Source organism: Juglans regia, chromosome 8 (genome assembly GCF_001411555.2).
Source record: "Juglans regia cultivar Chandler chromosome 8, Walnut 2.0, whole genome shotgun sequence".
In the NCBI taxonomy this organism is placed as follows: domain Eukaryota; kingdom Viridiplantae; phylum Streptophyta; class Magnoliopsida; order Fagales; family Juglandaceae; genus Juglans; species Juglans regia.
This window is the reverse complement of record NC_049908.1, coordinates 26,019,757-26,091,845: the sequence shown is the minus strand read 5'-3', so window position 1 is coordinate 26,091,845 and position 72,089 is coordinate 26,019,757. Positions and strand designations below refer to the sequence as shown.

The 72,089-nt window shown below is 36.1% G+C and overlaps 4 protein-coding genes and 1 pseudogene across 4 annotated transcripts; 3 read left to right on the top strand and 2 right to left on the bottom strand.

The window, feature by feature from the left end:
• Positions 1–8,414, bottom strand: part of LOC108986818 — a 12,016-nt pseudogene extending 3,602 nt beyond the window's left edge.
• Positions 8,415–34,010: 25,596 nt separating this feature from the next.
• Positions 34,011–44,176, top strand: LOC108986838 (pentatricopeptide repeat-containing protein At5g65560). The gene is made up of 3 exons (XM_018959605.2): positions 34,011–37,157; positions 41,582–41,703; positions 43,677–44,176. Exon 1 carries the CDS (start codon positions 34,040–34,042, stop codon positions 36,869–36,871), a length of 2,832 nt encoding a protein of 943 aa, XP_018815150.1. The 5' UTR covers positions 34,011–34,039; the 3' UTR covers positions 36,872–37,157; positions 41,582–41,703; positions 43,677–44,176.
• A 2,425-nt stretch (positions 44,177–46,601) lies between these two features.
• On the top strand, positions 46,602–48,197 carry LOC108986832 (putative UDP-rhamnose:rhamnosyltransferase 1). Its single transcript, XM_018959601.2, has one exon. The coding sequence runs from the start codon at positions 46,662–46,664 to the stop codon at positions 48,060–48,062; it is 1,401 nt and encodes a 466-aa protein (XP_018815146.1). The 5' UTR covers positions 46,602–46,661; the 3' UTR covers positions 48,063–48,197.
• Positions 48,198–48,238: 41 nt separating this feature from the next.
• On the bottom strand, positions 48,239–50,117 carry LOC108986831 (putative UDP-rhamnose:rhamnosyltransferase 1). Its single transcript, XM_018959600.2, has one exon. The coding sequence runs from the start codon at positions 49,960–49,962 to the stop codon at positions 48,559–48,561; it is 1,404 nt and encodes a 467-aa protein (XP_018815145.1). The 5' UTR covers positions 49,963–50,117; the 3' UTR covers positions 48,239–48,558.
• A 10,563-nt stretch (positions 50,118–60,680) lies between these two features.
• On the top strand, positions 60,681–62,378 carry LOC108986812 (putative UDP-rhamnose:rhamnosyltransferase 1). The gene has a single exon (XM_018959575.2). It carries the CDS (start codon positions 61,362–61,364, stop codon positions 62,145–62,147), a length of 786 nt encoding a protein of 261 aa, XP_018815120.1. The 5' UTR covers positions 60,681–61,361; the 3' UTR covers positions 62,148–62,378.
• Positions 62,379–72,089: the final 9,711 nt, after the last annotated feature.

The following is a 72,089-nucleotide window of genomic DNA, read 5'->3' as shown; positions in this document are numbered from 1 at the left end:
TCTCTGTAGCTCACAGCTCCCGTCTTCAAGCTAGAAAAAGCACTTAAGTCAAGAACGACTTCAGTCTTCCACATACATTGCCCTTAGGGCGACTCACAACTCTCACTGCACTAGGAGTATCCAGTCTTGAACCAATCTTGGCAACCTTAGCCAACTTTCCTAGGCTTTCATGAGGAACGGCAAAGCCCTTTGGCTTCCTCACATGTTTCGCGTGATCAAGCCTGCCTTTTTGCACTCTTGTATTTCCCTACACATTACTGGATCCTGATGTCAAATACAAAGAATTAGATCTCTTACCATGCGCTAGGACCAGTGCACCCTTAGTGATCTTCCAAGCTCCTCCAAAGAACACTATTGCAAAACTGCTGTCATCAAGCTGTCCCACAGAGATTAGGCTTTTCTTTAGATTTGGAACATGTCTGACTTGCTGTAAAGTCCACACACTCCTGTTTGGAAGTGTGATATGCACATCACCCACTCCCACTACATCCAATGCCTCTCCATCAGCCACATACATCTTCCCAAAATCACCAGCAACATAATTCTGCATAATTTCTCGATGTGAAGTGCTATGGAACGAAGACCCTGAATCCAACACCCAATCATCAATCTGACTGTGCACTGCAAGAAGTAAGGCATCATGAATTTCTTCTGCCACTACATTCACTGCATCATCATCAGAACTTTCTTGATTCTTGCAGTTTCTCTTGATGTGGCCCGGCTTGCCACAACTCCAGCACGTGATCTGCTGCCTAGATCTTGTCTTGCTATTTCCCCTGCTCTTGGAGCTTGACCTGCCATGTCCTCTGCCCCTATTGTCAACAATCAGGACATATCCTGAACCTGAGGACTCACCCATGTCTCTCCTACGTACCTCTTCAGCAAGCACCATGTCACGTATGTCATCGTAGTTCAGTTTTGCCTTACCGGCTGAACTACTCATAGCCATCCTCATGGACTCCCAACTATTTGGCAGCGATGCCAACATAATCAATACTCTGATTTCATCATCAAACTCAATCTCTACAGAAGACAGTTGATTTGTGATCGTATTGAATTCATTCAAGTGTTGGGCCACAGACATACCTTCAGACATCTTCAGATTGAACAATTTTTTCATCAAGTGCACCTTATTATTCGCAGACGGCTTTTCATACATACCTGACAAAGTCACCATGAGATCCCCCGTGGTTCTCTCCTTACTGACATTGTGTGCCACTGTTCTGGACAAGGTCAGCCGAATAAGACCTAGAACCTGTCGATCTAACAGGGTCCACTCAGCATCATCCATGCTCTCCGGCTTCTTTCCCAACAATGGAAGGTGGAGCCTATTCCCATAGAGATAATCTTCAATCTGCATCTTCCAGTACCCATCAGTGCCGTCAAACTTCTCGATCCCGGGTGCGTTCACTTTATCTCCAGCCATCATTCTCCTTCAGATCTGACCTTGGCTATGATACCAGTTGTTGTGAAATACTATGCAAAGCACACACACCAACGATGTCAAATAAAGTAAAAGCAACACAATCAAGAACACGACACAGTATTTACGTGGTTCGGCAAATTGCCTACGTCCACAGGAGCTGCATAAATCTTATTAACCAGAGGAGATTACAATCACTCAATCTCAACTCACACTCTCTAGGGCTTTTTGCTCTCTCACACAATATGCACTCACAAGACAATTGTTCTCTCTCAAAATATGCTTAATCTCGTCCAACACAAGTCTAATATGACATATATATAGTAAGTGGCTCTGGAAACCCTAATCTAGCAAAAACTGCGTACTTCGCTCGAGCGGACTGTCAAGCGCGACTCGAGCGAACAACCAAATGAACATTGGCTCGAGCGGAGTGTCAAGCGAACACTAGGGTTTGCGTCTCGCTTGAGCAGAGTGTCGAGCGATACTCGAGCGAACTCTCTGACTTGCCTTCGCTCGAGCGGTCTGTCGAGCGATGTCGCGAACCTTGGCTCGAGCCAACAGTCGAGCCAACTTCAGCAAACACTATTTCTGCTCCAAAACCAGTCTCCACATATACCCCAACATTCAAAGCCTTTAATTTGAAGTTAGAAAACTAGTATACTAGCTAGCTAGCAATTATTAATAATTAATATTGCAATTTTAATGTTTGAAATTAATTAATTTATGTATGGCATGATCAGAGCTCCTAAAAGAGCAATGGCATCTTTGGTGGCTCCTTTCTCATTCAATTTGGGAACGAACGTTCCGGTCACCATCTCCTTTGCACTCGGTCTGGCCTTTATTATTACAGCAAAGAAGCAGCCACCCACCACCGTTACTAGCAGACCAATCGCAACCTCCAGCTTCCTTATCTATCAATCATATATATATGAGAAATATTATTATTAGTATTATATGATCAGTCAGTAATTAAAAAAAAAAAAAAAAGAGATACTTAATTTGTATATGGTGTTATAATATACTAACACCATATCGTTTCGTCCCAAGGAGAAGGAGAGTATTCAATCCAGCCAGCAGGACCCCACTCCACATGGGTATTCTCAAGAGTATGTTCAGAGCAAATGCCGTTCCTAGTACTGCATGAATTAATTAAAGTACAAATCTCAAAAATTACATGATCGATCTTTGTATGAACTTTGTGATCTCTCTTTTTAGAAGTAGTACTGTGCTGGGAAGTTATTGCAAAACACTGTTCCACGCAAACACATGATCGTGGTCTGCAATGGTATTTAGGGGCGTGCTCTGACTTCGACGAAGCCCAACTCTAAATTCTAACTCTGATAAAAGTTGGAGTCGAAGTTGGGCTCTGACTCTGACTTCGATTAAGAGAGGACTCTGATTCTGATCGGAGTTGTTGGAGTCGGAGTTGGAACGACAGAGCGTGGGGGAGAGAGAGAGAGAGAGATGGGTCGGCCGGTAGCTTTGTGATGCCGTCGAATGGTTGTAATCCGAGTTCGGCCGTCAAACGTTGTCGAGAGAGAGGGAGAGAGCGTCTTGACTCTTGACTGTTGACTGCTCCAACACGAGTCTTCTCCCATTTCCCTTTCTGATTTTATCGAGTCTCTTCTGCAAAAACTAGTTTTTATATGCAAAGAGATGAAAAGGAACAGCTAACGAGGGGTCAAATTGGTATCTCGAAATTAATGCTGCTAATACGAACATAGTACACCCATAGGCCACCCTAGAACCAAAAAAAAAAAAAAAAAAACAAAACAAAAAGGGGGCGGGGATTAAGATTTGAACCTAAAGCCTCAAGACTCTTGAGTGAAGAAAAAAAATAGACTAGGCTCGAGATTTGAACCCATGCAATGTCCTTTCCTTTCCCCTTCGTACCGCTCTTAATTAACAAAGCAGTGTAAAATAATCTTGTAAAAAGCTATACATATTACATCATACTATTATTATATTATGAAACATATCATATTTATTACTATTAGATATTAAAAAATTATATAATAAATAATTATTTAATAATAATAAATGTGCTACATAATATATAATAAGATAAAAATGGGATGATAATTTGGTATATAGAATTTTTCTATAAAAAAAATAGACAACTTTACATTGGTTAAGAGTTTCAGATAAAAAACAACCTCTTTAGTTAGTAAATTAGATAAAATTGGTTCTTAATACCGAACAAATAATAGGAGTTTGGAGTTTGAAAGTAGACTCAGATTCTGATAATATTTTCTAAAAACATTTCGATTCCGACTCTTAATTTGCGACTCGAAATCAGAGCAGACGTCAGCCGGAGTAGGAGCAGGCGGAGGTTTTGCCCAGCCGTAGTATTCATGACATCATGCACCAGTAATTAACATTGTCTACACATTATACCTTGTGGGATGTCAGTAGCTATAACGGCCACCTTAGCCAGTATCCACAGACAATATTTCAGTGGACTTGGGTACTCTGCCTTGCAATGCTTAGCGAGATGCTTTCCTGCAATCAAGTTGTTGGTACTAAGTTTATTTAAGATTGGAAAAAAAGACATAACTGAGAAATGATGCATGGGTTTGTTCATGCACTTGCTTCTGATATAAGCTAGCCAAGGCTCAATTTTGGTATAAATAATTTATTGTGCATCGATTCATTGCAATATCAATGCATATATATATATACTAGTGAATGAGTAACGTGCAAAGCACGTTTGCCTAGTTTTATTTTTAAGAAATAATATATTTTTTTATAAAACAAAAATAAATTTCAATCAATAATTTAATTCATAGAGAGAAAAGATAAGTTCTAATAAATATTTGTGGATAATATTTAGGAAAAATAATAAAATAAAAAAACCAATAAAAAAAAAACCATTAATGAAAAAATAAAGAAGTTCAAATTTTCCTTCTAAAAATTCTTTAACATGTATTTAATTTTACTGTACAGGAAAAGTGCAATTTGAATTACCCAGACAAATAATGAACTGACCAACAGACTGATTGGCTGACGTAACGATAATTATGATTTTTCATTACCCAAACGGGCGCATGAAATGATGAACCGAGAATGACATAGAATTTTTTTATGTTTTTTTCTTCAGTAATGCCAAATCCTCTTTATGCTTGGGGAAAAAAAACGGGCTTAATGTTTTTTTACCCTTATTTTACGTGCCTTTTGTGATCTTTTTAGCGCTTGATCGCGTGGCCTAAAAAAAAAAAAACGATCAATTGAACACCTCGGATTCAAATTTTCCAAAGGCAGTTTTTTATAAAAGGAAATTTGAAAATAATATATATATATATATATATATTAACTCTTGAATATTCTAATGAGCAATGCTACACAATCTCTCTAACTTTCACACACCACTTTTTTTTTAAATCTTAATATTTTTAAATTTTTTTTTTTGAATTTATTCTTTTTAAAATAATTTTATTTTTTTATTCATTATTTATATATTAAAAATTTGATGAAAGAAAAAGTACTAAAATTTAAAAAATATATAATGTGTGAAGGATGTGAAGTTGTGTAGATTTTTTCTATTCTAATAGCAAGGATCCAGTTGCCTTTCATTTTGGAGTACTTTCTCATCTTCAATGAGCTTCAACAGCTGGATTGTAGCTATGGTAGGAGTTGGAAACTTGGAATACCTAAGCATCTCGGTCAACAAGTAATAATTCCGAATGCACTCCACCCAAGCAACATATCATTATATCTACCTACATAGACAGCATGCCCCATTAAAAAAGGCCATCTGTATAGTTGGAAATTAATCAATCCATTCTGGTCCGTACTAAACTGGACAAGACAGATTTATGTAGAAAAAGCAACCACAGGAGAGAGTGGACGGATATTAAGGAAGCAGAAGGCCTAAAAATAAGAGCAACGATAATATCGCTTAGTTGCTTTTCATTTTGGACTTTACATACACAGTTGAAAAGAACACTCGCGTCATCTCTTTAATCACATTCTGGCCGTCCATTCCAACCGAAAAAACACAGTTTACAACTCCATCTACCGTTCGCTTTCACACATTAAAAGCACAACACATGGATTGTACACTACCCGCAACCCCCCCCTCTCTCTCTCTCTCTCTGTCTTATTTCTCTTTCTCGAAGAAAGTTCAAGAACCTCTCTCTCTCTATTTCTCTTTCTGTCTTACGGAAGAAAGTTCACCATTGTTCTCGGCTCAACAGAGAACAAGCTTGTATATCTTTAGAAAACTTCTTTCAATGGATTGAAAAAATTTTACCTCTATATTTATATCTTTTCGGAACTATGTTTGGTTCGTGAGAAAACTCCTTTCAGTGGATCGAAAAAATTTTACCTCTATATTTTTATATTTTCGGAACTATGTTTGGTTCCGGAGAAAACTTCTTTCAGTGGATTGAAAAAATTTTACCTCTATATTTATATCTTTTCGGAACTCATAAAAATTTCGAGCAATGCCGATTGTGTGTGTATATATATATATATATATATATTTTTCTTTATTCTTGTTCGATGTGTTTTTCTTTATTTTGGATGTGTTTTTCAATATTTTGTCCGATTCGTTATTTTGGATGGCGTACATCATAACACAGCTCCTGCTTCAGAGCTTCTCTCCAGATTTGATCCCAACAACAGGGTAACATACCAAACCCTAGCACTTGATCTTCGGTGTTGCTTTGATTTGATTTGGTGTGATCAGAAATTTTTCTTGCTTTGATTTGGTTGGTGTTGCTTCACTGTGGAATCAAAATAAAATAGTTTTTGCTTCTACTATGGTTGGTGCTACTTGAGATTTATAGTTTGTGCTAATGCTATGGGATTTATAGTTGCTGAACTGTGTTTTTTTTTTTAATAAAATAGTTTTTGCTTCTACTATGGTTGGTGCTACTTCAGATTTATAGTTTGTGTTAATGCTATGGGATTTATAGTTGCTGATCTGTGTTTTTTTTTTCTTGTTTTTGCTTCTTTAAATCCACTCAGCACTTCTTTTTTTGGTTTTTTTCTTCCCATTCTATTATGATGGTGTTTAATCCTATGATGTTAGAATTTTGAATCCATCGTGTTTAATCCATGGTGTTTGTTATAGTTAAATTACTCCAGAATTTTGAATCCTATGATGTTAGAATTTTCTGTAAATTTATGTCTATTTCTATATACTAATCCTGAAGTTATATGCTAGACTATAGATATGCTATAAACATTAGAAACAAACTATAAACGTAAAACAGAGGTAGACTAATGAAATGCTATAAACACACAAAAGGTGGGTATACTGACCTTTTCAATGTTTCCTTCAAACTTTATCACCACTGCACTACTTGTAGAGAACTGATTTGAGAGAAACAGCCTATAGAAGAAAAGATAAACTGTGAAAATTCTGTTGTAGATATGAATTGAATTTTTTTTCATTCAAATAGTTAAACATAAAAGATTGATAAAAAAACAAAATATTACCTCAAATCCAGCAGAATTTGTGTATGTAAGTCTCTAATAACTTCCACGAGTACAAAGATGAATACAAGCTGAAGGAGAAACATGGGAATGATGAATACAAACTGGAGAAATAGGGGGAATGATGAATACAAACTCAAGAGAAACGGAGGATTTCTTCGGCTCGGCTGGGAAGGATATTTTATGAGAATGTTATTTTAGGAGATTAGTATTTGATATTATTTAAATTTTATGTATTTGTATTTTTTTTATATGTAATTATTAATTGGGATTTGTAACGGCAACTGCAGAATATAATGAATCAAATATAATGAATTTCAGAATGGTATGCATGCATTTGAATCGTCAGGAACTGTTAAAAAGAGAGAATTTAAATGATTCGGTGAAAAATCAAGGTTGATTAATATATTTATTTGTCATAATTTAACAATCAATAAATGGTAATAAATGGTCTTAAAGAATTAATAGATGGGCATCATCAGATTTGAAATACGGATGGCGTAAAAGACCCAATCAATGGGTATCAAATTGGAAATAGAGCCACTTAACGATTTGAAGAACTTTTAACGGAGATAAATTATTTTTAACGGAAAAATCTTGTTAACTGTTAAAACAAGAATTGCCGTTAGATAGGCTCTTTATATATATAGGTAGATATGAATAATGCTATACACCACACTTTCATCTTATTTTGATCATACTAAGTAGTATGTGGCACTTTCATCACCATTAGATGCTAAAGAAGCATGCAATAAATGATCATTTAATGGTGATAAATGTGTCACATCTTACTTAGTGGAATGAAAGTAGGATGATAGTATGGTGTATAGAGTTTTCCTATATATATATATATATATATTACTCGTAACCTAATATATAATTCGTAGCCTAACTTTATATAATGATATTTCCTCACGTCAAAAACAGTGAAGTAGTGCATACAGATGGTTCTGGGCCGGTCTTCTAGATCGAGTAATTAGAACAGCTACAATTAATATATGTATGAATATGCATGCATGTGTTTGCATGGAATCGTTTAGAATAACTAAAGATGCACGTGATTGAGCATAGCACATTGGGAAAACCTGTTGCCACCCCTAATCTTGCAGAACATTATGGAAGCGAAGGTCAGCCCGACAAGCACGATCCATAGCAACTGCTTATACATTACAGAGAGAATTCATATATGTATGAGACGCACAGATAGAGAATAACCCACAGGACAAGAACAAGTGTTGGTATCATACGAAAATAAGAAGGAAAATAGAGACCTCGTATTTGTGATCTGCACCAGCTTGTAGGTCTGTTTCCACTGCATTAATTTACATAACAAACAAAGTAGGAACTCAGGAAGTACAACAAAACGTTGATCTTTCTCGTTTCACGAGGAAGAGGAAACAAACAAGCAAAACGAAAATCAGAGAGAGAGAGAGAAATTTAGCTTACAGTTTCCGGGATCAAGATAGCCTACAGAAACGAGAATACCAGGTCCTACATAACCCCAAAGCTTCTTCCATTTAGGGGTCTCTTGTATCTGAACCAGAGACATGTTTCACTCTAGAATTGTCTTCTACGAAACCGGAGTGTTTTCAAAATGCTTATATATTTTCCAATTTATAAAGCCGATCGTTGAGGGACACTACAATAATCAAGTCCTGCATGTTAAGAAGGAAACCTTTAAGACGAACATTAAATATCTAGCTAACTTGGGTTGTTATTAGCTCTTGTTATTTTCATGGGTATTCATGATCAAAGCTGCAAATTAATTTCGGACACGGATCAGTTTGTGTCCAAGAGTACGTACTGATCTACATAGTAATCACACTGCAACATGCACATGACATGATATGCTTCATCCACAAATAACAGGAGATCCGAACAAAATTTACACTCCCAACTTACCATCGTTTTTTAATTAATTAATTACACCACAAACGACAAACCTGTCAACTTACACTACTACTCTAAACAGCCTCCTTTATGATCTTTTGGGACCAAAAAAAGTTTGGAAAAAAAAAGAGGTGCTTCTAAGCAGTCGGGCTATTAATTGCCCACGAGCAGCCCTCCTTTCACTTGTTGCTAGGTAAAGAAAAATACAATAATATTTTCAATAGACTCCACCACACAGAATATCATCTTTGCAAGAGATATATTTGATTTCGCACGAGCCTTTCAACTCTTCTGTCTTCCTTGTTTCCCCTTTCTTCCTTCTCTTTGCACCGCCGCCCAAGAGCAAACTCAGTTCCACCGCCACCGTTTCAGTCCAATGCCAACCGACTATCCATTGCCTACCTTGGACTTCACACCATCTCACCCACACGGATTTTGCACCACCGTTGCCCACATGGACTTCACACCACCTTCACACCACCCTAGCCGCCAACTAACGATTTTTCATGTCTGACATTGGTGACCTTGGTGTTGCTTTGGTATTTTTTACCATTCTCAGTACTCAATCAGCCTTGGTATTTTTGGCGGTAGCTGGTACCAGTCCTTCGTCCTTGGCTTCAAGATACACGGAGTGGGTCACCAGATCAAAGGGCGTTAGCCTTTATGCTTTGTGCGAACTCGCAGTCGTTTGAGAGGGATGCTAATGGGCAGCGTTGTTCGAGGGGGCTGAGATAGTGAGAGGGGGCTGAGCTTCGAGGGGGTGCGAATGGGCTTGAGATAGAGAGGGGGTGTGAAGGGGGTTAAGGATTTTTTGATGTAGTTCTAGTTCAAGATAGCTGTGGTGGAAAGCCTAGGTGCCACTTAACTAATGGCAGATTCTTATTTGGGTAACATTAGCCGGACCGGTCTTAAGGATTTCTCTTATGTAAAACCATTAACTAGATAAAAAAACTATATTAAAATATATAACATGTTACAAAACAAAAGTTAATGTCTAGTAATTAATTTAGTCCATGCACAGAGTCCTAACAATCACCTCTATCTCCTTTAAACGAGTATCCACCCTGTTTATATGTCGTTAAATATACAAGAGGCGTCATGCTTCTTTCAATATCAGCAATAAGGCTCGTCCACAACTCAGTAATTACTACACGGATGGATCTTTGTAGGTAGAATATTAACAATAGTAGCACATATCTCTTTGTGCACAATATCAGTGAATGTCGCAAGGATCTCTGTACGTGCAGCTGATGCTGTGGTAGTAGTAAGTCTTCTTGAGGGTGGAACACTCATGTCCTCAGCAAGCCCTAACTGCTGCCTAGTACAGAGATGGTCCGCGTTTTTGCCCAAAGTGACGATATTTACTAAGTTGATTTGTGATTGTCGACACTCACATGAAATGACCTCCACTCCCGTAGACAGAAGTAGTTTAGAGATCGTCAGCATAAATGGCAGACTACACCTGGACAAGTACTTGGACTCGTCTCTGATTCGGGACAAGTAATATAGGGGTAGATCAATCGAATAACCTCTCGCCAATCACAATATGAATCTAGCTCGATTGATGCTGAAATTCGTCTTATGCTTCCTCGAGTCTTCGAGATAATCAACACTAACATATGAAAGAATGTTGTGCAGTCAACCTGCTTGATGGCCTTGCCGCCATGATAAGGAGAAGCTGTATCCTAGACCATCAACCGACGTACCTCCTCATCAGAAAGCTTGTCCTCTGGAATAGTTTGCTCCATGAGCCCTTCAGTTCCATCCTCTTGTAGAACCACTTTCAATCTAGGATATGGAACGAGTTCACAAGGGATGTGAAGAATGTCAACTATTTTGTCAGCTGAGAATATAATACTCACCCCCTGTACAGTGAAGGTGAATGCCTCATGTACGACACTCATCTCACTGACTCCTTTATAGAACTCGTACACCAGGTTAGGATAGGCAACCCCGACTGATCACAGATGGGACCCCATCCCTATCAGTGATTATAGACTCCAAAGTCCGGCCATTCTAGATGATGTCATCAAAGTCGCAGAGCTTAACGACCCTCTCAATAAGTATCGGCCTGGGCGGCCAGTTCAGTGCAGTCAACGATGTCCCCTCTGATGACCTAGCACGTTTCGACATGGTATAAGTGTTACTCCATCATAAAAAAAAAAAAAAAGAACACCATCACCCTAATTTTCTCATAATTTAGAATACTAGCTAGTTATAATTAGTTAATCAAATAAATACTTGTTACACTTAGTTAAGGAAGTAACAACTAGTTATAAAAATTATAATTAGGATAAAATCAAAAGGACACAATTGTTAGGCCATGCTAAAAATATAAATACTATAAAATACTATTTTGATCATTATAATTAAATTATTAGTTCTAATTATATAATAACATAAACACACTAGTTTTAATTACTCAAGCAAATAAAATACCATTGATTAAAATTAAAATTGGAATAAGATAAAGAAAATACAAATATTATATAGTCGATAATAAAAACAACCCTTGTCAATTAAGTGTTATGTAATATGGGTTTGAACTTGCACTTAATTCAACTGTTCTGAGTGATGAAATTTTTGTCGTTTTTAGCAAACATAAACTGTCTCTAATCAATAACAATGATTTCTAGGGAACGATCTGACAAGACAGTCAGATTCATCGCTATGCATGCATAATGATGTAAAATGAAAGTTTAGTTTTGTACGATTTCTATTATAACTCTTAAATGACAATTCTTTTCCCTCCTGATCCACTTAAAGAATCAAACTAAATAGTTATTTGCCAAAATTCCCAATTAGTTCTCGATCACTGAAAGATTGCAATATAGTAACAATTAAATCTCGATCAGTTCTTCAAGATAATTCTCCTTTTATTTTCTGCACGACGGGCAGCTTTTATAGACATGTTATCATTTGTCTTATAAGCTTACAAGATGGCTGATAATTAGTCTATATAGGGTTCCTGTCTTGCAAAGAATATATGAGAATTATCTTGAAGAAGTGATCGAGCTTTCGTTGTTACTGCATTGCATAGTCTGTTCGACTTTGACAAGTGAAGTAACAATGAAAGCCGAGTGTTTCTCAGGATCACTCCCCATAAGACCTCTGCAAGACTGAAAGCTTGTATAAACTTATTGTATCCATCTTACAATGTTACAAGAAGACTAATAATAAGTTTATATTGGCTTCCTGTCTTGCACATGTTGTATCGAAAGATGATCTTGAAGAAATGTCTCGACTTTATTGTTACTTCGCTACACAGTCTCTTAGACCTTGATAAGTGAAGTAACAATGAAAACTTCACATTTCTTTAGGATAATTCTCAGTTCATTCTCTACAAGATTGGAATTTTGTATAAACTTATTATTATTTGTCTTACAACTTTACAAGATGGTTAATAATAAGTCTATACCGGCTTCATGCCTTGTAAACATTTGAATGGAGAATTATCTTGAAAAAATGTGTGGCTTTCATTGTTACTTTACTATGCAGTCTCTCAGACCTCGACAAATGTGATAACATGAGTGGATAGTATCTAAAGTTTGAGAAGTGATCACCTGGCAATTTTGGCATATGAATGTTTAGATTAATGTTTTATATTACTCAGGTGGAAATAGAAACATCATTTAAGAATAAGTAAAATCATATTGTACGGAACACAACTTGTTTCGCAATACTTAAGAGCCGATATACCATGCAATGCATTATTTCATTATATTAATTCCATTCATTTTTCTAATATGTTATACTGTCAATCTAATTTTGCTCCTTATTGTAGGAGTCTTGTCAACAAAATAACTAGAGAAAGTTTGAAGATCCACTGTAGAAATGCGATTACAAATTCAGCACAAAGAAATTCTTCAAGAGATGCAAGTGATGACGTTCCAACATTTTATGCCTCCACTTCCATTTCAAACATTTTTTATTTCTTTAAATATTTTGCACCATCACCTAACTTAGAGTTTCATTGGAGCCTCATAACATTTTCATGAATAATTGTTGGATTATATATTATGTTTGAATTTCACGTTTACTGCCTTCTGTTCAAACGAAACTTCATTTATTTGAACATGTACGATATTTTAGGTTCAGAACAGTCTAATCACCATTTGAACGATATAGCATTAACATAGGATGTTCGAACCGTTACGATATTAGTTCGGACTACAAGTCGTCATTCCATTAAAACACATATTTTTTTTATTCAGACGAACTCACTTATATTGGGACGTAAATATTCGAACGGATCAAATCCATCTTCGAATGCTCATTCGATCGAGTATAACAAAGCATTCGGCTAATCACTCATATTCAAACAACAATAGCATTACTTGATTATTTTCGAACGAAAAGGCAATACGTCCGAACCTCCGGTTCAATATTTGAATGGATCAAATCCATCTTCGAACGCTCATTCGATCGGGTATAACATAGCATTCGAATGTTAATTACTACTCATATTCAAACAACAACAGCGTTACCTGATTATGTTCGAAGGAAAAGGCAATACGTCCAAACCTCCGGTTCAATATTTGAATGGATCAAATCCATCTTTGAACGCTCATTCGATTGAGTATAACATAGCATTCAAATGTTAATTCCTACTCATATTCAAACAACAACAACGTTACCTGATTATGTTTGAACGAAAAGACAATACATTCGAACCATTTACAGTCACATCGTTCAAACGATTATAACCCTTATTTCAACGTCACTCGAACAAGGAACTTTCTTATTCGAAAATAGGAGACGTTGCAATAAATTCCAAAAAATCGTGGTCATTTGATTTACAAATTGAAACACTTAGAATTGCCTAAGATGCAAATTAATAGAAGAAAAAAAAAAGGAGGAAATTTAGGTGTGTGAGTCAATATACTTTCCATCAGTCTTTTTTCCATAGCAGTGGTGATCATGTGCAATAAATACCTGATTGAAACGACTCATTTAAAAGATGTACGATCATGATCGATAAATATACACATGAAATACAGCTAAATATATAGAAATTAGCTTCATTCTTGCAGACTACATTGATTATTGGATGCCGGGAATCAGCTTATCGCATGGAGGACCATAACTATGTGCAATCGTGCATTGAGGGTGACCCAAGCATTGATATTCTTGCAATTAGCCTTGCTCTCTACAGAGATATTTGGATTGGAGCACACGCTGGCACTAATAGGTAGATATGACAACCACATTGATGAGGAACGCTAGGAGTAGTGATATCCCACTTTCTATGAAGAAAAACTTACTTGCACTCTGAAAGAAAGAGGAGAGATGATCAGATCATGTTTAATTCGTTTAATCGAACCAGCTTAATTGTCATTGATTAATTAGTGAAAGGAAGATGGTTGAAGACTATATAATTATAACTTACATTGATGCCATCAAAGGATCAGTGAGGCACTACAAGAAATCAGGTCTTAGCGCTCAGAATCGTCGCAAATACCCCTATTAATCACTGCATTTGAGCATTTTCGGCGATTTTAATTCGCTGCATCTTTGACAAAATTAAAGTGTCTATTTTGATCAATTTCAGCAATAGGCAAAAATCGTCGCAAAAACCACTATTTCCGGTGATTTTTGTGCGTCTCAACTGTCACAAATCGATGGAAATAGACTTTCTGTTTACTATTAAATCGTTGAGAAAAATCAATTGCAGCAATATATATTGTCACAAAGTGTTGTAAAATCGCCGTGAAAGACTCGTTATTTTTCTCAACGAGTAAAAATTATCGTCGTTATTATGTAGTCCCAGCAGTTATTGTCACCGAAAATAAGTTAAATCAACAAAAAAAAGTATTTCCGGCAACATGTATTCACCGAAAATGGTGTTCCAAAAAAGAAAAAAAAAAGCACAAAAATAGAGATGAACTGGTTCACCAAAATAGTGCAGCAACCCCTCACACATATATATAATATATGTGAGGGAATGCTGCATTATATATAGTTACACTTATATATAATATATGTATATATAATTGATGAATACTACAACTAAAATCTGTGTTCATATTCTTAGTTAAGATTCTCAACAGAGAGACAACAGCATGATAGAAACTCGATAAGTGTTGCCGTAAAATCTGTGTTAATTATGAGTACTTAATCTAAACACATTTTTCCTGAGTATAACAAGAAATATTGGGTTTGTTTGACATATGTAAGCAGCCACATCAATATAAGGTGTTACTTGGCAAAGAGTCATAGAATATTCAACACTGCAGAATTTGGGTATTTGATCAGATAAGCAGCTTGGCCCCTGTAAGCAAGAAGAAGACAGGAAAATACCACATAAGTAAAGGGAATCTGGATAAATAGTACGGATTATTTATAAGGAGCGTCTTGTAAAGCAAATACATGAATTTATTTTTCAAGGAAAAAATGATTTTTCGTAGTGCAGAAATAAACTTGTATGGCACATATAGAGAAGTGACCTAAATCGCTTCATCACTTGCAGCAACAACAAATGACATTCAAGCCAAACTAGTGGAAAGGGTAAACTGGGATAGAAAGTTCGAAGGAAAATTAAAAAAAGTACTCTTAAAGAAAGTTAACTTGCCACCCTTAGATAAATATATACACTTCAAGGAAAAATGGATTGGATGTGTAACATGGGGATGGGGTTGCCCAGACACTAAAATTCTTTGCTTTACCTCTTGTACATGTTTTTTTAAAGGGAATATTGACTGATTAAGAAAGATGATTAGCCATTCTTTGCCTGCTAATTAAAGAACAAGTTTTGGACTCATTTCTGTGAACTCAAATTTGTCCAGTTGTTCCATCTAAATACAAAACTGTCCAGTTCTAGTATCAAATAAAAAAACTGCCAAGTATTAGCTGCCATACATACCACATGCAAATACTAGCAATGTTTACCCAAAAAAAAAAAATCATAGTTGCTGCCCAGCCACATGTATAAGACCAATTAATATACTCAAACTCCAAACTAAACTTAACATCTATCAGGCCAAAAGCAATATGTCCAGATAATTACAAAAACTTGAATCTTTTAGTACATTATACCTGCACAAGTACTTGAATCTTTTGAACCAATCTAGCTAGGTATCTCTCATGTATTCTACTAGTGTATGGGGGTTGCACCAATGCACTTATTAATAAAATCTTCTTACTTAGAAAATAAATAAAGGGAAACTCAGTAACAGAATGTGTTTAGAGAAGTTCTTTTTAGTGACTGACTGAGTGTCTTGAGGCTATTGGAAATTTGAGGGAAGTTGGACAAGGTTACCAACTTCCCTCAAATTCCAAACTTTCATGATGATTCTTCTTGTGTCAGTTAGATGGAAACTGAATAAACTTCACAATTCATACATTCACAAAAATGCAGCTAACTTAAAATCATGTAAAAAAAAAAAAAAACAAACATAACTCCTAACTTTCAAATGCACAAACTTATCATTCAACATATGATTCATTAAGATGCAGGATTCACCCCCCCCCCCCTTTAAGAAAATGATTTGATAGATGTCAATAGTGGGGACCCACATCACTTACCCCTCTTCCTCTCCCCTCGAATAAATTGTTAAGATATGAAAGGCCTCACATATCGCGAAGGGTTCTTGCTAGTAAATAAGAAGCAAAGTATTTGTTCTCATAGATAGCCTTTCCATTTAACTCACATCATAATTTGCTTGTATCCATCATCAGTGCTTAGTGGTTATTAGGTGTATTATGTGTGTACTTCATGTGTCCTTGGGCTATGCCTTTTTCTATTAATAAAGTCTTACTTCTACTTATAAAAAAAAAATTCCTCACATTACATATAAATTAGCATGCTATAGTTTTTAATAAAGGTTTTAAAGAACTTCAAAAACAATTTCTGAAAAGTAGAAGCACTTAAAAATACTAACATGCTTGCATACTCTTTAGTGAAAAAAGCTTCAAGGATCGCAAGCGGTCAATAGACAAGCTTAGAGGAATAAATATTAATGGAGAAACAATGTTGGCTAAGGAACTTATGCCAGAAATACATTTGTACAGCTCATGAGAAACAGCTAGAGCAAGTCACTTACGTTTGTACAGCTCATGAAGAGACCAATAGAAAGCAACTTGCATAAATCTAGTTGAATGACCTATGATCCTACACACTTAATAGAGACACAATCGCATTCCTATATCAAACAACTATACCCAAGCTATATAATATATGAGAGACCCTTATATATAATATATGTATATATAACTGTAAGATATAATTAAATCTACCAATAAAGTCATCACCTAAGGCTTAGTTTGGTAAAAGAGTCTTCCACTGTAAGAAACAATACTATGTCAGCAAGATGATGCTCCAATTTCTTCCATTGTTCTTAAATATCAGAATTCATTAGTATCTTGGAGGGTTTTTGTACATAGGACAACAATTTAAATTACAAGAACTATCAACCCAATAAACTAGAAAGTATATAGAAGACTATATACAAGTAGCAGCTTAAGATTGAAGTTAGTGTAAGTTGGATGCAACTATAATTGGAAAGAAAATACAAAAATTAAGCAAACAGAACAAGGATTGAGATTCAGTTCTAATACATCACAATAATGACAGATGTGAATCTGCGTTGGCAATAAATAAACTTAACTAACTTGAATAGTTTCATCTAAGCATGACCATGGGTTTAGCATCAAAATCATTGTTCGTCTGTAAGAAACTTAACCATCTGAAGTATGGATAATCAACTTCCTACTTCATTTTCATTGGATAACCATCAAAAAACAAATATCCTCACCAATACTTAAGTGCCTCGAGAATATACTTAATGGTCCATTTAACACCACTACAAGAAGGACAACTTGTAATTGAACAAACCCACAAACTTCGCCCAATCTTCTACTCTGCTTTTAAGGTAAGCAATCTAGAATGTTTACCATGCTAGGCAGAAGCTCTACTTTCAGAAGCAAAAAAAGAAACAAATCAAGCTCTTTGCTTTCTACTTCCTGATCATGTCCAATATACAAATTCAACCAACATCACAGTAAAACAAATTTTAAACGCCCTTACCTATTTTTCCAAACTCACGGTAGGATGTGATGGTGCTGCTGCAATGGACTACTACTGCTATGGGCTACTGCTGTGATGAAACCCAATTTCAAAGTGAAATGGGACAATTTTATTTCCAAGCAAGAAACAGAGCCCAACTAATAATTTATTAATAAACCAAATAAAAATGAGTTTTCTGATCGATACAATCAATCTAAGGTTTATGAAAAATTAATCATAAACCAATTAGAGAATCTGAAAAAAAAAAGAAGCAAAATAAAAGCTAAAACACACAAAGGGGGTCATGATTTGGTCAAATTAGATGGGTAGGTGAGGAGGGACCTTGTGTTGGGCCTCGGCTACATTAAGGCGCCTCCATCTCTGAGCTGCTTCAATGGCTACTCTTTGTCTGCCTTGAGTGGTGCTGTGTCGACGAGGAACGGCCTATATGACTTTTGTGCGAAGGAAACAGACACTCTAGGGCAGAAAAATGGGAGCAGATGGCTTGAGTGGCTTTCGTGAAAAGGAAACAGGTGAAGTGATCTCCCATTTTGGGCTACAAACAATGGCCACTGATGAGGGGGTGGGTATCACAATGATCGTAGGAACTCGGGGATGGGGAAGAACAGAGTAAAAAAAAAATAAAGAGAGAGGGAATGTGTTTACGTTTCGGGGGGAAAATTAAACAATCCATAAGTTAAGGTGCCCCAGAGATGAATTGTAGCGATTGTTTGCCCATCGCAAGAAATTTTTAACTTTTTAGCTAAATAAATCGCCACAATATCCACCAAAATTGCTACAATTGAGATGCACAGTGATCCACTCCTCGTAAATCGAAAGGTGTTGTTTACTCTATGCGACGAAAAATAAAATCGCTGCTAAAAAGACTAATTGCGGCGATTTTGTTTGGAACAGATGAAAAATTGCCGCAATTGACCATTTTTCTTGTAGTGAGGGAACTTTCTCGATATGACCAATGCTGAGTGAAGAAAAAGATCGTGCCTTTAGTTTGATTTTTATATAAACGGTGAGATGAGAGTTGAGATTTTGCTACACATAAGTCAGTGTATTAACACAATACTACTTATAATGTAACATATTATAATTTTTCAGCATAAATGATATGAGTATCCGATTATTTTTTTAATTTTTTATATATGGATTGGAGGAAAAACTCTGGCCGATCGAAGAATTTATACCCGATCATTAATTTATACATGTGCGTGAGTACTGTGTATTTATGCTCGATCCCCTCATGAGTTCAAAGCCTTTAATTTGAAGTTCGAAAACTAGTATAGCTAGATAGCTAGCAATTATTAATAATTAATATTACAAATTTAATGTTTGAAATTAATTAATTTACATACGGCATGATCAGAGCTCCTAAAAGAGCAATGGCATCTTTGGTGGCTACATTCGCATTCAATTGGGAATGAACATTCTGGTCACCATCTCCTTTGCACTCGGTCTGGCCTCTATCATTACAACAAAGAAGCAGCCATCCACCACCATTACTAGCATAGACCAATCGCAACCTCCAGCTTCCTTATCTATCAATCATATATATATATATGAGAAATATTATTATTAGTGTAAGGGGAATTTTCCCCTCAGGAAAGGCTCACAGGACCTCGGCCCAAATACATAGCCCAATGAGATTTTTACCTGGACAAGAAGCTAACTGTCAACTAGGGAGAGGCGCCATCTGTGGGATAAGATTACTCGACCTAACACAACGACGACCTCCCTCGAGAACAAAATATGCAAAAGGATACACGAGAAATCCGGAGGACCCTCGATTCATTGACATCAGAGCATCAACACCCAATGGATAGCGCCTCGGTCCTTCACCGCATCCCGGTAAAAACAGCTCAGGTTTGCAAATTCACTAATAGGTTTGACTTGTGCAGCATCTCTTACTTACCTTCCCGTGAGGATCAACAAGCGGGACCAGCCTGCCTCAAGGGGAAGTGCGGGTTTTGTCTTTCGACTGCTCGACATTATTTTCAAGATGACATGGCATGGCCAGACATCTCTTACTTACCTTCCCGTGAGGGTCAATAGGCAGGACTAGCCTTAGGGCGGCCCGGCCGGCCTTACGGCAAAGCCCAGTTTCAGTCTTTCGACTACTCAAAATTACTTATTGGGGCAGCATCTCCTACTTACCTTCCACAGGTCAACTGGTGGGACCAGCCTTAAGGTGGCCCGACCTGCCTCACGGCAAAGTGCGGGTTCTTTAGACTGCCCGACATTACTTATATCAGCGGAATCTTCATCTACAAAATATTTATCAGCCAGATGTTCGTTTACAAAATATTTATTGACGTAACCTCTATCGACAAAATATTTATCAGCAAAATCTCCGTCTACAAAATATTTATTGGCGAATCGCCACCAACAAAATCTTCATCAGCGGACTTTCCATCAAATGAATCTTCGCAAACAAAACCTAACACTCTTATAATGCAGGAATGAGCAAATGAAAAGAAAAGTTAAGAAAAAGCGACAGGACAAAGTAAACGGAAAGAAAAAGGAGAGATAAAAGGCTCGGCGGGGTACAAAATATGAGCGACTAAGGAAAATGCGACTAAAGAATAAAGGTGAAATGAATGCGGCTAAAGGAAATAGGAGCGAAAGAAAAAAGGCGGCGAAAGGAAACGCATAAGTAGATGGGAAAGGCAACCAAAAGAAATAGATAAGGAAAATGAGATTAAAGGAAATCGGAATGACCAAGTGACGACATAAAGGCTCGGCGGGGTAGAACCCCACCTAAGGACCAACTAGCGAGAAAAACAGACTATACAATTCTCATCAGACAAGTTCGATAGGAATTGACGGGGTAATGTAAGGGGTTTTTTTCCCGGCCCATAAAATGTCATAAGCCCAGGCATTGAGAGGGGGACTCACTAGAAAATAAAGTATGAGAGAATGAGAGGGGACAAGAAGGGACTAAGGCAAGGGGTGCTAGGAGGCATGGGAAAGTAATTTCAGTATAGGAAAAGAGGAGAAGTGACATAAAATAAGGTGTAAGGGGTTAGGAGAGAAAAATGATGGAAGTGACTTAAAGCAAGTGGGGGGTAGGAGACAAAAGGCAAGGGAAACCTACAGACTCTGGACCTGATTTTTCGACTTCTTCAAACTTGGAGATTTCTTTTTCATCCAGAGTGCTCTAGAGAGAACTGATTCTCCAATAAATAGCTATACAGCTTCTATTGTACAGCGAGAAAGGAGAGCCTACGAGAGATTGTAAATCAACTTATTATGATGGAATCTTCCCTCTCCAAACACCTGTGGAAGTAAGCCCATTACCAAACCATCTAAAATCTATGTGTTCATCTCTTTATTTTCTACATTTAAATATTGTTCATCGTCATGGATGTACGAACCGACACCGTACAGCTGCACCAGATCACTGTCGGGGGCTCAGACAGAGTACCGATCGAGGCCTAACTCTAAAGACCCGAGTTGCCAGGGCCTGGCCCAAGGGTGTGAGAAACACGACATCAACACTCGTATTTTGGAGAAATTGTAAATGTTGTAATTCCTATTACGTCGACCTCAAGGTAAATGAGATTTCACCTACTTGTATTTTGATTGTTAGTTTTGGTTTCGCTTATTGAGATTTTGCGAAATCTTACTGTAGTATCCTACCTGTAGTTCCACTCTGCAGAACTATAGACTTTGATACAGAGGACGAGTATGAGCATGAGGGTCCAACTCTGCGTAAGGAGTGAAGATTTGAGGACCTTTTTCCCTTTTTGTTTAAGATTTGTTGGTTGGTTTATTTTTATTTGGATAACTGTGATATTTAAATGTCGGACTTTGGAAGACTTGTAACTTAAGGATTTTTGTTTTGTGATGTAGCTTTAAATTCTGGTACTGTTAGATTTAATGATTGTTCTTTATTTTTTTGCTGCAAATTAATTGCACACTATAGTATTACATGTTATATGCACACACTTCTGCCAAATCACAAATGGGAGTTGGGGCGCCACAAGTGCGGTACTGAACAATGTCTGAGGTATGGTTAGTTTTTTGTTGCCTCTATGACAAGATGAACTTTCCATGAAAATATGAATTTTGATGGGTAGTCTCCAGGTAGCATTAAAGATACTGAGAGAGGAAGAATTTGCTTCATTTAATTACAGTACTCTTGGACCTTCACTTACTATAATAGCTTCGGTCCTTATATTTAAGTGAATTTTTGTGTTTTTGATTTGTGAGTCCATTGTTAGTTCCTTTTTCTATATATTTTAGGTAAATACAATTGAATGTTATTCGTTAAACATTGTCATTTTCTATGGATTCTAGAGTGAAGAAGGCTCTGCCACAGAAACATCAAAAGAGAACTGAAACATCTCTACTAACTGTCGTGGTGTTAGCTTCTCTTGACACAGTCAAATGCTATCCCTTGGATACCATGAGAAGACAGATGCATATCAAGGGTACACCTTACAAATATGTGTTGGATGCTTTTCCAGATAAGTTATTATAATTACTCACTAACTAAAACAAAAAACAAAATTCAGTGCTCACCAACTAAAAGTAGAAGGTGCAATATAGAGGAAGCATTGAAGAAGTAGGAAAATGATCTCTTACTGGGAATTTTATCTATAATAGTTCATGATCTTGTCGACTCTATCCAAAGTTTAGATAGTGAGTAGCTCAAGAAATTGAGATCGATTTTGGGTTAGGGACCTGACCCTCACTCCTCCTAGGATATAATGCTTAGTAATAAAAAATAGTTAATTGTCTGTCGCTTCTTTTCTTCTTCTTTTTGTACCCCCTCCCTAAAATTTTTCTTTTTCAGTGGCTGATAAGAGATATTAACCTTTTTTTTCAAAGCTTTCTCTTATGGATGGTACTTTTGTTTTAATCCCCTCCCCAAGCTTACTGATATGCTTGTCTTATTACAAATCCCTTCCCCAAGTAGACCATAAAAGACATGCAGTATAATCCCTAGAAGCATACCCATTTGAGAGAGAGTATGGCAGCCCCATTTGAGAGAGAGTATGGCAGCGTTAACAGAACCTTGGGCTACCTGTAAAACCAAAACCAAAACCCAATATCAGTAAAATCTTTCTCAAATAAAATTGATTGAAAAAATATTTTTATGAGTTATGACTTGAATTTTTTTTTTTTTTTTTTTTTTGCCTGGTTGGATGCAATGTGGCTGAACCATGCATCATAGACAGACCCACCATGCTAGAGAAAAATGCCACTCGTCTGTCTTATCTTCCTATGTCATCACGTTAACTCAAATTGAAGCTCGAGACCATGACCTCAACTGCTTGTTTATGAGGTAACATTTCTTACAGATGAAAGTGGGAATCGATGTCATCACGCTCAATCAAGTTTTCATTTTTGTTTTCTACGTTTTTCCAAGATAAGTGTGTCGGTAGCTTTCCTTTCATTTCCGTCTACTTAACCCGTATCGTGTTTTACTCTTTTTTTTTTTTTTTAATACAACTAAGAACAAGCTTTAAAATATTAATTGGTATGTGGGTTGGCACGCCTGCAACCCGCTTGTACCTAGCAGAATTCTTCATTTTATATAGAATGTAACCTTGGATTTGATCTTGTATTGATCAGTTCGTACATTAGCATAATTTGTAGTCACTTCTAAAAATTCCATGCATGCTTGCTGCGTAATTGAGTTGATTCTTAAATATTTGGTTTCTTTCTTTCATTTTTCTTGAACGAACGAATGTAATCTTTTCATTTTCATTTTTCCTACACTTTGTACATGATCAATCATTTTTCCCACTTTCTACTACTGCAGCATTAGGTTTACCATGACCTGATTGTCAATGGTAAAGTAAACAGGATTTGAATATACCGGATTGGGTTCTATTAGATCGAGCGATGTTGGTTTTGAGAGAGTAACTGAAAATATGATTTATCACACAAAGAGATTATACATAAAAGTAATAAATCTACAAACTGACGTGAATTAATACAATGCGTCAAATTGTAATCTCTTTATGTTTGTAACAATTCTTTTTATCAAAAGGAGGACGAATGCTGAAAGCCATTTTACTTTTATGTGGAATATAACCAATTTTAGATGGGATAAACGGAAAACACCATGTCAAGCGTGGTGTGTTATTAATTTAGCATATATTGTGATTTCGTTGTTAATTATATCAATTATCAAACATGTTAAATAATCTATTTATCATCTCTTTTATTATCATCCTCTCAACATTTCTTGATATGACATTAAATAATAAACCCACAAGTAAAACATAATAAATAGTCTCAAATTATTTAATATTATATCATGGGATGATGAGTAGCATTACTCTATTAATTAATATGTATATGAGTATTCCCAAATTTATTTCGAGGTTTTCCAACTAGCTTCGGGACAAAATTAGTAAGTTCTAGTTAATATCTTTATGTTGACTTTGGTTTAGGTTTTGAGTAAATACCTTGTAATTAATTTGAAGGAGCATTTGGTTGATGGTATTGTGAACAAAGTAACTTCTTAATGAGGTTTTACAAAATCTAGATACTCTCGGTAATTTATAAAGATTGTGCACGTTGGATTCAAAATAAGAAATCTAGAATAATTTCTTGGAATTCTATTTGGTGAGCCAAGTGATAGTTTTATTTTTGTACATACCTGTGATGATATATGTGTAGTATATTGATGCCTTTGTGGCATTATGATGTCTGTGTGGCATATTGATATATGTTAAGAGGGAAAAGGGAGAGAAATAATGGATTGAAATGTTATGTATTTCGTTTTGAGATTTACAAAAGGCAAGTGGAGTAATGTGATTGAGTCCTAAAATTAAGCTAATTACAAGATTTGTGCAAGTCTGGATGTTGTGTATTTTTGGTAAGAGATCTGTCAATACTCCCCTTCAAGTTGGCGTATGGAGGTCCATAATGCCCAACTTGCACAAAAAATGGTGAAAAAGTTCTTGTCCCAAAGCTTTGATGAAGATATATGCAACTTGCTCACTGGAAGAAGTGTGGACAGCTTTAAGGAGGCCCGAGCGGATTTTGTCACGAATAATATGGCAATCAATCTCAATGTGTTTGGTGCGCTCATGAAACACATGATTGTGTGCAATATACAGTGCATATTGATTGTCACAATGCAAAGTGAAATGCTTAGGATGAGAGACACCAAGATCAGTAAGAAGCTGTTTTAACCAAGTTCACAGGTGGTAACGGTCATAGTGCGATATTCAGCTTCAGCAGAAGAGCGAGCAACTGTACTCTATTTCTTAGTTCACCATGAGATCGAACTGGTGCCTAACTGAAAAAAGTAGCCGGTGGTAGAGTGGTGGGTAGTAGGACAACTAGCCCAATCAGAATCAGTATAAGCTGTGACATGTATACTGGTGGCGGAAGAAAAGAAGATGCCTTGGCCGAGGTAGCCTTTGATGTAGCGGAGAATTTTGGTGGCTGCAGTCATGTTGGGAACCCGAAGAGCATGCAGGAATTGACTGAGGGTGTTAACTACATAAACAATGTCTAGTCTGGTGATGGTCAAATAGATGAGGCGGCCAACAAGTCGTCGGTAAAGGTCAGGATCAGAGAGGAGGTCACCATCTTGAGTATTACGTTTCAAATGTTGCTCCATAGGAAACGGGGTAGTCCGAGCACCAAGTTGTCCACTGTCAGAGAGAATGTCAAGAGCATATTTGCGCTGATTAAGAAAGATACCTTCGGGAGTGCAAGCAATTTCGAGGCTAAGAAAGTACTTCAGGGAACCAAGGTCCTTTGTCTTGAAGTGAGTGGCAAGAATTTTCTTGAAGATCTCAATCTGAGAGAGGTCGTTACCAGCAACCAGGATGTCATTAACATAAACAAGGACAAGAATGATGCTGGTGGAAGTGATGAGAGTGAACAAAGAATGATCTGCCTGAGACGGATGAAAACCTGCATCAAGAAGCATAGAAGTTAGTTTAAAAAACCAGTTCCATGAGGCTTGTTTGAGGCTATAGAGGGATTTTCTGAGGCGGCAGACGCGAGTCTTCCCCAAAGGACAATATCTGGGTGGTGGGGTCATATAGGCTTCTTCATGAAGATCGCCATGTAAGAAGGCATTGTTGACGTCAAGCAAATGAAGAATCCAATTTTTGGTAGCTACAAATGCCAATAAGCAGCAGACTATGGTCATTTTGGTGATAGGAGCAAAAGTCTCATGGTATTCAAGACCTTCAACCTGAGTGTATCATTTGGCAACGAGCTGAACTTTGTACCTCTCAATGGAGCCATCGGTTTTGAGTTTGGTTTTGAAAACCCATTTGCACCCAATGAGTTTTTTACCAGGAGGAAGAGGCTCAAGAGTCCAGGTGGAATTATCCTCTAAAGCACAAAGCTCAGCAGTCATCGCCTCGCACCAATGAGAGTGGCGGATAGCATCAAAATTGCATGGGGGTTCAGTACAATAGGTAAGAGCAGTCAAATAAGTAATATGAGAGGAAGAAAAATGGGAATATGAAAGGAAATCAAACAAAGGGTGAGCAGTACCTGAAACCGGTGAAGCAGGTGTAGATGTCGTGGGCTCTGCATGTAAGGTGGGACAAATATAGTCGTGAAGGTAGGCAGGACGAGTGATGGTGCGGCTAGGGCAAGGAGCTGGTGGAGATGTATTGGATAAGGTCGTGGGGGTATGGGAATCAGGAGAGTCAGGGGAGTCAGGAGGAGCCGAAGGGTCAGGAGAGGGAGACACAAGAGGTTCAGGGACGGGAAGAGGAATGATAGGAGCGGGAAGAGAGGGAGTGTCGGGAAGATCTTGAAAAGGGAAGGTTTGTTCATGCAATGTGACATCTCGAGAGTAGAAGACGGACTGAGTATTGAGATTATAGAGCTTGTAGGCTTTATGTGTGCTTGGGTAGCCAAGAAAGACACATTTGGTGGCACAGGGAGAAAACTTGTCACGGTAAGTGCTGAGAGTTTGTGCATAACAAAGATAGCCGAATACACGAAGATGATCATAGTTGGGTGGTTTATTGAACATAATTTCAAAAGGGGATTTGTTTTGGAGAGTGTGACTAGGGGTGCAGTTGATGAGGTCGGCTGCGGTGATGACACAATCACCCCAAAAAGATAGAGGCAAGTGTGCTTGAAAGTGAAGGTTGCGGGCAACATTTAGAAGATGCCGATATTTATGCTCTGCAAGACCATTTTGTTGTGGAGTTTCGACACAGGTACATTCATGGATGAAGCCGTGTTGGTGTAGGTATGTTTGGAATTGATGGGATAGAAATTATTGTCCATTATCGGTTCTAATAATTTTGACAGTAATGTTGAACTGTTCACTGACGAGAGCGAAGAAATGTGTTAAATGGGTGTAAGCTTCAGATTTATAACGCATAAGATATATCCATGTGGTGTGAGAAAAATCATCAACAATTGTGAGAAAATAGTGAGCTTCACATAGAGATGTGGTGCGATAACCACCCCAAATATCACAAAATATACGATTAAAATGAGAATCACTTTTATTGGCATAATTAGAAAAATGTAATCTTGTGTGTTTAGAATGAGCACAAACACCACATTCAGAAAGAGTACAAGGAGAATTAAAAATACAGGGAATAGTAAAACTAGAGGGATGACCTAGACGTTGATGCCATAAGATCTTATTTGCAAAAGATTGAGCAGCAAAAATGACGGGAGGGTCGGGGCTGTACATATAGAGCCCATTGTATAGATCACCTGCTCCAATCGGCTTCATCGATTGAGGGTCCTGAAATAAACAAGTGTTAGAGGAAAAAGTAATAATACAAGAATTATGAAGGGCAATTTGAGAAACTGAAAGTAAATTGAAGGACAAAAGGTGTAACGCCCCGGTCACGTAGGGGTCGGAGAGTTACTTCCTGTCACTAACACTCACATTTCATCAATATAAGTATAGACAGTATTAGGGGTGTAACCGGTCCGGTCCGGTCCGGTTTTGGACAAAATCTAAGACCGAACCGGTATGTATCGGTTTTGTATTTTCCAAAACCGATTACGCACTGGTTACCCTCCTAAACCGGTACTTCCGATTTTATCGATTTTCGGTCCGGTCAGGTCCGATTTTCCAGTTTTTTTTAAAATGTAAATTTCACAATTTGTCATTAAAAATTTGTTTATATAAAAAAAAAACTTTTAGTATTAATTATAAGTATTAGTTATAATCTTTTAGTAAAAATTTTTAGTATTAATTATAAGTATAACTATAATCTATAGTCTATATTAGACTATTAGTATTATTTATAAACTTATATATTAGTATTAACATTTAATGTAATAATTTATAAATTATAATATGAAATTATTTCATATATATGTATATATATATTTATATATATGAAATTATAAATTAACATTTAATGTATAAATTTATAATTATACATTATATATAAAACTTATTTATATTAATATTTAATATATATTTAAAATATTTTGTATAAAACTTATATATAAAAATATTAATTTTTATTTTTTTTAATCAACCGGTTCGGTCCGGTCCAAAAAATACCAAAACCGGAACTGGCCCCGTTTTTACATTTTAAAAACTGGTTCCGGACCGGATCAGTTCAAAACCAGTAAAACCGGTCCGGTCCGGACTGGTTTTCCAGTTTTCCGGTTTGAGTTTACACTCCTAGACAGTATAAACTCCAAATTCTCAATATCATAAAGAAATTTCAATTCAAACTAATTTCTTCAATATAACCAATTTTTCAAAGTGTCAAGTCATCATAATAGAATAAAATTTCTTAATAAAAATTTTTAATACTCATAAAAACTTTCTATACTTAATCCATTATATTTAATCATCTCACTCAATGCCTCATAATCTTGATCCTCAAACTCTAATACTTATCCTTAGCCAAACCATCAATGTCATCTGAAAATATTATGAAGATTAAGGGGTGAGTTATCAACAACTTAACAAGTAGAGAGCATGTAAACATGAGTATTTAAAAAGTTCGGTATGCAAAACAAAACATTTACGTTCAGAATGCAGAAATAACATATTTACTTTTAAAATGCACAAACAAATCTTGGTACAAAATATCAAAGCGAAACTTTTAGAGAACTTTCTTATTAAAAAATCTTTTGGCATATCCAATCTGAAACATTATATTCATATCATCTCATAGCGTCACATCGGGACAAATACCATGTTTAACCTTCGTGGTAGAGTTATAAACCACCATTATACCCGTGGTTAGGCCGTATACCGTGTTTCACCCCGTGGTAGGGTTATAAACTACCATTATATCCGTGGCTGGGCCATATACCATGTTTCACCTCCGTGATAGGGTTATAAACCACCATTATCCTCATGGTTAGGCCGTGTTTCATGTTTCACCCCCGTGGTAGGGTTATAAACCACCATTATGCCCGTGGTTGGGCCGTATACCATGTTTCACTCCGTAGTAGGGTTATAAACGACCATTATACCCGTGGCTGGACTTTAACAGAAACAGAAAGGAACATAATCGGAACCAGATCACATTCAGATACAGAATCAGAACTTCATGCCAAGGTTTTCATATGACACGTCATATCAAAACAAAATACTGAATAGCTTCAGATCATTTCACATGTTTGATGTTCGAAATAAATGGAATCAAAACATCTTTATTTATTCATAGCAAAAAATTTTAAAATTTCATATTCGCTCTTTTTGCATAGTTTAAAAACAGAATGCCCAAAATTAGCTCATGTCTACACCAGTCATGACAGAAAATACTTTCTCTTATATAGAATTTATGCATATGCAGATAAACATATGAGGTTATTTTTAGAGTTCTTTTAAAAAACAAACATGCTTATTTTCAAAGTCAACCTCATTTCATTTCTTTTATGCAAAACTAATATATGAACCTTGCTTACCTAAACTTCTTAACTTATCATAATATTTCCTCAACACTGCCGAACAAATATTAATCTTCACCTATAAAATAATCACGTAATACTCGTAAATTTTCAATCAAACACGTATTTCAATATTTAAGCCTAAATTTCAAAAATAACCTATTTTAATTCATTAAAACCTAAAATTCTCATAATTCCAAAATATATCATCACTTTCTAAGATCATAAATGTCCATTTAATAACTTCGACAAAAACATTAAAAGGCTAACTTATTTACTATTGAAGTGTAACTATAAAATCTGTCACTAGATAATTATATAATTATATCAAAATATTTTAAATTATACAGCAACAGTATAATAAACTAGATCATAATAAAAATACAACATTATCAATTATTCTTTCAAAAGAAATAACAAATTTAAAACATTTTAGAAACATCTTTGACGAATATAAATAAGGTGAAACTCTCATAATATCATCATAAAAAAAATTATCTGAAATCATCCTGAAACCCAATAAAAAATATGAACTTAAACCACCTTATGATTTAGCTTGTACTTAAAGGGCAAACTTGTAATATCATAAAACTAAGTCAGGTTTTATTTTCTTCTTCTTTGTTTGCAGGGGAAAAAAAACCTAGACCAGATTGTTTACTTTCTAAAGAAAATCTTTACTTTAAAAACAATTTAAAATACTGTAAACGTAAATAAAATAGAGTCCACTATTACATATTAAAAGTTTAAAAACAGATTAATACTCAAAGGGTAACCAAGTACTTTCGGTACATAAATATATTCATGACCAACTTACGCTAAGCTTCTGTAGAACTCTATCAAATGAAAACATATTTGTGAAACAACAACTCGTGAGGTGGAGGCTCACCAAGAGATGGAGAGCATGACGAGCAGCGAGCTGGGCGGTGGACGACGGTTGTGAGGGAGTTGGCGGGGCACTAAGTGGGACATAAAATAATGAGAGAGAGATTGATGAGCGAGAAAGAGAGAAAGGAGAGTGAGAGATGTGTGTGTGTGTGTGTGAGAGAGAGAGAGAGAGAGAGAGAGAGAGGGAGATTATCGTGAGGCAGCGAGGCTGAGGTGGCGTGCGGCGGACTGGGGGTGACGGGAAAATTTAGTCGGCGGTTTCTGTGGGGTCTCAATGTGATGGAGTTCTCGGTGAGGGTGGCAGTTGTGTCTTACAGTGGGGAAAAACCTCCCATGTTTCGGCGTGGTGCAACATGGCATACTCATCCAAGGTTTCGGTGGCTGGTATGGTGGTGGTCAGAGAGAGGAGATTGCAATGCGGTGGCTTAAAGCTGTTGAACGTGCATGGGGTGGCTGATTCACGGGAAACGTCGGAGGAAGAGTTCTGCTTTGGGGTGGCTTATGGTGGTTGCATGTGCGACTCTTGTGAAAAGTGCAACGGGGCTACTTCCGACAGTAGAGTCTTGATGTCCGGCGCCGTCTGTTTCTGATGATGGTGCATGAGAGTGGAGGACGGGCATGCAGGGAGGCTGGCAGTGTTGTAGCAGTGCGTGAAGACCCAAGTAACAGTGACTGCATGTAGGTTTGCAGTGAAACGAGAGAGACTTTAAGAGAGAGAGAGAACCAAGAGCTTGAGAGATATGGATAGAAAGAGTTTGTTGGGAGAGAACTTAAAAGGGAGAAAAAAAATAATTACAGAGGAGTGGGGAGGTGGTACTCAAGGTGGAGAGGGATTTAGAGGTGTGAAAAAAAACTTTGAGAGAGAGATAAGAGGAGTAACCGTCGGGGTCCAAAAAAGAAAAAAAAATCTGAAAGGGAGAAAGCTTACCCAAAACGGCGTCGATTTCTCTTGAAGGCTAGGCTTCCATTTGGTCTGGGCTTGGGTTTCATGGTGGAACCAGGTGTTACAAAAGGGGAACATAAAAAACATGTTTTAATGTGAGAGAAGGGGAGATAATGCAAGAACCCAACCCTACGGTTGGGATATCTTGCCCTGTTGGAAGCCGAATGTGATGAAGGGAATCAAGGGTCTTCAAATCGGCAAAGGCAGCTCATTGGTGACAGATGGTGGCTCGCACCACTGTCCACCATCCAATGGAGGTGCCGATTGAAGGAGAAATCAGAGGGGGAGAAGAGATTACCAGCAAAATTCGTGGGAGAGGAATCAAGTGGAGGTGGCGACAGAGAGAGAAGATGAGCAATTTCTGATACAGCTTCGATGGGAGGGAGACCAGGTTCGCCGTCGATGGGGGTGGCCCTAAGACAGACGACTTCGATTTGGTGGTGCGAGGCTCTCGGCTTGGAGGGCACCCGACAAGGGTCCAAGTAAGGACCATATCCTTTGTTTGGTTCCATTGAGTATATTCAGGTTTGGTTGGTTCAGGAGGTGTGAGGGTGCCGTTGATAAAGCCAAGTTTATTCTTGGCATTAAGGGCTCTGGTCATGGCTTTTTGCCATTTGGGGTAGTTGTTACCTGTGGGAATGCCATTGACGAGAATTAAACTAGCGGAATCTGATGGGTGAAGAACATAAGAGGAGGGAATTGGTGGGGTGTTGGTGTCGGCCATGGCAGAATGGTTGGATCTTTTTCTTTAGGCTAATACCATGTTAAGAGGGAAAATGGAGAGAAATAATGGATTGAAATGTTATGTATTTAGTATTGAGCTTGTCAAATAAATAGATGTACAATGAGCTACGTATGGAAAGATTTACAAAAGGCAAGTGGACTAATGTGATTGAGTCTTAAAATTAAGCTAATTACAAGATTTGTGCAAGTCTGAATGTTGTGTATTTTTGCTAAGAGATCTGTCAATAATATATGTGTAGCATATTTATTCCTTTGTGGCATTATGATGTCTATGTGGCATATTGATATATGTGTGGTATAAACCCTTGTGGCATTGTAATATTTTGGTACCTGTTGGTGGCATTGTGATTGTGTGGTATTTTCCTAATTGGATCGTGATATTCTAATTATTACAACTTTTTCAAACTATCATTATAATTTTTTTAAATTTTTAAACAAAAAATGAAAAAATAAAAAATAAAAAATCTCCAAATAAAAATAATATTACAAAACTATATTCTAACAATATTTTAATTTTATAATATTTTTTATTCAATTTTTTCTCTCTCATTTTCTAAAATCTAAAAAATACTCAACTCAAACTATCTTAATACTATTCATAAACTATCTTATTAATATTCACAAAATTCTCATCTCATATGACTCCCCGAACGAGCGCTTAGAATTATAGTTGGGTAATGTTAAGAATATTTGCATTATAGTTATCGCCTGAGAAATTTATAAACAGGACGAGGTCGATATTTAAGACGAGACTCCGCCCGTGTTATTTTTTGAGGAGTTGCACTTATTTTGTGTCATACTTCCATATCTGCTTAAACTTTTTTCATTCCCATTCAAACCTTGATGTCGACCAAGGCTGAGTCCCCTTCTACTCTTCTAGTATCATGAATTGTAGTCCATGATCACAATAGAACCTAGTTTTAGTATTGTGGATACATCTATCCATGCGTCACAATAATGCTCTTTGCTACTTGAATCCATGATCCTGTCTCTGAAACCATATGTTGGACTGTTAAGCTGTTAATCCATCTAAAATCAATTGGTATTAAGGAAAATATACTCGAATCTTTTACTTCATTCAACATCACACCCAATAAATCTGTTGGGGAAGGAGGTCACCTACTTTTTTTTTTTTTTTTTAATATCATTCTCTCAGTATATTTAAAAAAAAAAAAAAAAAAGCAAGAACTATACATCCCAAAATTGTATATAACATTACCTTTTTGTTATATGACTTTAAATAATTAATAATTACAGTAATAAGACACAGACAAGATCAAAGGAGGAGAGTAATAAGAAAGACGTTAAGTTACAAAAAATTGCATTTTATTTTATTTTTACTTAGGCTCGCTTGATTATATAAATGAAATGAGACCATAATTTGTAAATAATAACGAGAGAATTTGTAAATAATAAATAAATAATTTTAAGTTAAGATGTTTATAAGATTTTGAGAAAAGAGAGAAAAAAAAATGAATAAAAAAATTATAAAATTAAAATAGAGCTAAAATATAATTGTTTTAAAATAGATTTTGAGATTTTAAAAAATTAATTTCTTTTTTTTATATATATTTTTTTTAAAATATGAAAAAATTATAATAATTAAATAAAAATGTTTAATTTAAGACACTGGGCCTTAGGTTGTGTTTGGATGTTGAAGTGAGTTGAATTGAGATGATAAAATATTGTTAGAATATTATTTTTTAATATTATCATTATTTTAAAATTTTAAAAAATTGAATAGTTTATTATATTTTGTATTAAAATTTGAAAAAGTTGTAATGATGAATTGAGATGAATTAGAATGAGTTAAACGAACCAAACGAAGCCTTAGTTTTGAATGTGAATTGGGAAGCGAGACGCGGCTGGCATGGTTTTCTTAGCCTTGCTTCTACCTCCTCTCAGCCTCAGTCTCAGCCCCCTCTCGATGCATCGGCAATCAACCCTTGGAATATTCATGAATGGGTTCCTCACCGCCTTCCGGTGCCCAAAGATGAGAGATCCGACGGCCATTATCAACCCCAAATCAGAGACCCTCCTCTTTATCCTCAAATCCTTCTCTTCCCTCGCCTCTCTTCCCCTCGACCACCTCCACGACCCACACGATCTCCCCTCTCAGCTCTTCTCCATCCTCTCTCACCCGAATTGGCAGAAACACCCCTCCCTCAAGAAACTTATCCCTTCCATATCCCCCTTCCATGTATCCTCCCTCTTCTCCCTCGACCTCGATCCCCATACCGCCCTTGGGTTCTTCTATTGGATTGCCGAGAAGAAGCCCGGCTTCAATCACAATGTTCACTCCCATTCTTCCCTGCTGAACATTCTCTTGCGTTACGGTTTTCTCGGTCCCGCCGAGAAGATTCGGATTTCCATGATCAAGTCCTGCCAATCGGTCGATGATGCTTATTTTGTGTTGGACGTCCTGCGGATAATGAATCGAGAGAAAGGTGATTTTCAATTTAAGCTTACCCTTAAGAGCTATAATATGCTGTTAATTTCGTTGTCTAAGTTCCTCATGATCGAGGAAATGAAGCGTGTGTATTTAGAGATGTTGGAGGATTTAATATCTCCAAATATATTTACTTTCAATACAATGGTTAATGGGCATTGTAAATTAGGGAATGTGGCTGAGGCTGGGTTGTACGTGAATAAGATAGTGCAAGCGGGGTTGAGTCCAGATACTTTTACATACACTTCGTTGATATTGGGGCATTGTAGGAATAAGGATGTGGACAGTGCTTATAGTGTATTTAAGCTTATGCCGCAAAAGGGTTGTAAGAGAAATGAGGTTTCATATACTAATTTGATCCACGGACTTTGTGAAGCTGCACGTGTTGATGAGGCTCTTAAGTTGTTTTTCCAAATGGGGGAGGATAATTGTCGCCCAACCGTTCGGACTTACACAGTTATCATATGTGCATTGTGTGGATTGGGTAGGAAAGTAGAAGCCTTGAAGTTTTTTGAGGAGATGACGGAGAAAGGTTGTGAGCCGAATGTTCATACTTATACTGTTCTAATTGATAGCATGTGTAAGGAACATAGGCTGGATGAGGCAAGAAAAATGTTAAATGGGATGTTGGAGAAACGGTTGGTTCCAACTGTGGTCACATACAATGCGTTGATTAATGGTTATTGCAAGGAGGGAATGACTCAAGATGCATTAGAAATTTTGGGTTTGATGGAGTCAAGTAAGTGTAGTCCAAATGCTCGCACATATAATGAGTTGATATATGGATTTTGTAAGAAGAAAAATGTGCATAAGGCAATGGCATTGCTTCATAAGATGATAGAGCTTAAGCTTTCACCAAACCTGATAACATATAACTCCTTAATCTATGGGCAGTGTAGCGCAGGTCAATTAGATACTGCATATAGGTTGCTTTGTTTGATGATTGAAAATGGTTTGGTTCCTGATGAGTGGACTTACAGTGTTTTGATAGACACTCTTTGTAAAACAGGGAGGGTAGAAGAAGCGCGTGCCCTCTTTGACTCCTCTGAGGGGAAGAAAATAAAGGCAAATGAAGTGATATATACTGCTTTGATTGATGGGTACTACAAGGTTGGGAGAATAGATGATGCTCAATCTCTTCTCAATAAAATGCGTACTGAGAACTGTTTGCCAAACTCAGCCACTTATAATGTCTTGATAGATGGTTTGTGCAAAGAGAAAAAAATAAAGGAAGCATTGTTGCTGGTGGATGAGATGGCAAAGATGGAGGTGAAGCCTACTGTTGTAACTTACACAATTCTCATTGATGTAATGTTGAATGAAGGTGACTTTGATCATGCTCATAGGGTTTTCAATCATATGGTGTCATTGGGATATCAGCCTGATGTTTTTACTTACACTGCATTTATTCATGCATATTGCAACCAAGGGAGATTGAAAGAAGCAGAGGATGTGATGGCCAAGATGAATGAAGAAAAAATATTCCCAGATTCACTAACATATACACTACTACTAGATGCATATGGACATTTGGGATTAATCCATAGTGCACTTAATGTTCTAAAGCGCATGTTTGATGCCGGTTGTGAGCCATCACATTATACCTATTCCTATTTAATCAAGCATCTCTCAAATGAACGGCGGATAAATGAAAATAGCAATTCTGTGGGACCTGATTTGGTCTCAAGCACTAAACCAACCAATATTGCAGATGTTTGGAAAATAATGGAATTTGAAAATGCTTTGGATCTCTTTGAGAAAATGGCTGAACGGGGTTGTGAGCCCAATGTTAACACCTATGCCAAGCTCATTAAAGGACTTTGCAAAGTTAGGCGCTTAGAAGTAGCAGAACGATTATTTAATCATATGCGAGAAAGAGGATTGTCTCCTTCTGAAGATATCTATAACTCGATTCTTAATTGTTGCTGTGTGTTGGGAATATTTGGGAAAGCTGTAGGATTCGTGGATACAATGGTTGGGCTTGGTCATTTACCACATTTAGAGTCATACAGGATGCTTGTTTGTGGGCTGTATGAGGAAGGAAACAAAGAGAAGGCTGAAACAGTATTTTCTAATATGCTTCACTGTGGGTATAATCATGATGAAGTAGCTTGGAAACTTCTTATTGATGGTTTACTTCAGAGGGGCCTGGTTAATAGGTGCTCAGAGCTGTTTGAAATCATGGAAAAAAAGGGTTTCCAGGTTCATTCTCATACATATTCGATGTTGATCGAGGGACTTGATAGAACGTAAGCTATTGCTTCTTGGTATAGTATCCATTGAAATGGTGATTTTTATGTTGAAGGGTGCCTTTCCCATTGTTCTCTTCTTTGATGGAGGCTAATAATATATTGGTGGAACACCACATTCTTTAGACAGTATTTCAAAATGAATGAGTGGTATATTGTTCTACCTGAGGAATTCATGTCAGGTTGACAGTAATAGGGCAGCTGCATTCTGAGAGAGAAATTGGGATGTTTCATCGGCTGGCTGTAGCAATAGCACCACATGAGGCACACAGACAATTAAAGATCAGGAGGTAAGTGACTATCTGTTGGTTTCAAAATCCTTTGTTTCTTGTCCCGGTACTTATGCTTTTATTTCACTTAGAGGAAAAACTTATATTTCTATTTGATTTTTTTATTAGAGCTACTTTTTTTGGAATCTGAGTTGGAATTGGGAAAAAAGAATGAGTTCTCATATTCTAATGGCTTGAAGTAGTACTTCTTGAATTTGATGCATAATGTTTGACTGGCTCATATGTTGGCTTATTTTAAAGTTCTGAGATCCTTGCTTTATGGTTGATTGATGTGAATTCATTCTGATATCCATATTCTTGCTGGCATGATCAGAAGGTAACTTGATTAGCTTTAGTTTTCTCGTGATTTACTTTTGAAAGCCATAAGTTACATTTGGTGGGATGCTGTTTGGAAGGCTTGTTGCTTGCACACCTTTAAACCTAAACAGTTGAACTATTAATTGTTGTGACTGGTTATATTAAGTTATAACCACATATGTTAGACAATCAGATGAAAATGGTTATAAGCACCTCTCATCTTGCAATGTATAATTTTTTTTGCCATGAACATCAGCAGCACATAATGTAACGCCCCGTACTCGGAAGGGTCGGAGAATTACTACCTGTCACTTACAAACATGTCTCTCCAAGCATTTAAAACTCCAAGGACTTCATAAATAGTATACAATCTCATATGTTCCAAATAACCATAATACAAACTCCATAAGTCAACATTACAGAATAACATAAACCAAAGGGGGGTCCACAATCTCCCAATAATCTCAACGAAATAAAACGATACATCTTTAGGTCTCAATAGGTCCAAACAACAAAGTATTTCAAATACTCAAGTTAAATCCTTCTACTAACAAGGGTACTCTTAGGTACTCGACCTTCCATTCATATCTAGCCAAGCTCCAATTTCTATTCCTGACCCCCCAGCCAGGTAATCAATGTCATCTGGAAATATATGAAGATAAGGGGGTGAGTTATCCACAACTCAGTAAGCAGAGAACATATACTAGTATGTAAACGTAAGCCTTTTTAGAAAGTTTGGTATGCAGAAATAAAACATTTCATTTTCATATGCACATCTCGAAACGTGTTATCAGAAAAATCAGAGCGACTTTTCAATATTTTCATATTCATAAACCATTTTCATATTCAAAACCGCTTTGGCATAACATAACTGCATATCTTTATCTTATTATATCATATCGTATCGTATCATATCATATCATATCATGTACCATGTTTAGCCCCTGTGGTAGGGTTGTGCTATCCCCTGTGGCCAAACCAGACAGTATCATGTTGTGAAACTTTCCCTTTTCCAATCTCGGAGCCCCGAGTGTGCACACAGGAAAGAATACATACAAGACCACTTTGTTATCAAAGTGGGTGCACTTATATCATATCATATCATGTTGGTACCAACCATATCACGTGAACCAGTATCATCATATCAGAACCATATTCAGAATCAGAACAGATAAGTATGCCAAAGGTTTTTCATATCCATATCATATCAAACCACATGCTGAACATATTCATATCATTTCCATTTGATCATAAACAAACCCAAATCATTTTCATATCATATGTACAAAAATTCATAGATATCGTATTTGCTCTTTTGCAAATTTCAGAAACATGTCAAATATTGCTCATGTCTACACATTTAATGTTAAAAACATTTCTCCTCTTTCATATGTATCTCATGAGTAAATGCAAAACATATACTGAGGTTGTTTTTTTTCATATTTTTTTTTTAAATAATATGCACATTTTTACAAACCAACCTCAGTTCATATCTTTTTATGCAAATCTAGCATAAGAATCCCGCTTACCTGGGTCTCTTAACTTATTCAGAAATTCTCCACAACAGTACTAAACAATTGTCAATTGTCACCTATACAAACATTCATGTAACTTAAATAAATCTCTAGTGAACAGATAAATCTCATATTACACCTGAAGTATCTGTTTTAATTCCTAAAAAAAAACTTAAAATTCTCTCAACTCTAAATATCATCATTTTTTAAATTCATCAATATCCACCATAACCAACGTCAACTTTCAAAACACTAATATTTAAACCCGAAATAGCCAACAAATCCCAGCATAAACCAATCACACAAATAACTCCATCATCCAATCCGACCGACCCCTTACTCCTTGGACTCAGTCCGGTACAACCAAACCAGTTCACATTAAATATGAGTTAGTGCAAAAATACATTTAAATCTCAAAAATTTTTTGGAAAAATACTTACAGTGCTATAATATAATTTTTGAAGGATCACAGAGGTGCTAGAAGTGGAGGCACAACAATGTAACAGTGCAAAATGCATTATGGTCGTGGGTTTCAAAATGGTAGATTTTGAACGGGGACAAACGAAGACTTGAGATTACTAGGGAATGGCTTAGGGATGCTGGTGAAGCTAATGGTGGTGGTGGTTGGCCGTGGGTGGCGGCGTGAGAGGTGTTTGGAGGCCAAAATGCTCAAATCGGAAAAGTAGATGGTGGAGCTTCACCGGTGGCAGATCGGAGCTAAGGATTGGTGGTTTAGATTGCTGGGAGGTCAAGGATGATGTGGTGAAGAGATGGTGGCCGGAGGTGGCGTGACGGCGGCGCAAGGACGCAAGGAATGCCGCTGCTTGAGGCCGCACGTGGGGGTTAATGGTGGTGCGGGAGGGGTTGAAAACACAGGGGGGTGGTCGCCGGCCGGTGAGGAAGAGGTTGGGAGGGGCAGTGGTGGACACGGACGGCGCACGACGACGCTTGGGGCTGACGAAGCAAACGAACGGGGGATAGGGGAGGGACTCGTGCGGGCTGGGAGAGAAACAGAGGAGAAATAAGGAGAAAAAAGAAAGAGAATGAAAAGAAAAAAGAGGAGAAAAAGAAAAAGGGAAAAAGAAAAAGTGAGAGAAAGAAATGAAATCCAGTTCTCACAACTTGGGTTACAAAATTGATCCAACAAAAAATGATTTCAAAACAGTAAATTTACATAAAATAACTTAAACGCAGTGATTAAGTAAAAAATAAAATAAAATCTAACAATAAACTAATTTAAATTAAAGAGCAATTTAAATGCAAAAAAATAATTAATATTAAGAAAGTATATCAAAATAAATTACACAACTTAAAAATCATAAAAATAAACCAACGAGAAACCCGATAAATTTAAGATAAAAGAACCAATATTTAAATTAATTAAAATACCCCTTCAATTAAATTACACTAAAATACGGAATGTCACACATAATAAATTCTAACCATATTCTTCAAGTTCTTCATTGACATAGATTCACGTTTTATCATCTGTTGGGTTATAGCCTTGAAGTTGATTATAATTTATTGTTTGGCGTGTTCCTAAAATGACAAAAAAAGAAAAAGGTTGAACCACTAAGATCATCATCCTTTTTGTAACTGTCTCCCCGATAATGTTCTCCCCTTAAGTCATCTGGAAAACATTAATTTTGGTCAGTAAAATCCACCTTGTACTAGGGAGTTTGGTGTGTGCAACACCACCATTCCAACAATATGCACCGCCCTTGTATAGGTTAAAACCCCAGTAAACACATAATTGAAATCAATAAAAGGACATAGCAGAGAATGGTGGACTTGAGAAGTGGTGCGTGCCATGGTCGAGTTTAGTCACCTCAACTAAATTATCGCTCCTTAGAAAATGAAAAAATATAAATAATTAAATGGGCCTTAAAAAGGTAAAAAATTGACCAATGCACTCTAGCACAAATTTCTCGTTTTTTATAAGAACAAGGTGAAGAGTATATTTGTGAGTTCAAAACCGACAAAGCATGAGTGCAACAAAAAGAAAAAAAATAGAATTTGTAAATAATTTAATGCCCTAGATCCCACATTGGATATATGAATTATGATATCGTTATGTTGAATGTCACATTGGTCCTTGGAACTGGACTTTATTATGATTTCAATGAGCTCCAATAGTGACTTAGATTAGTCCTTTTAGAGTATAAATGTTATTGGGGCTATTACTTCCCTTCCATCGCTACAGACAAGCAAAGCATTGAAGCAACCATGCATTTCCAATTGCTAAGGCGGTTCCAGTTTATTGAATAGTGCCAGGATCTTTTACCTTTTTTTCTTGGAAATGCACACCCCTTTCATGGGAATATGATACTCAAGGCAATTCTCTCGCAACTGCGCACCCCTTTCTTGAATTGTGCCGCGATCTTTTAGACCCTTTTTTACCTTGCAATTCTCTTTTTTCCCCCTTATAAAGTCACAGATAGTTGGGTCAGTTCTTTCTTTTATCTTTATATTTTTTTTGTTGATTTTACTTTTCTCAAGGAAAGAAAGAAGGGTATGTCTCTTGGAATATATGTATGGAACAGATGATTGTCTTCATGATTAGTTTCTGTTTGTCTTTAACCTTTTTGATCACTTTCATTTATCACTTTACAGGAATTAAGAATTTTGCCGATCCTTGAGCACATGGTGCTCTATTCTTCCATCTCTGGGACTAAATGAAAGGACTTTCATGTGCATATATGTGAAGCTAACCAATGCAAATACAGATGAGTGAGGTAAAGGAACATATTTGCGTGCATAAATTTGTCTATCTCCATGAGAGATGTTCAAACTGGCCTTTTGCTCTCATGTTTGATGTGCCAGTTTGCACCATTTTAATTTGGTATATTAAGTAGTCTTTAATGGGCTGAACGAAGCCTTGGTTTTACCTGATTCTGTTCCTTTTGGTTGGTACTGAAAGCATATCTTTGAAATGAAATCAAATGCATTCCAATTTATCAAATTGCATGGGGCGCCGTTAGAGAATCATTGTGGAAAAATGAGAAATAGAACTGATCTTGAGAGGTTCTAATTCTTCAAGCTTTAGCCCCTTTAGAGGTATAAGAACAAGGATCTGAATTAATTTTCCTATTCAAATTGTACCGGTGAACGCAGAAGTTATAATTTTTATAACTTTAAGATTGATATGTACTAATGTGTGGTACATCAGTTAATTCTATTTGTCTATTAGGTGAGGGAATAATTCAGACCTGTAATCTTTTTTTCTGCCCTGTTCTTGATAGATATTAAAAATGGAGATAGATGAATGACATCATTTTGCTTTCGAAATCAACTTCTTTTGGGAAAATCTCAAAGAAACACCTCGTGTTTTGGTTGCAACTTGCAGTGAATCAGTGATAGTGTTGTAAGATCCAAGGGCTTTTATATGATTAGGGCTGTGGCCCAACAACAGCGTTATTTTTTTTTCTCTTTTGCAGTATAAATGAAAGTAAAAATATTTCTGTTAGTAATTTAGAGAGAGAGCTGATAGTTGCTTCTTATTTTCTTTTTTTAATGATGAGTCAAACGTATTATCAACCTTTTTATTCTTTACTCGTTTCGCATCTTAGGGTTATGGCAGGCTTGTCCTTGATTAAGTAAGAAGGCATTACTGTTGACCCAAAAGATCCCACCTTGCTTCTTATCTATATTTTTTTAAGTGTAGTGAAATACTATGAAAATTAGAAAATCTTTTTTTAATTGCAATAAGGTAATGCTTCTGTCAAGGTTTAATCATGTGGGTTAAAAATTACATCTGATGATCCTTTAACTTGTCCAATTTATTATTGGAAGATCTCTCAAGGAAGTTTAAATTGCAATGTGTTTACCGAGGATTTGCATGGACTTCTGATTCTGGATCTCACCTTGTGGGGTTGCAGTTACAATATCTAAAGATTATTTTTATTTGTGTGTAATTTAAATTCAGATTGAGAATGAGGTGCAGATGCACTTGCTTGCAAGATTTGTCTTTCCTACTCTTTCTGATATGAAAATTCTAATGCTGCGACCAATTTAATAATAAACCAGAGTGCATTTACATGCTTTCAGGTTCTGAAGGGGCATATAGAATGTAGATTTAGTTTGTGAATGAGCGAGATTCAGATGCATTTGCTTGCAATATTTATCTTTCCTTTTTTTTAAGCTCAGAATTTCTAGCACCATGACTTTTAAGTCTGCGTTTAGATGCTGAGGTAATTTTAGATGATCTGTGAATTGTAATATTTTATGGGTCTCATTGAGATGTACTTGAATATAAATAGACTGAGCTTTGTGTTTGAATGTATGAAGTAGGTTGGGATGAGTTTAACTTTTTTATTGGAAGTTGAAAATGTAGTGGATTCCATGAATGGTTGGTTTGAGATGAGTTGAACTCACTCTTAACACCGAAACAAAATATTAGTTTAAAAATTAAGGAGGTTTAGATAATGAGTTGAGATGAGATGAAAGTTAAAAATTGAATAAAATATTATTAAAATATTATTTTTATTTTGAGGTTTGAAAAAGTTGAATTGTTTATAATATAAAAAAATTGTAATAATTAGACGAAAAGAAATGATTGGAAATGATTTCTGAATCCAACAAGGAAGTTAGTGTGAATGCATTTGAGCTTCCCCATGCTTTTGTGTGAATGCATTTGAGCTTCCCCATGCTTTTGTAGCCATTTCAAAGATTTTCCACGGCACATTAATTATATTTTCCTTCCTGGCAGGCCATATATTACGGGAAAGGATGAAAAGAGCAGAAAGAGCTGATAGCATTTCTGCCATAACTGTTCAATTAGCAATGGGGCAATAGCATTGAACTTATTAATACTCGCATGAGTTACAAAGAAATTCAGTGTTATCTCACAACTGTAATCGATGTTGTACGATTTGAGGCTAGTTGTGAAGATTCCAGTCATTTGCTGTGTGTTGTCAATCTGACTGGCTACAAACAAAAAATTCAGCTTTATAGAAGGGAACTTTGTAGCCAACTGTCACCACCCAGCAATAGCGTGATGCCTCCCATTCAAATCTGCTTGTTTCTGTCGTATCTTTGGCACGCCCATAATCTAACGGCAGAAATGCATTCCAATAAGCAGCAACGAACAGGACGCTGCATTGCAAATTGCACAAGTTCTTATGCTTTTTGTCTTGTACCTTCACACTCAGATTTGCTTTTTATTTTGGTGTTAACAGTAAGAGCTTTATTAGTTAACGTTAAAGTATATTTTTTACGAATGTAAGATAGATTTAACATTTAGTTATTACATTAACATAAATTTTTATATTAGAATAATTATTTTTTTATTATTTTTTAAATTATCTATTTATTTATTATATAGTAATGAGTAATTAATAATTTTAAAATTATTTTAATTTTTTTAATTATGAATTTATTTTATTTTATCATATTTTACTATTCATAATATTATATATTAATTAGTAATTGTATTCTAATTATATTTTTTCAATTGTCATTTAAAATGGAGAGAGAAATAATTGATATTAAAAGGAGAGAGAAAAAAGAATATAAAATAGATTGGATGAATGAATAGTTTCTTTCAAATTTAAAAATTATTTTAGATATTACTGTAGCATTTAGAATATAGCTATCTCAATATGAGCTATTTTATGACTTAATAGTTAAATTCTTATTAGATTTAAATTTTAGCTAATCTAATGAGAATGCTCTTATAACAATGGATAACTAAACACTGCCAAAAATTTCTCTCCACATTCTCTTTAAAACTGCTATAGCTTTCACTTCGGTTTGGCGGAGGAGCTGATCCTCCCTCCTCCGCTGGCCTCTACTCTCCATCTCCCCTTCTCTTCTCTATATTTGCAGTGTCGTCTTTATTTTTCACACTTTTTATGCTGTCAAATGGCAATGATTCTTTTCATTTTAAATAAAATGAACTCGTATCTATCGGAATAATCTGAAATGATAAAAAAATCTTATATTTTAAACACTATATATGCTCCACATCGGTAGGTTAGATGTACGGCTGCGTTTGGGTAACGAAAATATCTCAATATTTTTCAAGTATTCTCGTATTATTAGAAATATTCTACATGCCAAACTTAAAATACTCTCAATGAGGCCTACAAATCCACTTCAATCTCTACTCATAACTATTCACAAATATTCTATAATATTTATTATTATTATATATAAATAAAAATAAAATCAATATAATATATAAATAAAAAATAAAATCACTATAATATATAAATAAAAAATAAAATCACCATTATATATAAATAAAAAATAAAATCACTATAATATATAAATAAAACATAAAATCACTATAAGATATAAATAAAAAATAAAATCACCATTATATATAAATAAAAAAATAAAATCACTATTATATATAAATAAAAAAGTAAAATCACTATAATATATAAATAAAAAATAAAATCACTATAATATATAAATAAAAAATAACATTACTGTAATATTTATCACTATGAAAATAAAATTATTATAATATTTATCACTATTATATATAAATTAAAATAAAATCATTAAAATATTTATTAATATTAAAAAATCACTATAATAAAATCACTATAATATTTATTACTAAAAATAAAATCACTATAGTATTTATGAGATCCACATCTTTTTCAACTACCTATTTAAAAGTTAACAACTTAACATACTTCACACATCCAAACAACTCAAAATACTCTCAATGGGATCCAGAAACTCACTCCAATCTCTGCTCATAACTATTCACAAACATTCTCAACACTTTTTAAGTATTCTCACTACCCAAACATATCTAAACGTACCCGTAATGTCATGTGGGGGATCCTTCTATCCAAACCCAGAGTCTTCTAAGAGCATTCTCATTAGTTTGGCCAAATGAGAAAATTATCTAAAATTTAGATAACTTGTATAAAAAAACTCTACATTAGATTGGCCATTTTCAAAATAATTTGCATTTTTGGTACAGTCATTGGCCAAATATAGAGAACCATAATTGGTTCTCCAAATATTAAAATACTAATTTCTCACTCCAAGCAAACAAATTAAATTAATTAGAATATAATTAACATTTAACATTTAGAATATAATTATTATTAACATTTGATAATACTTTTTTGATATTAATTTAATTAAAATATAATTATTATTAACATTTAATAATAATTTTTTAATATTAATTTAACTAGAATATAATTATTATTAACATTTAATAAAAAAATTTTTAATATTAATTTAATTAGAATATAATTATTATTAAAATTTAATAAAACTTTTTTTAATATTAATTTAATAGAATATAATTATTATTAACATTTAATAATACTTTTTTTAATATTAATTTAACTAGAATATAATTATTATTAACATTTAATTGGTATAATTATAAAATGTGATAAAAATAAATTTAATTAATTAATTATTAAAATAATAATATTTTAGTATTATATAGAATATGAATGGTTAATCCAATGTAGAGATTAAATTTAAATAGAATAGATAAATATAAAAAATGTAATATTGATTAAATTTTAAAGATGTATTTATTCACGCTAAAGAATGCTTTAAATGGGACCTTCATATAATTCGTTAACTACCAAAAAAGTTCACATCTTTGAATCCCAATAATTGCATGAACTTCAAATGTCAGAAGAATCATAGCCGCACAGAACTAGGATAATAAGAGAAACACAGAACGCCACTAGTACCATTGATCGTTATGGCTGAGGCTAACAAGCTTCACATAGCCATGTTCCCATGGCTAGCCTTCGGTCACATAATCCCATTCTTAGAGCTCGGCAAGCTCATAGCCCGAAAGGGTCATCGTGTTTCATTCATATCCACTCCGAGAAACATCGAACGCCTCCCAAAGATCTCTCCAGATATAGCACCTTCGATAAATTTAGTGAAACTTCCTTTGCCCCGTGTTGAGAACCTGCCAGAAAATGCAGAGGCCACCATGGACGTACCATACCACATAGTTCCTTACCTTAAGAGAGCTCATGATGGTCTCGAAGAACCTTTGTCTCGTTTCTTAGAAAGTTCGACTCCTGATTGGATTATTCACGACTTTGCACCTCATTGGTTACCTCCAATTGCTGCTAAGCTAGGCATCCCACGGGTGTTCTTTAGTATTTTCAGGGCATCATCCTTATGTTTCTTTGGACCATTAAATTTTAGCAAAGGTTATGCACGGACGGAGCCTGAGCATTTCACCGTCAGCCCCAAATGGGTCCCTTTCCCATCAAAAATAGCATTTCGGATCTTTGAGGCAAAGAAAATCCTTGACGGCTTCGATCATGAAAATGCTTCAGGTGTTTCAGATTGGTTTCGTGTAATCACAGTAGCATCGGGTGCTGAAGCCGTGGCTACTAAAACCTGCATGGAGATCGAAGCTGAGTGGGTGAAGCTCCTTGGTGACCTTTATGAAATGCCTGTAATTCCAGTAGGCTTACTGCCGCCCTCAGCCCAAGAAAGCGGGAACGAGAGAGATAGCACTTGGGATATGATTGTTGAGTGGTTAGACAAACGAGAGAAAGGGTCAGTGGTTTTCATAGCATTTGGAAGCGAAGTCCAACCAAGTCAACAAGACTTTATCGAGTTGGCTCTTGGGATAGAGCAATCGGGATTGCCCTTCTTTTGGGTTCTAAGAAAACAAAGTGACTCAGTTGCTGGGGACTCAGTTGAACTACCAGAAGGGTTCGAGGTTCGAACCAAAGATCGTGGTGTTGTTTGGACGAGTTGGGTGCCTCAGTTAAGGATATTAGCTCATGATTCAGTTGGGGGATTTCTGACCCACTGTGGCTGGAGCTCAGTATCAGAGGCACTCAATTTTGGACTTGCACTTATTATGTTGCCCTTCTTTGTGGACCAAGGATTAATCGCTCGGTCTTTGGAAGAGATGCAAGTAGGAATTGAAGTACCAAGAAATGAGCAAGATGGGACATTTACGAGGGACTCGGTGGCTAAGAAGCTGAAGTTGGTGATGCAGGATGCGGAGGGACAAATTTATCGGGACAAAGCCAAGGAAATGGCCACCATATTTGGGGACAAGGACCTTCAGCACCAATACGTTGATAAATTTGTAGAGTTTCTTGAGAACAAGAGGCATGTCTCTTAATCAACCATCCTAATCTGATTCTACTCGCATGTCTGCAGTGTGCATATATATGATAATTTGCAGATTCTCAAGTTCAACTTCGTTATCATGTCAATCTTTATCTTTTGAATAATATTATACCATGTTATATGCTAATCATGATGTTGCAAATCATTAAAGTTCAAATTTGTTATCCTAGCAATCGATCGATATAGTGTTTTTTCGGTTTCTAACACTAGACCAAGTTGTAAATTGTAATCTTATAGAAGGCAATCCATGAGACATCTAAAGGAGAGTTGCTACACGGAAATTTAATTTACAAAAGGTCATTTTCGCACCAATGTGGCAGTACGGATCATGTTAGCATAAGTCAGCGTATTAATTAAAAGACAGGTGCTAGATATACAAACCATATATATGCATTGATCCGTAATAAATTGAGTATTGAAACACACATTAACACCTAACGTTATAAGGTGATTAAAATACAAACAGATATCCATGCAATCTAATCTGATTAAGAGACATGCCCCTTTTTCCCAAGAAAATCAACAAATTTGTCTACGTATTGGTGCTGGAGGTCCTTGTCCCCAAATATGGTGGTCATTTCCTTGGCTTTGTCCCTGTAAATTTGTCCTTCCGCATCCGTCATCACCAACTTCAATGTTTGAGCCACCGAGTCCCTGGTAAATGACCCATCTTGCTCATTTCTTGGTACCTCAATTCCTGCCTGCCACTCTTCCAAAGACCGAGCGATTAATCCTTGGTCCACAAAGAAGGGCAACATAATAAGTGCAAGCCCAAATTGGAGTGCCTCTGATACTGAGCTCCAACCACAATGGGTCAGAAATCCCCCAACTGAATCGTGAGCTAATATCCTTGACTGGGGTGCCCAACTCGTCCAAACAACCCCACGACCTTTGGTTCGGACCTCAAACCCTTCTGGTAGCTCAACCGAGTCCCCACCAACTGAGTCACTTTGCTTTCTTATAACCCAAAAAAAGGGCAATCCCGATTGCTCTATCCCGAGAGCCAACTCGATGAAGTCTTGTTGACTTGGTTGGACTTCGCTTCCAAATGCTATGAAAACCACTGACCCTTTGTCTTGTTTGTCTAACCACTCAACAATCATATCCCAAGTGCTATCTCTCTCGTTCCCGCTTTCTTGGGCTGAGGGCGGCAGTAAGCCTACTGGAATTACAGGCATTTCATAAAGGTCACCAAGGAGCTTCACCCACTTAGCTTCGATCTCCATGCAGGTTTTAGTAGCCACGGCTTCAGCGCCTGAGGCTGCTGACACCAAACGAGCCCAATCTGAAACACCTGAAGGGTTTTCATCAAAGTTGTCAAGAAGTTTCTTCGCCTCAAAGACCCGAAACACTATTTTTGATGGGAAAGGGACCCATTTTGGAGGGACGGTGAATTGCTCTGGCTCAGTTCGTGCAGTAGTATCTGTGCTGCCCTTTAATGGTCCAAAGAAACATAAGGATGATGCCCTGAATATACTGAAGAACACTCGTGGGATGCCTAACTTAGTGGCAATTGGTGGTAACCAATTAGGTGCAAAGTCGTGAATAATCCAATCAGGAGTCGAACTTTCTAAGAAACGAGACAAAGGTTCTTGGAGACCGTCATGAGCTATCTTAAGGTAAGGAACTATATGGTATGGTACGTCCATGGTGGCCTCTGCTGCATTTTCTGGCAGATTCTCTACATGGGGTAAGGGAAGTTTCACTAAAGTTATCAAAGTTGCTATATCTGGAGGGATCTTTGGAAGACGTTCTATGTTTTTCGGAGTGGATATGAATGAAACGCGATGACCCTTTCGGGCTATGAGCTTGCCGAGTTCTAAGAAAGGGATTATGTGACCAAAGGCTAGCCATGGGAACATAGCTATGTGAAGCTTCTGATGTTCAGCCATGGTGTTCTGAATTTCTCTCTACACTCTTCGACCTCTGATTTCTGCTCTCGTTTAAAGTTGATGCAATTATTGGGTTCACACTTCACATCAGTGTCGGGTGTCCTTTCCCACTTGCCATTAATGAATGGTTATAGTGCCATTAATCTACAATATCTGCCAACCTTGACAGTACTAAGTTGCTTTTACCTTTTTATAACAGCAACTATGGAGAATTGCATGCTAGGGGGTATGGGGACCATATGCTAGATTAATCGATTTGGGTTCGACAATTTGAATTTCAAGGCATGGATTGGTCCGATCTAGCTAGTTTAAACTAATCAATCCTACAATATGCAACGTGCAAAGTGATCAAGATCACTCGTTTAAGATTTCTATTATACCATGCATATTATTACAAGTTTTTATTCGAATAAATTAATCATATCAAACATCTAGATAGCTTTAATAATAACAATTTTTTTTTCTTCCATCCCTAGTCACACGTGGTGACTTGGAACATTTCAAGTAATTTTTTTTATTAACCACTCAAATATGAGCCACTTTAAATGTCATATTACGCATCGGGTGTCTTGAAACATCGTGTTGACTAATTCTAATAAGGGTGTATAGACGTCTGAGGAATATAGATCGCTCTCTGGAAAGATGAGTTTTCTCTCCTCTTGTTGCTTCCATCTACATGACCTTCCTCTAACCTAACTGTCAGCCAATCTATACCTTTTCCTCTAGGTCCCTCTTCTTACCTAACCGTCTGTCCCTTTCCATCTACCATTTTCCTTTTAGTCAATCTTTTCAACCACTTTCATCATTCTCACCAACCATCTTCCCAAAATGTCAAAGGAGAATCAAGGTATCGACCAGCTTATAGAACAAACTAAAGCACTGACTTGGAAAGACATCATCCTGGTCCCAGCAACGGAAAAAGCTGCTCAGATTTCAAACCATGCTCTTATAGGTAAGCTGGTATCCACAAAAGTACTTAATAAGCACATCTTTTACACCACAATCCGAGCAGTATGGAGCTTTGCACCTGGCTTGAATATTGAAGATCTGGATTTAAACACTTTTCTGTTCACCTTCTCTTCAAGCATGGAGAAAAATAGGATATTTCATCAGCGCCCATGGAACTTTAATGGTTATCATTTGGTCCTAAAAGAATGGCCTCCAGGACTTAGTATTCAAGAAATTGACCTAACTTATTCAGCCTTTTGGATTCATATTTGTGGTCTTCCTCTAGAAATGATGACAATTGAGAATGCGATCCAAATAGGTAAAGTCTTGGGAAATCTGATTGAGATTGACTATGCTTATCTTCCGGAAAATAGTGTCAAACCTTTTATGCGAATTAGAGTGGAGATAAATACTGAGAAGCCACTTTATGAAGGCTTTAATTTACCCAGAATTAATAAGAAGCCAGCGAAAATTTGTTTCAAATATGAAAGGCTTTCGGAATTTTGTTATGGATGCGGTCGACTGGGTCATCTTCAGCAATCCTGTCCTATTTATACTAGTTCCTCTGATGATCCATGTTATGGTAATTGGATGCGCGCGGAAACAGTTGAGACTCGTCGTACCCCTGTCAGCCTTGTAAAACCAGAAGTTTCTCTCTACAATCAACTCCAGCCAAATTTCTTGCTCGAGAAACCAGTGCCTGAATCAGCATTCTCTAAAGAGATACAAGACAGCTTAGCCTCCACAAAAAATATTCCACCCGTTAATCACTTGGGAAAAGGCAAAGCTGTTATTATCAGCACTGAAAATGGAGAAAAAAAGGAATTCTGTATCAAGAAACTTTTTTCCAGCAGCTCCTCAGAATTTTCGATCAACAAAGAAGATGATACTGTTCAAACTCCTGTTCATCAAATTTATTGCTCAGCCAGAAAGGAACCAGCGGTAGACTTTTCAGCAACACGTGGCGCCCTACAAAGCCTTCAGCCGTCAATCTTGTCAGCTCCATTTATGGCAGGCAATTATTCGGTTCCCTCTCAATACTTAGGTGACATCAGCATTCCCTTATCTCAATCATGCATCCTAACCGATATCGCCTGTCCGCGGCTCCCAATCTCGTCCAATCCGAATCCATCATCAATTTACTTTGACCCGCCAAGCCCATCCCAGCCTAAGCCCGAGTCTAACCCTCCTATCCTCAATCAAGTCTTAGCCCAACTTAAAGCAACCCAAAGCCCAATCATTTCCGAGCTTCCGAAGCTTCTGGTTAGCCCATCAGGCCGAGGCATAGCCTTTAATACTTTCCAAATTAACCCCGGCCCTTCATCGTTCCTCACCCAAATTCCTTCATCCCAACCCGACCTTACCCAAACCCTAGAGAAAAATATGATGAACTCAGCTTACACCATGCCACTTTCGCCTCCAGCTTCTTCCAGTGAATCAACAAGAAAGAGGAAACTCATCAACCCAGTGAAGCAAAACACACAATACCCCAACAAAAAAATTCTCTTATCTTCTACTATCACAATTGCTGAACGTGAGCCGACCATTAAAGATCATGAAGGAACTCAAGACACAGATCCAGAATTCAAAACAGCACCTCACATCCCTCTGAAGAGCTCTCCAATCAGAAAAACAAAAGTGGATCGCAGACAGCGCAGGAACAAAAAGATTTCTTCATCAACACATTATGCACCATCTCAGAGGCAAGATTTGACAGTCTCGGGTAATACAGTTCAGACTCAAACCATGAACCTCTTTCCTATAAATCCAACGACTGGTGTGGCAGGGTCTTCACTGCCACCGAAAATTCCATGAGACTGCTTGCTTGGAATTGCAGGGGTATTGCCCAATCCACTGCAATTAGATCTCTTAGGGCAAAAATCAGGACCTATAATCCTGATGTTGTTTTCCTTTCTGAAACTTTATTATCCCCATGTGAAAATGATCGTATTGTTAATATGCTTGGTTTCTCGTTTTTTGTTCACTCCCCACCGACAAGGAAATGGGGAGGCCTTTTGCTTCTGTATCGTCTTGGTATCGATATAGAACTTGTGAATATCTGTACTAATATGATATCTGTTTTGGTCTACTCGGATCCTGCTCATGTGCCTTGGCTTTTAAATCTTGTTTACTGTCCTGCTGCTTTTAATAAAAAACAATGGTTCTGGGATATGCTCAGTCAAACCACTGATTCCTTTTTAGGGCCTTCTCTTGTAATTGGAGACTTCAATTCTATTCTTTCATAATTTGAAAAATTTGGTGGTAAAAGCTTTGCTCAATCATCCACTTTAAAAGGCCTTCCTCTTTTCATGCATAGATTCGGGTTTGTGGATATTGGGTTTAATGGTCCCAAATATACTTGGTCAAACAAGAGGGCTGGTTTCAATCTCATCAAAGAACGTCTTGATAGAGGGATTGCCAATTTAGAGTGGATTGAGTTGTTTCCCAATGCATACATCACAACTCTCACTCGTGATTCCTCTGATCATGCTCCAATTTTGTTGGACACTTCAAACAATCATAAATCCAACAAAACTTTTAAATTTGAGGAATTTTGGCTTAGAGACCCTTCTATCTTCAGTACTATAAAAAAAGCCTGGTCTCAAAGTTTTATTGGCACTCCTTCCTTTATCTTGTCAAAGAAGCTAAAGAACACCAAAAAAGCCCTTCGGGATTGGAATTTCAAAAAATTTGGTCACATTCAAGCTCAAATCAAAAAAATTTCTGGTATTCTTTCCCCTTTACAGGGTCAAGACCTTCCTCCTTCCCCCTTGTCTTTGGAAACGGATCTTCAAACAAATCTTCAAGAGCTCCTCATTAGGGAAGAAATTCTTTGGCGACAAAAATCCAGAGTGACTTGGCTTACCACTACGGATTTAAATACCAAATTTTTCCATGCATCTACTGTGATTAGACGTAGAAGGAATACTATTGACTGTTTGAAGACTGGCAGAAATCAATGGACCACTGACCCGTCTATCATCTCAACAACCATTCAAGATCATTTCCAAAAAATTTTCACCACTTCCAATCCTTCTCCGTCGGTCAACATGGATCATCTTTTTCCAAGGAAAATTACTGATGTTGAAAATGAATATCTCTGCCACATCCCTACTGATGAAGAAATTTTCCTTGTTGTAAAAGCTCTTCCCTCCTCAAAAGCCCCAGGTCCTGATGGATTTACAGGACTCTTCTATAAAAAATTCTGGGAAATTATCAAATCTGATGTCCTGGCCATTGTTAAAAATTTCTTCACTCAAGGCAAACTCTTAAAGGAACTCAATCACACAAATTTAGTTTTGATCCCCAAGGTGGAAAATCCAAATGATATCAATCAATTTAGACCTATTAGCTTATCTAATGTTTGCTATAAAATTATAGCAAAAATTCTAGCCAATAGGTTTAAATCTATTTTGCCTAGTATTATCTCTCCTTATCAATCTGCTTTCCTGCCAAATAGACTCATTCAAGAAAATACGATTTTGGCTCAAGAAATTTTCCATCTTATGAAAAAAAGGAGAACCAGAACTCGTTCTGTGGCTATCAAAATTGATATGGCAAAAGCTTTTGACTCAATGGAATGGTCATTCCTTTTGGATATTCTTCATCATACAGGCTTTCATCAAAAGTGGATCCATTGGATTAAAGAATGCATCTCTACTGTCTCTTATTCTATCATCATAAATGGAACTCCACAAGGTTTTTTTCATCCTTCTAGAGGCCTAAGACAGGGAGACCCACTTTCTCCCTTCCTATTCATTCTTGGCACTGAAGTCCTTTCGAGACTTATTATCCTTAAAGAAAATAGTGGCTGCCTTAAAGGCATAAAAATGTCTAGAGAGGGTCCCTTAATATCCCATCTGCTTTTCGCTGATGATCTTTTCCTCTTTGGAACATCAAACTCTCAAACTGTTCAAGCCTTTGCAGATTGTATTTCCACTTATAATTCTTGGTTTGGACAAAACATCAATCATAGGAAATCCTCTCTTCATTTCAGTGCAAATAGTGGTCCCGACTTCATCAATGATGTTAAAAGCCACTTTGATTTCAGAATTTCACCTCCAAACACCAAATACTTGGGATTACCCCTTGTAAACGGTGCTGATAAAAAGAAGTTCCTCAATGATCTTATTGAGAAAATCAATACCAAACTCCAAGGTTGGAAGACAAAAACTCTTTCTCAGGCCTCTAAAACTGTTCTCATTAGATCAGTGGCAAGTTCCCTTCCTTCATATGTTATGACCACTTGTCTCTTACCTAAAAATATGGCCAGTAAAATTGACTCTCAACTGAGGAGGTTTTGGTGGGGTTATGAAGAAAACCAAAAAAAGAAATACATCACAAAATCCTGGAACTCCATTTGTCTACCCAAATCCATGGGTGGATTGGGATTAAAACAATCTTTCATGTTCAATTCTGCCCTTATTTCTAAGCTTGCTTGGACCTTCATAAATGGAACCACCAGTCTTTGGAAAGAAGTTCTTTCTAAGAAATATCTAAGATCATACTCTTTTTTTGAGGTAGCCCCCAAATCAACAGACTCAAGATTTTGGCGAAGTCTTCTTCTTCAAAGAGACTTCCTAAAATCTAGCTCTTGTTACCAAATCAACAATGGAACACCAGAGTATGGGATGATCCTTGGATCCCCTCCCTTCCAAGCAAGATTCCTCAAATTCACCCACACAACACTCTTGAAAATCATTCCCTGACTGTATTGGAACTCATCTTAGAAGAGCCAAGGCGTTGGAACATCCTTCTCCTAAACACTCTCTTCTCTGAAAATACTAGCAGAGAAATCCAAAAAATTCCCTTAGCTAATCACAATTTTCAACACATCCCTGACAAGATCATCTGGATCCATCATGCCTCAGGAAAATTTTCAGTTAAATCTGCGTATGCAGCCTTGGTTAATCAGACTGATCTCCCTTCTAACAACTCTCAGCCCATCAATTGGAAATCTCTCTGGAAAATGAAGATTCAAGATCGATTAAAACTTTTCCTTTGGAAAATCAGTCATGACATCCTCCCCACAAAAGTCAAGATTAACAATGTCATCCCTCTTGATGAAGATCAAATTTGTTGCCCTCTCTGTAAAACTGAACCTGAGAACATCTCCCATCTGTTTCTTAATTGCATTTTCTCTAGAATAATGTGGAGACATTCTAAATGGCCAATTGATTCATCCATGTTTGCAAATCATCCAATTTCTAACTGGATTAGTACAATTATTAATCCAGTGTCCAGCCTAAAAATTCCTGTAGATGAGGAACATGAATTCCAGATTTTTGCCTCTGTAGCAATGGATCAAATTTGGTTCACAAGGAATAAGTTAGAACATGAAAAGGTCTCTTCCTCAGTATCAGAATACATGGATATTGTTCTTAAAATATCTCAACAACATCTAAGAGCATGGTCAGAACGAGAACATCAGATTGAGGAAAATGAAGTAAGACAACCAGCAGATTATCACCTCATCAATTTTGATGTCGCCACAAGAAATGAAGGTTCTATTCTTGCTGCACTCTGTTGAGCAGAAAATGGTGAGCTGCTCTTTACAATAACTGATCTAATAAGCAAGGTTAGTTCAAATGTTGGAGAAGCATCAGCAGCTTTAATGGCTGTTAAGGAAGCAGAAAAGTTGCAGTTAGAAAAAATAATCTTAGAAGGTGATTCCAAAGTCACTATTCAAGCAATCTCCAATGCATCAGAAACACAAGATTGGACCATGAGCCCTCTTATCAACGACATCAGGCATAAACTTGAGTCATTCAAAGATTGGAAGGCTAGGAAAATTCATCGATCCCAAAATCGATGTGCGCATAATCTAGCGCAATGGGCAGCAGAAGTGCAAGCCTTTGGAAATATCCCCCTAATCCAAATTCCACCGTCATTGCTACAATTTCACAGTGGAAAGGATCCTCCTAAATAGTTTGTATTTTATAATTTCCAGTTTCTTAAGACTATTATGTATGCACCTTTTATCGTTTAATGAAGACTTGCTTTAAAAAAAAAAAATAATAATAATAATAAGGGTGTATAGACTCTCACCAAGCAGTACTTTAGAGATAATAAAAATTTAGAATATATAGAAAAATTCATTTTGGTAAAAATAAATTAATTCTAATTAACTACTGGCTATAAACTAGCTTGGTCATTTACTTGTATTGTTGTGATGTTAAAGATCATCAAATGGCCTAGAATATTATATCGTAGTTATTACTAAATCAGTCAATAAATTAGAAATAAGAATAATGCTACATACATTCATGTAATGTGTAAATGTCATGCAGTCGTTTTGAAAAAGAGTGGAGTCCACTCATAAAAAATTAATTTCTTTTCATGTAGATCTCATATTTATTTACCTTTTTCAAAACGCTTACACACTCACGACTGCAAGTATATTTCTCCAAATCATGTGGTTCTTCATGTACTACTTCAGCACTCCCAATTCTGAGGTCCTGTATGATAGGGCGTGATAGTGATGAAAACAGATATTGACGTGTATTTGTGTCCATGAATGCAAACTCGACCATCATGTATATTTATACCCCATTTTTTTCGTTTCGTAAAACACTTTTCTAGATTGGTTCGAGGTTTCCATTTTGTAAAAACTGAAGAGTATGAATGAGATATGGCGGCACATCATCTTATGGAAAATAAACTATTAATCCATAAAAAGGACAAGATTATTCATTCTTGTCATTTGATAGGAAGATAGATAAGTTTATTACTTTTTTAAAATCCTTTTGAAAAAATAAAATCATATAAAGTTGTGAACAAATGAAAGAAGTCCAAAATATTAAGGCTGCATTTGGATATTGACTTGAACTCAGTTGAGTTCAGTTTTTTATGAATAGTAATGAGTTAAGTAGTAGAGAGAATTATGTGAGACCCATCTAAAGTTTAAAGTGTGTTTGGATGTTAAGATAAGTTTAGTAATTTTATGAAAAGTTGAAAAAAGTTGTGGATCACACGTATAAAGATGTGTTAAGTTGAAAAAGATTATGAGTCCCAAATGTAATGAGGTTTTGAGTTGAGATGAGTTTAATAATTTAAGTGTTGAGTGTTTAGATATTAGACTCATCTTAAAATTAGACTGAATTTAATTGAGTTCAGTTGAATCTTGCAACTTAACACAACCTAAAAGTCCAAAACGCTTAATCATAAATTCACGAAAAGTTAAAGCAAAGAAGATGACAGATTCCAAGAAATATAAAAAAACAGAGATTATAAGGGAATCTGATCATGAAAATAACAACTGGGAGGGTCAAGCCAGCTTTGTAGAGTCCTAAATCCAACCTTAACACAATTTTGGAAGGACAAGGGCCCGGGGATTAATTTTCTTTCATATGTTTGGACGGCCATGGCCACCTGCATGCATGGGCATGACACTTTGTTCCTTAATTTCCCTGAGCCACCCATTTGAATGCATGCATTACTATAAATTATAATACTATTCAATTGTATATTCCATCTATTCAAACCTTACTCCAACATTCCAGAAAATTACAAATCTCATTCTTTCCTTCACAGTTTTCATGAACCCCATGTGTATGAAGACGGAGTTGGGTCCACCTTGGAACAAGGTCCCCTCAATTTTTTGAAGAAAAATCTACATACTGATATGATTTAAAAAAGAAAACTTTGACAATCTAATAAATCACTTTAAACTACGCCAGCGTATGAGTTACTTTCATAATACTTTTACCTAGACCAAGCATTTGATCTCTGTATCAAAACAAGTGCTTGAATAGTACGTACTCAAATGTATACATTTATATAAATTACTAACTGATCAATGTATAAATTTTCCTATTATAAAATTTTTATGTAGACCAAACACTTATGATCTTATATATATATATTATAATTGCTTGAGTATTAACAACTACATTCGAGTAGAAAGTACCAAGTCCTTGAATACTAGTAATTGCCTTCAACTAAAACGTGCTTAAATCTAAGAAACATACAACAAGTTATAATGCTTGGACACTTAGGTTTTGTTTGGTTATAGAGATGAGATTGGAAGAGATGAGTAATCTATAAATAGTAATAAGATATTTTATAAATAATAATGAAATGATTTGAATCAAGATGTTTTACGAGATTTTAGAAAATGAGAGAGAAAAAATTAAGTAGAAATATTATAAAATTAGACTATTTAATATTAATTTTCTTTTAGGATTTGAAAAGATTGGATTGTTTTTTATGTTCCGTTTGAAAAATTTATAATGATTAGGTAATAACTAATTGAAAAGCTAAAAATTTAAAATAAAAAGCATTTGTGTTTAAATTATGTTTGGATATTGAGATGGGATGAAATGAGTTGTGACTGTCTGTGAAACCAAACTGAACCTTAGAGTGTCTCATAATTTTGTGAGTAGAAATAGTTTGAGTGAACATATTTTATTAAGTTTTGGAAAATGAGAAGAAAAAAATTGAATAAAAATATTATAAAGTTAAAAAATAAATTGAATATAATTTTTTAATATAAATCTTGTTTTTAAATTTGTAAAAGTTATATTAATTCTTTGTGTTGAATAATGATTAGATACTAATTAAATAAAAAAATTAAAAATTAAAAATTAAAAATTATTTTATATGTAAGTAAAATTTAAAAATAAAATTATGAAACGATTTGATAATTTTGATAATTTTATATATTCAAACAAGCCCTTAGAACTTGTTTACACAGAATTCAATTAAATTTTTGGCATTCAATTATTCCATTGTTTGGACAAACATATAGAATATCAGCTCTGCTAGCTAGAATCTAGATACAGCCTGTGACGTACGGGCGTGGGTCTAACACCACGTGTTTCGACACATACATGGGTGGCATGGCACGATTTCATCCAACTGCATTTATTGCAGGACCAGTGTCTTTTATTACTTTTCTTTTTATTGTCAGAAATTGATGGTACGTTCAGTGTGTGTTTTTGACCCTTTAAAAATAGACTGGTGGTGTACGTTACATGGGTCGATATGTAAAGAGTAAGGAAAATTTGAACAACAATTCTCACCGCTCTATACCGTTTAGATTTTATTTTTTATTTTTATTTAATGATTGAAAAAATAATTTTAAATATATTGATATATATTTTTTATTTTTAAAATATTTAAATATAATTATAAATTATAAATAAAAAATAAAAAATAAAAAAAATTACAAAAACAACTAGCAATTAAAGTGAACACACTCAAAAAATAATGTTATTTTGGTTTTTTAATTTATTTTTTTATTTTAATTGCTTATGTATTTAATTTTTTTTAAATATTTTTTTATGATTAAAATAATAACTATTAGTATATTGATATATATATTTTAAAATATTTAAACATATTTAAAAAATATTTGAAAAAAAATAAAATAAAAAATACAATTTATACTAGGAGTACACCAAATGAGCAAATTAAGTTGTATTTCTTTTTAAAAAAGTTTCGAAAATCTAAGATTTATGTAAAAAAAATCAAATTGTTCACTATAAATCAATTTTTTTATATTTTGGTTTTTAACCATGCACGTGAGCTGCACGCATTCTAAACTATTGACATTATTCGAAAAGTGATATAGTGATAAAATAATTTTATTAAAATAAATTTATAAATTTATAACTTGACATTTCTCCAAATCTAATCCAAAAGCTCAAATCGTACATGCTCTTTTACAAGCAAGGAAAATTACTATGATTTCAACAACACAATTGACTTGGAAATCATATAAATATCCAAGAGACGAAAGTGTAGGCGAAGATAAAAGTAATCTCGGAACACCATCACCTCTGAAAGTAGCCGCCATGGCTGAACCTAAGAAGCAGCTTCACATAGCCATGCTCCCATGGTTAGCCTTTGGTCACATAATCCCATCTTTAGAGCTCGGCAAGCTCATAGCCTGACGAAAGGGTCATCGTATTTCCTTCATATCCACGCCTAGAAACATTGATCGCCTCCCCAAGATCCCTTCAGATGTTGCGCCTTTGATAACTTTGGTGAAGCTTCCATTACCCCATGTTGACAACCTGCCGGAGAACGCAGAGGCCACCATGGATGTACCCCACCACATAGTTCCATACCTTAAGATAGCTCATGATCGTCTTCAAGAACCTTTGTCTAAGTTTTTAGAAACTTCGAACCCTGATTGGATCATTCATGACTTTGCCCCTTACTGATTACCACCAATTGCAGCAAGACTTGGCATCTCGCGGGCTTTCTTCAGTGTTTTCAACGCATCAACCTTATGTTTCTTTGGCCCACCAAAGTTGCCGTTGTCGGCGTCGTCGGAAACAACAGACGAGCCCGACCCCAGCACACGAACAGAACTCGAGCATTTCATTGTCCCTCCCAAATGGATCCCTTTTCCTTCCGGAATAGTGTATTGGCCTTATGAGGCGAAAAAGCTCTTCGAAATCACTGAAGCTAATACGTCCGGTGTTCCGGACTTGTTTTGTGCCATGACGGTATACTTAGGCACCGAAGTCGTGGCTATTAAAACATGCATCGAAGTCGAAGCCAAGTGGTTGAATCTCTTCGGAGAGCTCCTCCATATACCCGTAGTTCCCGTCGGCTTATTGCCACCGTCGCCACAAGAAGGCAACGACAATAAAGATAGCACTTGGGATGCAATTGCTGAGTGGCTAGACAAGCAAGAGAAAGGGTTAGTGGTTTATGTAGCACTCGGAAGTGAAGTCCGACCGAGTCAAGAAGACTTCAATGAGTTGGCTCTGGGGCTAGAGCAATCGAGGCTGCCATTCTTTTGGGTTTTAAGAAAGTCAGCGGGTGGGGAATCGATTGAGCTACCGGAAGGGTTCGAGGAGCGAACCAAAGGTCGTGGGATTGTTTGGATGGGTTGGGCACCTCAGTTCAAGATTTTAGGCCACGAGTCAGTTGGGGGTTTCGTGACTCACTGTGGTTGGAGTTCAGTAACAGAAGCATTTCAGTATGGACATGTAGCACTTATCATGCTGCCTTTGAATGGGGATCAAGGATTAGTTGCTAGGTTCTTGGAAGAGAAGCAGGCAGGAGTTGAGATTCCCAAGAAGGAGGAAGATGGGTCATTTACGAGGGACTCAGTGACACAAACTTTGAGGTTGGCAATGAAGGATGCAAAGGGTCAGATATACAGGGACAAAGCCACGGAAATGACCACCATCTTTGGGAATAAGGAACTCCAGCAACGATACGTCGACAAGTTTGTTGAATTGCTTGAGAACAACAAGCACTTCATTACCAAGGGTTAGAAAGTGTGGAGATTAAGCATTATTAATATTAATTTTCAGGATCGAGTTCTTCAACATTGGTTGGGGAACATGGTTGAAGATCATGTTTTAACAATGTGATCATCACGAGGGCCGTGTCCCTCATGTTGGTTAATTGTTTTTCTGTTGTACTATTACATGACCGCTCCATTATTTTCGACTTTATCACTTTATTTTCCTAGCTATAGTTTTCTTTTCTATTGTCAAGGTATCCCTCACGCGGGTTATAGTCGAAAATAACATAGCTATATACATATAATTTATAATAGTCTTGATCGCCAATATGATTTGTGCCACTGATATTATTTATATATTTTATTAGCTTTCAATTTTTGCTCAAAAGAAAAGGTACAAATAGTTATTATTTTGTGCAATAGGAAAGTTCGTTTAAACCTCGTTTGGATGTTGAAATAAAATGTTTGATACTCCATATGATAAGGTCGATAAAGGTAGCTGGTCTATGAGATCTCATATTATTTGGGTCGGAGAAGCTCTTGCTCTTTATAAGATTCTAATGGAGCTCCAATTGTATTATTGACTAGTCATTTTGGAGTATAGGCCATATAGTTTGATTGTGATACCCCATATGATAAGGATAATGGTAGGTAATGTATGAGATCCCACATTGCTTAATACGGAAAAGTTCTAGCTCTTTGCTCTTTATAAGATTCTAATGAGGCTCTAATTGTATCATTGACTAGTCATTTTGGGCTATAGGTTTTGTGGTTTGGACCTTTCATTGAGGCGTTACAAGATGGATGAAATGAAATGAAATGATCAAATGAGAAATTTGTGAATAATAATGAAATATCATATGAATAGTAGTGATCAAATAGTATGTGAATAGTAGTAAAATGGTTTGAGTTAATATTTTATTGGTTTTGAAAAATGAGAGAGAAAAAATTGAATAGAAAAATTATAAAGTTAAAATATTATTAGAATATAATTTTTCAATATAATTTTTGTTTTGAGATTTGAAAAAATTTGATTTTTTTTTTTTTTAAGTTTGAGAAAGTTGTAATGATGAGATGAAAAAGTTGATAACTTAAAAATTTAAAATTGAAAAGTATTTTGTATTTAAGTGGTATTTGGATGTTAAGATGATATAAGATGAGATAGGTTGAGACTATCTCAACATTCAAACGACACCTTAATCATCATTGAGAATTGTACATATGTAAAAATGAATTTTTCTTATTTATCGAAAGATATTCAAAAGATCATTAGATTGCGGGAAAAGATAAAACCCTAGCCTCTCTCACCCTCTACCTTTTCTCTAGCCGATCCTTCAAACGGGAGAAGAATCTCATCGAATGGAGCGGCGCATGAGACACGCGCGGACCAATGTGCGCGCGTGACAGCCACGCGCCACCGTAAGAAGAGTTCTATCGCTGCCACCCAGGGCATTTATGGGACTAGGGCCACTGGTTTCTTTAGACTCGATTGTTCGCCGTACTCCCAGGGGGGCACGTGTCCCTCACGCATTATCACAGTCTCTATGTTTGTTTTTTTTTTTATTTTCTCGAAGGTTAAAAATGCGAATATACAACTTTTCAAGCTATATTTCGCTATTTTCTCATGTATCATTTATGTTTTCTGCTATTTCCTTTGTTTTAATCTGTTGGACACTTTGTTTATAGAGTGAAGGTCCTCTCCTCCTCTAGAGGGTGGGGTTTGAAATCTTTGTTTTAGGCAGAGTGTGGTCTCTCAGACAGTTTGTCTGTAGAAAGTTATAGAAGTTAAGACCATACCAATCACAAAAGAATTTGTGTACTAGTGGAGCCACTACAAGACCATATTCCTAGGGTGGTGCTTGACAATTCTTTGTTTCTTGAGGAATAAGTCAATTGCGGCAAAACACCATTATTTGCAACGACTTGTCCTCGTTGAAAATAATGTGCAGCAATAGATTTGTTTATCTGGTTGTTTGTTTGGTCACCGAACTATTTATGATTTGCGACGAGCAAATCATAAATAGTTTGGCAAACAATTTGGCAAACAATTTGGCAGTTATGCAGTCGTCGAAAAAGTTAGAATTAGTGGCGAGCAAGTTTCGCTGCAAAATGTAGTTGGCCATTATTTTTGGCGACTTTTACTCGTCGCAAAATCGTACTGTTCTGCAACAACCAATTTGTTATTATGGCAATATATGTAGTCACCGAAATAGTTATGATTAGCGACGAGAAAGATTCGTTGCAAAATGTTGTTGGGGATGCGAAATACCAGTAGTGACTATTGTTGTCAGCAAAGGAAATTTTATTGCGGCGATACGGTGCTGCTGCAATTTAATTCCCTCAAGAACTATGATTTTATTGCAGCAAAGGTATATTGTGCTGGGCACGGTTCACTACAGTGAGATTAAATATGTCGTTATATGTTGATTATATAAGGGATTTTCAACCAAATCGACTGCGTATCAGATTCATTCCATAGATTTATTTTTCTCACTTTTTCCGTCTTCCCAAACCCGTAACCCTCTCTCATCTTTTCTCTGCGTAATCGTAGTTGCCGCTCTGGCACCGTGAGTCTGGTAGCCACGCCGTAGCGTTGCCGTGATTGTGAGTCTGCTCTGATCTCTCTCTCTCTCTCTCTCCCTCTCTCTCTCCTTCTCACTCTCTCTCTATAACTCTTACTCCGGCCTCTCTCCCTCTGTTTTAGGCTTCCCCACCGTCATCTTGCCGTATCCAACCCAATGTTGTGCACCACCTCCTGCGGTAAGGTCTCTCCTCCAATAGATTTGCTTCATCATTAGAACTTTTAGGCGTATAATAATTCTACCAGTACATATTACTTGTAAAAAACAATTCTGATTTTTTTATATATATAAGCGTAGTTTTTGCTGTTAAACATATATGTAAATAATTGTATGTATATAAGGTTTTGTATGTATTTAATTGTATGTATTTACATTGGTAAATAATTGTATGTATTTATATAGTTTTTGCTATACAACAATATATAAGCATCTATATAGTTGTTTGTTAAACGGTATAGCTTTTGCTTTTCATTTTTGTACCCACACTTTTCAACTATCCAATTTCGTTCTTGGAACAGATTTCTTCCTCAATCCCCTCTACCCACACGATTATTTACATGTTATAACACTACTATTGAAGCACGACTGAACATTAGTCTTGATTTTGGTTCACATTGAAACAGAGGTTGAAGGGGTTAACTTGACTAATGTGGGTAATATGGTTAGTTTTTGTCAATAAGATGGACTGAAAAGACCCAAATCCATCTAATTATGTCAGTTTGCCTTTGGGTGCATGAAGAACCATTGTTTATGGCCAATTTTGAACGTGGCTTGTGATGGTTATATAAACCCCTTAGAAAAAACTTCATAAATGTTTTCCAATGTTCTCGATTTTGGTACTCTGTTTCCCTATTTTACCAATACATAAACTGCAGTATTCAGCATGCTTCCCAAATACAATGGTCTATGCATATTGATATGAGAGTGAATGTACCTTACTAAATGGACATCGCTGGTTCTAACATTACAAAATAATTTTTTATTGATACTTTAACATAAATATGTTTGATACCATTTCCTACCATTTCCTTCTTCTGATCTTTGTTAATTAATCGTTTTGATCAACATGCTTAATTATATATTTTTATATGTGCTTGGTTGAAAAATTCGAAAATCGATTGAGGCTCAAATGGACAAGACTTGGATGCACGTTCCAAACAAGTTCATGTCACGTGAATATGGTGAATGGATTAATAAACTCCTGACAATGGCAAAAGCCCATGCACCTGGAAGAACTACATCCAAGTGTCCGTGTCGGAGATGCCATAATAACCTTTTCCTGCCAATCAATGAAGTCAAAGATCATCTATTCACAACAGGTATTGATCCAAGTTATATGCATTGGATATTTCATGGGGAGGTTGAAAATTGGAGTGTGAATTCGTCAGACAGTGATGAAGATACAATTAATGCAAGTGAGAATTACGTTGATGCTATGGATGAAATGATATACGACATGCAGACTAGATCATTCATGTACCATGCAGGCGGGGACCATGGCACTACTTCGGAGCCTTCAATGAGTGAAGGCAATCAAAAAAATTTCACCAATTGTTAGAGGATGCAAGATATCCACTTTATTCAAGTTGTTGAAATTTCTCAAACCTTTCATTTATAGTGAAGCTACTTCATATTAAAACAATTGGTGGGTTGACTATCAAGTCATGTAACATGGTTTTACAATTGTTAAAAGCAGCTTTTCCAAATATTGAGATACCTAACTCATACCACGAGGCTCGACACTTGGAGCGTGGTTTGGGTTTTAGTTATGTCAAGATTGACGCATGCCCAAATGATTGCATGCTATTTTGGAAAGATGACGCAGGCAAATGAAGCTTGTTTTAAATGCAATGAGTCAAGGTGGGTGTCAACGAGGGTGAAAAAGGGGGAAGATTCCCCCAAAAAGTATTGCGATACTTTCCTCTTATACCGAGGTTACAAAGACCATTTATGTCAAAAAATATAACAACATCCATGAAATGACATAAAGAACAACAATTCATGACCACAGTATTCTAAGGCATCATGCTGATTCTAAAATGTGGAGGCAATTTGATAAAGACCACAGTTGGTTTGCAGAAGATGCTCACAATGTCAGACTAGGTCTAACCAGTGATGGCTTCAACCCATTCAATAATATGAGCAAACCTTATAGCATATGGCAAGTTATACTCGTGCCATACAACTTGCCCCCTTGGTTATGCATAAAAGATTCATATTTAATGTTGTCCTTGCTCATTCCTGGCCCTAAAGCACCAGGAAATGATATTGATATTTATTTGCAACCATTAGTGAATGAATTAAAAGAGTTATGGGATGTTGGTGTAGATACCTATGATGCATCAAAGTCTAAACACTTCTGCTTACATGCTACACTTTTATGAACCATAAATGATTTTTCCGCATATGCCAATCTTTCAGACTGGAGCACCAAGGGAAAGTTGGCTTGCCCATTATGCAATGAGGAAACAGATTTCATGTGGTTGAAACATGGGAGAAAACATTGTTATATGGGTCATCGTCGTTTCTTGCCAGCCACACACAGTTGGAGAAAGAAAAAGACTGCATTAAATGGTTACGATGACCATTGGTTGGCTCCTCCAGAGCTAATGAGACATGATGTACTCCAACAACTTCAACAGCTTGGTAATGTAGAATTTGGCAAAAGTTCGCGAAAGAGAAAACGTAGACCAAATGAACTGAATTGGACTAAACAAAGTCTATTCTTCCAATTACCTTATTGATCAATATTGTCTTTATGACATAATCTCGATGTAATGCATATTGAAAAAAACATATGTGAGAATGTCTTAGGAACTTTGATGGATATTGATGGAAAAACCAAAGACACTGCTATTGCATGTAAGGACTTGATGGAACTTGGATTAAGGAAGTAATTACATCTACAATCATCAACTACAGGGTACTCCATGGCCCTTGGCTCCTACACTTTGGATTTAAATCAGAGGAGACATTTTTGTGAATTGCTCGCAACAGTTAAATTTCCAGATGGTTTTGCATAGAACATTTCTAAATGTAGTTGATGATGGAAAGATATCAGGAATGAAAAGTCATGACTGTCACGTCTTCATGCAAAGATTACTTCCAGTTGCAATTGGTGGGTTTTTCCGACCTGATATACGGTTTGCATTGACCAAGTTTAGTTCCTTCTTCAAGGCTCTGTGTGCACAAACATTAACATTAGAAGTATTGAAGCAATTACAGTCTGACATTGCAATCATCCTCTACAAGCTTGAGATGATTTTTCCACTTGCCTTCTTTGATATAATAGTGCACCTCGCTATTCATTTACCCCGCGAGCCTTTCCTTGGGAGGCCAGTTCAATATAGGTAGATGTATCATTTTGAACAATATTTGAGAAAATTCAAGCGTTATGTCAAAAATAAGGCTCGTTCGGAAGAGTCAATTGGTAAAGCCTATGTTCACGTTGAATGCTTGACGTTTTGCTCCTTGTATATCCATGATGTTGAGACCATATATAATCGGGATGATCGAAACAAGGATATAGATAAGGATAATCGTTCTGAATCTTTCTCTATTTTCTCACAAAAGGTACGACCTTTGGGCTCCCCTACCTCCAATCGATTTAAGCAGACTGTACTTGCAAAGGCAAGTTGGTATGTACTCAATAATTGTCCAGAGATTGGCTAGTACCTTGAGCAAGTATGTTGTGAGACTCCATTAATTATGGCTCAATAATTACATATGATTTGCTACTCTTTATAACACTACTACTTTGTCTTTTTCCTCGATATGCAGGGAGCACTATACAAGGTTGACAGAAATATCCCCAAATAATGTAGAGTGTAGACATCACATAGAATTTCCAACCTGGTTTCGCTGCCAAGTAGGTTACTTATAAAATCAAGGCCCTCAAGTAATTTCTTGATTTTCTGCTTTGTATAGTATTTCTAACCTGTGCACCCCCATTATCGACAGATTCAAGAACTGCGCCTAGCAAATCCTGATGCTGTCTCTGATGACATATATGCACTCACTTGTGGGCCAGACCCATGGGTTGCTTCATATGGTGCTTGCATAATGAATTGCACCAGATTCTACACAGTGGTTCATGGACAATATCCCTGAACCCAGAATAGTGGGGTGGTTGTTAAAGGGGAACACCAATCAAAGCCTATTGATTTCTATGGTGTTTTGCTTGACATCTTGCAATTACGCTACATGGGTTGGCATCGTGTATATTTGTTTAGATGTGACTGGTTCGATGTCGGTGATAGGAAGAGGGGAATATGTGTTGGCCACCACATTACTAGTGTCAACACTTCTCGCAAATGGTATAAGGATGAGCCATTCGCCCTTGCCGATCAAGCAATCCAAGTGTTTTACCTTAAAGATACTAGTTTGGATGGTAATTGGGCTGTCGTTCAAAGGGTGACCAATATAAATATGTATGATGTTCCAACTATACCATTGGTCAATGGTGATGATGATGAAGTGCAGAATATGGATTTTCCTGCTTTCCAAGAGAACGAAGCGGTCTACGTTGAAGTAGAACCTGTGGACAATGCGTCTAGCACCACGCTTCCCTTGCATAGATGTGACGTAGAACCATTCCATCTTGGTGCTGATACAAGTTTGAATGAGCCAATATCCCTCCCCGATGATGAAGACTTCATTGATGATGACCCAGACGAGAACAATGATAACCAGACTGGTAGCAGTGAAGATCTCCTAATTTGCAATGGTGTGCATTGAGACAATTATTTAATTTGCAAACTTTGTTCCATATTTAGTAGGAAATTAGCATGCTACTCTGTTTTATAGATGCGTCCATTCCATTTATTAATTAACAAAATACCTTATGCAATTTCCAGGTGAATGAGGCTAGGTGTGAAGTTCAAAATTCCTATAACACACACACACACATCAAGGTGAACTATTGAATACATCATTTTCCCTAATAACTTCCCATCCATCATTAATTTTTGAAACCAAAAGTTGTAAATGGTGTTTATGTAAGAGAAATGGGCAAATAATCTTTATATTGCATCTATTTGCTATTGTGTAAACTGTTTCATGAACTACCAAAGATCTGTTGGGGTGCCGCTTATGTTACTTTGACCTCTCAGTTTTATGAAACAATGAACCGGCTCATAATATCAACTTCTCTCCTGGTAACCAAAGATTTTGTCAAGGTAAATTTACTGATGTATGCTAAACTCTTCTATATTGCTGGCTTCACATAGCATCTGTTACAAACACCTGTGCACTATCAATATTAATTCGTAAAAAATGCTTATGAGGCTGATTTTAAAACAATTATCCACCTGCAGTGGGAGTTACTTTTACCTATCATTTCAAAGTTGGTATAGTTTTGAACAATAGTGTCATAGTTGAAGGCATGTGCACAAGAAAATGGTTTAGCTCAAACTTGTGCAGAATCGCATCCCCAACTTTAGCCCACAAGGAAATGAAGAAGAACCAATATTGCAGTGGAGGTTAAGATTTGAATGGCCTTTACACGCAGACCTTGTGAGACACTAAAGCTTGTTCAATATTAGATGGATTTTTGTACAAAATGGATATGAGTACCATGATGTACATGGATGATGGCCCTCTGTGTTTCAACATAGAAACGTTATAGTCTGAATTTGTTTTTTTATCGATAGTGAGTTTTGAATTGTTGAAAATTAAATAAAATATTGTTAAAATATTATTTTTTAATATTATTATTATTTTAAGATTTAAAAAAGTTGAATTATTTATTATATTTTGTGTTAGAATTTGAAAAAATTGTAATGATTAAAAAATATGAGTTGAGATGAGTTTAAGATCCAAACATACCGTACTCACGCATAACAATTACTTACTATGGCGGGCTCAATTTCTAACATATCTCAAAGGATTGCCTACAACTACTTACATGTTGTTATATTAGTATTACATATTATTATATTAGTTTTTAACTTAATTATATGCTAGACTTAGTATTATATATTTAATGTTATTATACTAGAGTTATTACACATTAGTTATTATACATTAATAGTATTACATGTTATAATACATTAATATTACATGTTATTATGCATTTTAGTATTTATAAATTAGTATTATATGTTATTATACAATAGTGTTTGTACATTAATATTACATGGTAGTATTAATATTGTAATAGTATGATGTTTACATATAGTAAACTATTATTAGTCAATTTAGTCTATATATTATAGTATAAATATATTATTTTATAATAATTAGCTCATCCTAGCTAGTATAGTATTGAATTTAACAAACTATATAAGATATAGTTATATAAAATTTATATGATTAATATATAAAAAAACATATATATTTTTATAAATATGTACAATATCAGAGTTGAACAAAGTTGGAGTTGGTATGTCGAAGTCGGATCGGATCGGATCGGAGCAAAGTCTGAGTCCTAGTCCGACTTTCTAGCTAAAAAAAACTTTGGCCCCGACTTCAACTTCTTGGTGTTGGATTTTAAAATTTTTGCTGAGCCCTAATTGAGGAAGCTGAAAAGTTGTGAGTTAAAGCCATATATATAATAATAAAAGAAAAATGATACTTGGTCTCACGAGTTTGTTCTCTCAAACTTATCACTTGTGTATTTTATTTTATTTTTTCTTAATGGTTAAGTAAGTGATTATTAATAAAGTTGCGTATTTTTTTATGTTGGAAGGACAAGGCCTTGGGGATTTTTCTTTCCTATGTTTGGATGGCCATGGCCTCCTGCACACTATAAGAAAAATATGTTTTTGTGATTAATTTATTGCAACCAAAAGATTATTCGCAACTAATTTTAGTTGTAAATAGTCAGTTCATTAGAATTAATTTATCACAAATAAGCAGTTTTCTTATAGTGACATTGGCATGACACTTTATTCCTCAATTTCCAAGGGCCACCCATTTGAATGCATTACTATAAATTATAATACTATTCAATTGTATATTTCATCTATTCAAACCTTACTCCAACATTCCAGAAAATTACAAATCTCATTCTTTCCTTCACAGTTTTCAACCCCATGTGCATGAAGATGGAGTTGGGTCCACCTTTGAACAAAGTCCCCTCAATTTCTTAGTAGGTTATAATATAAGAATCTTGACCAAAAAGTAAACCCACATTAAAGGAATTTTGTCAATTTGTTAGCAAACTCTTCAAGTTGTGCAGTGATCGTACATGCGATTGACGAAATTTTCTACTTCTTGTGCTTCCATTGTAATGAATTAAGCATACTTAATTAATTTAGCACAATTAAGTCCCTATTCTATAACGATAAATGTTATGCATCAGTTACTATTCATTCTCGTATTCTATACTTATAACTTTTTTATATGGTGTGTAGATATTTTTCATAAGGTGTAAAGTTATTTTTTAT

Bases quoted from the DNA above. Each gene is read 5' to 3' on its own strand.
- LOC108986812 (XM_018959575.2), top strand. From the start codon at position 61,362: ATGACGGTATACTTAGGCACCGAAGTCGTGGCTATTAAAACATGCATC.
- LOC108986832 (XM_018959601.2), top strand. From the start codon at position 46,662: ATGGCTGAGGCTAACAAGCTTCACATAGCCATGTTCCCATGGCTAGCC.
- LOC108986831 (XM_018959600.2), bottom strand. From the start codon at position 49,962: ATGGCTGAACATCAGAAGCTTCACATAGCTATGTTCCCATGGCTAGCC.
- LOC108986838 (XM_018959605.2), top strand. From the start codon at position 34,040: ATGGTTTTCTTAGCCTTGCTTCTACCTCCTCTCAGCCTCAGTCTCAGC.